General features: G+C 32.8%; 2 protein-coding genes across 2 annotated transcripts; one reads left to right on the top strand and one right to left on the bottom strand.

Moving 5' to 3' along the window:
• Positions 1-26,586: 26,586 nt before the first annotated feature.
• Positions 26,587-31,729, top strand: LOC139519421 (uncharacterized). Its single transcript, XM_071311514.1, has 4 exons — positions 26,587-28,881; positions 29,918-30,094; positions 30,549-30,734; positions 31,327-31,729. The coding sequence occupies exons 1-4, from the start codon at positions 26,620-26,622 to the stop codon at positions 31,666-31,668; spliced, it is 2,967 nt and encodes a 988-aa protein (XP_071167615.1). The 5' UTR covers positions 26,587-26,619; the 3' UTR covers positions 31,669-31,729.
• A 6,479-nt stretch (positions 31,730-38,208) lies between these two features.
• LOC139519414 (uncharacterized) lies at positions 38,209-45,815 on the bottom strand. The gene is made up of 5 exons (XM_071311500.1): positions 45,687-45,815; positions 43,592-44,583; positions 41,521-41,546; positions 39,261-39,355; positions 38,209-38,469 (listed from the first exon to the last, which is right to left on the bottom strand). The coding sequence occupies exons 1-5, from the start codon at positions 45,743-45,745 to the stop codon at positions 38,259-38,261; spliced, it is 1,383 nt and encodes a 460-aa protein (XP_071167601.1). The 5' UTR covers positions 45,746-45,815; the 3' UTR covers positions 38,209-38,258.
• Between the last annotated feature and the right edge of the window lie 6,948 nt (positions 45,816-52,763).

The raw sequence follows: 52,763 nt of genomic DNA, 5'->3' as shown, positions 1-52,763 counted from the left end.
CACATTAAAATTCAGTTTAAGAGAAGTCCGAGTCCGATGTCAAAAGATGTAACAAAAGAAAATAAATAAAATGACAATAATACATAAATAACAACAGACTACTAGCAGTTAACTGACATGCCAGCTCCAGACCTCAATTAAACTGATTGAAAGATTATGTCTTCATCATATGAATATCAGGTACAATCCCTCCCGTTAGGGGTTTAGTATCATACTATCATAAAATATATGAGAAGAACATAACCCGTGTCATGCCAACAACTGTTTTTTTAGAAATAAATGTGTTTAGTTCCGATGCAAAGACCCTATCAGTGAATCAATGTTAAAGCCAAAATATGCAATCTTTAATGACCTGACAACAGTATCGTAACTATATCCCCTTTTAATAAGTCTATTTAAAGGTTTTGTTAGTTTCTGAGGAGAATACTGACATTTTTGTGCTTTATAAAGAATATTTCCATAAAATTTTGGATGTGAAATACCTGAACGTATAAGATGTCTGCATGTTGAGTTATATTTACGAATTATTTCCTTATACCGGTGATAAAATTTAGTAAATGTTTTGACCAGTTTGTGATATCGAAAACCCTGGTGTAATAATTTTTCAGTAATACATAAATTTCTCTCGTTAAAATCTAATACATTGTTACATACACGAGCGAATCGTACAAGTTGAGATATATAAACACCATAAGATGGTGACAAGGGAACGTCACCATCTAAAAATGGATAATTAACAATAGGAAATGAAAAATCATCTCTTTTATCATAAATTTTTGTATTAAGCTTCCCGTTTATGATATAGATATCAAGATCGAGGAAAGGGCAGTGGTCATTGTTATCATTAGCTTTATTTAAAGTAAGTTCTACAGGATAAATTTCTTTAGTATACATACTGAAGTCGTCATTATTTAGAGCCAATATATCATCCAAATATCTAAAAGTATTGTTAAATTTTTGTATCAAATGTTGTTTTGATGGGTCTTTGCTAATTTTAGTCATAAATTGTAACTCATAACAATACAAAAACAGGTCCGCAATAAGTGGTGCACAGTTAGTCCCCATTGGAATTCCAATAACTTGACGATATACGGAATCTCCAAAGCGAACAAAAATGTTATCAAGTAAAAATTCAAGTGCATAAATAGTATCAAAGCATGTCCAATTGACATAGTTCTTTTGTTTATTGCTACTAAAAAATGATCTAAAAGAGTTTGAACATATGTACTCGCATTCCGACTTTTTAAATGCCCAGTTAATTAGGGATGTGAATTTTTTCTTAATAAGAATATGAGGCAAAGTGGTATATAGGGTAGAAAAATCAAAACTTTGAACAGATTCAAAATCACCAATATATGCATGCAATTTATCAAGTACTTCCAACGAGTTTTTGACACTCCAAAAGTAATTAATTCCACTATTTTCAAAGGCCTTATTTGAACAATTTATTATCAGGTTTTTTATTGTACCAAGTGTACTAGTAAGTAAAACAGACAATTTAGTAGTTGAACAATGGCTAGAAGATGAAATAAATCTATATTTGTAAAGTCTACTAACTACTAGTATTTTATAGATATTGCCATGCTGAACACTTTTTTTTTATCTTAAGTTTCATGTGGTTGTATGTAATGAAATGATACATCATATTTTTCATTATATTAGCCGATTCAATTTATCTTTCCTAGTTTTTAAGATAATAGGCAAAAATGTAAAAAAAAAATGGTACTCTTATATATATATCCATAGAAAGCACTATTTTTTTTAAACACATAAAAAAAACCTCATAATTACTGTCGCGAGTGAGCATTCTTATTTTTTGTCAATAATTGATTGATAACTGAATATGTTTTTTCAGATACAGTTTCTTCACAAAGGCTATTGCGATAGCATAATTAGAAATAACAAAGGAGTCGTCGAAAGGAGACATAAAGAAATTGGCAAAACTCCATTATAAAGATTGTTTTGCATGTGTGAAGTCCATCCAAAGCTGCCAGAAAGCAACTGAGAAAAGGATTCCAGGGTTGGAAGCATAGCTTGGAGAATGACATCAGCCCAGAGGAGGCGTTAAAAAGATCTGTTCAATAGAAGAGTCAGTATTTTTTATACGAAGTGGGACAGGTTAACTACCAAAAAAAAAAAGAAGCTTTGAGCAGGTGGAAAACCTCACTTACAAATCAATGTACATACATTTGTAGATGAAGAAATATATGAAGATTTAATTCAAAAACTGACTTACAAATACAAATGTCCTTATCGGGAAGCAGAGTTCTAATAGCAGGAAGTTTTTAAAGGTATAAACCCATCAAAGTTAAAAGAGTACATATGTGTTCATGATCACCGAGGAGCAAATGTTCTAGATTTGTACGACGATATAAGAGGTATAGATCTTAGTTCATATAGTACAATGATAATTCATGTCGGGGGCAATGATGCCAGCAACATAATGAATTTTCAACAATAAGTGGACATTAACCAAAAACTGATTAACTATGTAAAAGTCTTAACAGTCGATCTATTCTGTCTGGAATATTGCCAAGGAAACACTGTGATGTCCCTAAATATGACAGCATCCTAATGCAAATGTGTCAACATAATGAGGTCAAATTATTAACCTTTTGTATAAAAGGATAACAACATAACCAAATCACTTTACCATAAAGAAGGCTTTGATCGCGATAGATATGAAACAATAAAGATGTTGACAAACGTAAATAAAATGATTAAAGTATTTAAAGGAAATCCATTACAACATCATTTATACCGATACAACAGCAATATATTCCTAAGTTCCGGTTCTCAAAAGATACGCAAACAACTTCAGACGGAGACATCTTAAACCAAGGTATGAATCACGGCGTGATGTGAATAAGGAATAAACTAAAAACTGTAAGACAGGCTTGGTCACAATATAAACATTCGCGACTCGCGGAAAACAATAATGAACTAAAAATTTTCATATAGCAACACTTTTTAACTTGCATTTACCAAATTTTGTACGTAAGTCAGATTATATTAAGAGGTAGCATTTAGCTTCTTACTTTAAAAAAAAATATTGTATGTTTGTAATGATTGTCATGTTTGTCTTGGTAACAATCCAATATTTGCTGTTTTCTATTGATCATATCAAAGAGTTTGTTAAACAAACAAATAGGGTATCGTTTCACAAAGCCGTCGTAAGTTAAGATTGTCGTAAATTATACGTAAATCCTGGCGTAACTTACCGCAGCTATACCCATTCGCATCTCGATCGTAATTTTTCCGCGAATATGAATTAAACTATATCTAAGATGGCTGCAGCGTTCGTTGTACTCGATAAAGATGTTGCAAATATAAGAAGAATCTTCAACATTAGAACAACACTTTCTACGTGTGATAATTTTTAAAATGAAACGGATTTTATATCGAGATACAGACTAGATAGACAAAGTAAAAATGAAATAACATTAGCAATAGAACAAATATCAAACATGGTAAAAATAGGTCCTAAGCACGGACTCCTGAAACGCAGGTTTGTTAGCTTTGCGCTACCAAGCTAAAATAAATGGGGGGGGGGATGTTACTATCAGAACTGGCCGACTTGCATGGCGTTACTAGGACAAGTGCTAGAATATGCATTGCATCCTGTTAGTACTTCGATTGTCAAGAGGATGGGCCATTTAATATATTTTCCAGTCCAAGAACTACAAAAATATACGGAAGAGATTCATGATATTGATGGAACACCAAATGTTGTGGGTGCCATAGATGGAACATTGATACCAATACTAGCACCAAAGGATGACGAGCCAACATGTGTTTGTTTGTAAACGGATACGGAGGGCTTTGGGTTTGTAAAATAATAATTTCTGAGTTAGTTTAAAGTTACTAGATGTATATGTCATAGCCATTTAGCAATTATTTTTTACCATCAATGCAGAACCAACGCGCCGTTGAAATCTTAATGACACACTCAATAAAACAATCAACAAAGTAATACGATTTAAGTCTTTGTGATGACAATTTGTTTCATTTATAACATAAGAAAATGACTGTTCCAAGTCAGGAATATGACAGTTGTTTTAATTCGTTTGTTGTGTTAGACCTTTAGATTTTGCCATTTGATTAGGGACTTTCCGTTTTGAATTTTCCTCGGAGTTTAGTATTTTTGTGATTTTACAAATAAAAATAAACGACTGTTTTTTCGTTCAACTGAATAATGAGTAATGGACATTATGCGTCGTGCAGCGCCCAAATGAAAGGATATAAAACTTCACAAAAACATGTGCTACTTTAAAGAAACAGTAATTAGGGCAGTGTACGAAACCAAAATATCAAAAAGAACTGATATAAGTTAATAGCACGAAGATATCAACAAACCAATGAATAAAATAAGACGAATACATTTCTTGAAGGACACTTGATATTGAATTCATAGTGGCAGAAATTAATAATGATAAAAACACCCTGTTCATAATGTTTTTCTTCAAAGTGGGGAATAAGAATATGTTAAGAAGATAAAATACTGTCAAACAAGTGAGAGTTTTAGCTAAAAAACCAGGTTCAATCCACAATTTTCTACATAAATATATGCCTGTACCAAACAGGAATATGACAGTTGTTGTCCATTCATTTGATCTTTTGACTTTTGATTAAGGACTTTCCGCGTCGAATTTTCTTCGGAGTTCAGTATTTTTTTTTTTTTATTCTTAATACTCACTCACCCCACTTAATCACAACCACCAAAAATAAATTTACATATTAAAAGAATCTACGACTTCATATAATAAATGAATATTATGTGATATAGATACAATGGATAAGCGTTGATTCTTGAAAAAGAAACCATGAGCCCGCAGGGCGAATGGTTTGTTTTTCATGAATCAACGCTTATCCATTGTATCTATCACTTAAACTATTGTGATAATGTCTTTTGAAAATTAAAGTCTATTCTTAATTAGAAGGTATTGTAAGTGAGTTTAATTAACCATGATATTGTGTCAAACGATCCATTACAATAAATTAGATATCACAATTAAATATTTAGAAAAATACAAATATATTATAACACAACACGTCTGCCCTTAAAGATCTTCATATCATCAGACATCCGAATGTTATCTGTTTTTACAAAATAAGACATATTCGAACTTATTTCTATTTGAATTGATCTTAATGGAAATGGAGAATGTGTCAAAGGGGAAACAACCCGACAAAAATATTATATATAGTGCATATAATAAGTATGTTTCCGGAATTTCTAGCAATAAGCCTAATTCAAGACATATCACGATTTTCTAGCATAGGAATTTGCGAATTAAAATTTGTAAAATTATGTAGTAAAACAGATGAAATCATATAATATTAATTTATAAAACAAAAATGGACCATTATTATGCAATTCATTTTTGTTTTCTTTGAAACATATGGAATAGCAAACCATTATCCGATAATAAACGACCAAAATCGCTTTTTTACACAAAATATCCACAATAACATTCAAAACAAGAACAAAAACTGGAAATCTAGACTAATTTGGAACAACAAAAAGAATTCAGGGAGTCGAACCTAAACAGACAAGTCCTTAGCTTTAACTCATTTATCTTAACTACGAAACCTCGTGGCTATCAACTCATACTATACGATTACCTATTATGTATATATTAAGGTACATGCCATGTGTGTCCGTTGTTCCGATGTATATCATATGTAACGGAGGGGGTCGGTGACGACACCTCCCGGGACGTGTAGTGGCCAGTACTTCGTCCCTATTCGACCATCGGGATACCTGATATCAGATTATGGCTGAACAACAAACAATTAATCAAATGAAAACTATATTTTTATTTACAAATGTACAATAATTGCATGAATTTAAACAAAGTCGGATAAAATAGGAGTCAGAAAACTTTCTTAAATGGAGTTCAAAAATAAAGTAATTTCAAATGTAAAATGAAAAATAGAGTGTTCCCAGAGTTAGTCCAGTTGGAAGGCAAACGCCTAAATCTGACAGATAGAGGTCAATTTGTCGACAAAAAAAGAACCCGTATGTAAAATGTTTACGCCCACAAACAGCGCCACCTATATTTTTTTCTGCGGCATCTTTGAGAACGATGTCCCATTCTGTAGTAAATTAAAACATTAAATTAACTAAAACATAGAAAAGTAAGTGTAAAACACAAATTGAAAGATATATTTGCAGATGACTGTTTATGCATGATACGCTGGCAATGTGCGCAATGTCCTTTAATCCAAGACTGAAAATTAGTTTGTTTCCTACGTCAAGATGGCGGATTTCAATGTTTACATTTTTTCACCTATTTATAATCTGACACAAATTCGTATCCAATCATTTATTAGCAATTTTATTATTGATCTTTGAAGATCATCCAATTAAATTTGCCGTTAGAAAGTGGCTACACGTTACCAGCCGTCGTTACAAAGTAGCCATGTGTTTTGTGGGGATACCTTGGGAATGTTGTGTATTCAAAAGTTACGGTAAAAATCAATGTTATCTTCCTTATATTTCCATGCATACACAATTTATAACAGCAAATCCATTCTTAACAGACCCCATAAGGTAAACGGACATATTTAACTGTCTGCTTGAGCAAAAATTCGTGTAAATAAGTCTGATGGGTCGTTTTGAATTCAAGCACAGCAGACAAACACGTGGTAGATTGTTTATGTTTGAAAGTGTGTGTACCCAGTGGCGGATCCAGAGGGGGGGTTCCGGGGGTCCGCACCCCCCCTTTATTTTGGCCGATCAATGCATTTGAATCGGGACATATGTTTGCACCCCCCTGCACCCCCCCCCCCCCCTTTGCCCTGGGCTAGCACCCCCCCTTTCGAAAATACCTGCATCCGCCACTGGTACCTGAATTGCACGTTGATGTTACTATATACTTACCTATAACCTTTATCGTGTTATACTTTCAAGAGTTATATAATACATCTTACCCAAGAAATACGTCTAGTTAGTTGTAGGGACTTCCTTTACTTGGTCCTTAAAAACAAGTGCCTGTGCTAGTGAGGGTGTAATGATACATTACAGCATTTTTTGCATTTGATATATTTCATGTACATGTACATTTTATGTACACAAAGAACAATAAAGTAAATGAACGTACATGGGTTTAATTCCCACCCTAGGTATACATTTTGACTCTCATAACAGGTTGGAACAAATAGAACAGATAGCAATTGACAATAATGTAATGCTAAAATGCTAATTGATGGGGTTAAATCATCAACATCATTTTTTCTAGTATACAGCAGCTCCTCTAAGGATTAGTAAGGGCATACATGTAATTTACTAAAAGTCCAGTGGCTATAAGTCCTGTCTTTTGTGCCTCTGATATTTACTTATTTATATTATAATTTCTAATGTTCTCTTGTGCATGTAGTAAGGCAAAAGCTATTGTTACTCTTATTTTCCTCATTTGCCTTAAAACAATGGAATGTATTGATTGTTGATGTATGTAAAGTGACTTGTAATTTAACTGTCACTGCTAACAGAGACTTGGACTCTGGTGATAAGTTTTTAGAATGTTATCTCATTGGCAACTATACCATAAATGTCAGTTTCCCCTTTATAAGTTTTAAGAAAAGAATTTAATGATAATATAATAATAAGTTGTAAAAAAATTGAAAAGTTAAGCACAAGTGCCAAATCTAATTGGCTTTTCATTCAAGAAAACCTAGAGGCATTGAAAAGTGTTGAAAAATAAATGTTTTGAACTCAGAAAACTATCAATATATAGAGTACAGATATTGTTTTAATTGGGCCTTTGGGAATATTTGCTTGTTAATTGAAGATATAATTGTTATATGCCTTTTCAAATATATGTGTGGCTCTGATCTGGCTGTGGTTTAAAATCTAAGAATGGAGTTGGTTATCTCCATATTAAACTGATTTATATCAACATCATTGTTCCATTATATATACATATATATAAATCATTGTAATACATGTACATTACTTTGCTCTTCATATGCCCTTTAATTGGAATAAAATATCTTGTCTTATACCACATTTCTTTATGTTAGTACTGACAGGTTAACTTTTTAAAGCATTTAAAGTAAGTGAGTTGATGACAAGCTTAGTCAATGATTGTAAATCCAGATAATATCATGAGTTTTTTTTTTATATAGTAAATAATGTTATTTATAAAACTGGTTATCTCAATTAAAAGAACTGACATTCCGCTTTGAATTTATTTCTGATATCAGAATAATAAATTTCTTTTTGTTGTCCTTTTTCCAAAAATTCTGAACATACTGTATTTAAGTCAGTTTTGTTTTTGTCTGAGACTACTATAACATGGGAGGTGACCACAATCTCTATGTTATACATTGAAGTAGTCTCAGGTTTTTGTAGTCCAATTGACTATGCATTTTAGAGCAGGTAAATGTGAATTTAGATTAAATTTGAAGTTGATTCAGTATATCTAATGACATAATACCACTATTTTATTTCAACAAAGCATTTTCAAATTTTATTTTATACTGGTCAGCTTAGGTTATTATCCAATCAATAATTTAATTGAAAGGACAGTTGGTTGCAGGACTTTTGAATTCAAATATAAGAAAGAAGAAGAAATATAAAGCAAAACTTGAAATATTACATATAATAGGATTTATGATAACTGCAGGATATCAGATTGCAATACAGCTTTTGTTCAGTTATCTTTGTGTTGATTATTATGTTTTAAATCCCTTTCTGGTTCTTTGGATGTTCAGATTTTTTTCTCTTGATTAAGGCAAGCAACAGAACTTGTACAACTTATGTAGTTTCTCATCTCAGGGTGAATCCATAAAATTTTAAACATAAGTGGTGGTATTCTCAACCGATAAAAAGGAGGGTTCCAACTATATGCATGATCCCATTCAAATGCATTAATCTTCCATAAAAAGAGGAGGTTCCAATCACCAGACTCCCTGAGATCTGCAATTGTATCTTAAAGCAGCTATAATAAAACAAAACTTGTGCATGTACTTCTGGCCACTGCAGATTGATTTTATTTTCAATCTATGATCATCTATGTAATGGTCACAATTTTGAAGACTATATTTCCTTTTTTTTTGCCATATCTTTGTTTAAATGTAATCTTCTGCTTCTGCTTCTATTGTAACACAGGTTCTTCTGACAAATGACTGATAAACCCATCTTGTATCCTTCTATCTACCAAAAGGGTGTTTGAGAATATATATATATATACAATAAGTTCAAGTTTCAGAGAAAAAGTCAGTCTGTTATAAAATGTAGGTAATTGTCTTCTTTGGAAGTGTTCAAAAACCTGTAAGAACTTGAAAAAAATGTCATATTCAACCTTTCCATGACTATTTTAATGTTACAACAGTAGAGGAGAATGGAATATTGAAAGGTATTCAAGAACTCTTCGAAATAGATCTGCAATCATTAATTTTACTCAAATTTACTGTTGTGAACTTGCAATATCCTACGATGCGCGTACCGAGTTATCTCCCTTTGATCTCCGCTTCGCCACGAATAAACTGACACAATTGCGTATCCGGGGTTTTTGTGATCTGATATTGTTATATTAGGAGCAAAAAACGGTTTTACTTCATATTTTATACCCCTCAACACGTTACCAAACCTATTTAAGGATTTATTAAGGATTTTCCGTGGACCTACGCAAATTTTCAGAAAAAAAGTTTCACTTCAGTCGTGAATTTATAACATTTTAACAATACTTTATTATTATAATTATATAAAATAAGAAAGCTTATTCAATCTAGAATTGAACACTTTGGTTTTTATTAATGTACAAGTACAAATAAGACGATACGAGTCCAAAAACAACGAGACATGCACGTTTACCAAAATATCGTAAACTCTGACCTTTTATCACGTGACCAATGTCTTGAACTTAGACGCCATTAAATCGTTTGCCGTTCAACTGGTCTTTTAAGTAAAATAAGGTAAGTTTGCTTCGCGTTGTGTTTTAAAGTAGAAAATTGCACCAAAAAGGGGTGACTAACTCTGGCGAACTGCACCGAAGTGGTGGCTAACTCTGAACTCGGGTGGGCTGCTGAGTCCGGCGAGTATTTGGAGGCCTGTGCAAGGCCGACTCCGACTGAATATCAAATGATATCCTAAACTTGTCATTAATCAAGAGAACTTTAACATAAAAGGTACTGAAGAAAAGTTGAATAAATGAATATTCTTAAAACATTATAAAAACATCAAAGTTAAATACTAAAACAGTTAAATTAACATTCTTTACTTTTATCCTACTATATTTAAACCAAATCAAACCTAAAATAAACATTTAAATACTAAATAATTAATCTGTCCAAATTAAGGGGAATTAATCAGGCTTATCAAAGCACATCTATTACACATATATTCATTTATATATATATATATATATATATATATAATAATATTTTTAAATTTGCAAACTACATTTCACATCAAATAATAACAGTTCGTTAAAATATTGATGTGAAATGTAGTTTGCAAATTTAAAAATATTATTATATACATTCTGTACACCGTGTTTATTTACTTTTGCTATATATATATATATATATATAAAATAGACTTTCAAATCGTAACCGATTGGTAGCCCAGAGGTTTCGTCGATATGTTAATGTCAGTAACAAGTTACAAAACTTATGGACGGGTTCGATTCCCAGTGAAGGCATATAGAAATTACAAAAATTAAAGGTAAGTTTTTAAAAATAATTGCATTAGTGAACATAAATCAGGAAATTAGTCAATTCAAACTTAATGATATTAGGAACACAAAGGAAACAATAGAATATAATCTGGTGAGTCCATTTCAGCGACGGATTTAGGAAGCGTTGATTCTAGAAAAAGAATCCACGGTAAATGAATAGGCTGACGTCACCACAATGGTTTAATGTTTGGTAGATGTGCGAAGAATCTTTCCAATGGAAACAAAGGAGACAAATACAGTGGCAGAAGAAGGGTAAACTAATCATATACAAGGAAATGCATTTCTTGCCGTTTTTTTTTTAAACATGGGCTTATTTAGGAAAGTTTCGTTTGGAGAATATTGAAATAAGCAGAGTCCATCTCAGTCTACACTCGGTTTCCTTTGTATGTTTAGTCAGAAACAGATTCCAAAACATCTTAAAATTATTGCACCTGGTGGACACCAAAAAAGTTCCCTAAGCGAAATGATTCAGCTTACAAACCATCTCAAATTGCAGGTTCTAACCGTTACTTAATTTTGTTAGCAGGAAATTCTTACAGTATTATAATCTCCCCGGAGAACTTGACAAATCCCTTGTTGGTACACAAGAAAAGATAAGTATGTTAGAGTATATACCATATAAACGTTCAAGGTTTGGCGTTAAATTCTTGATTTTGGTAGAGTCCGTCCCTAAGCATGTTTTACAGATGGATGTATACTACGGGTAACGTTTCGATTCCATTTCTGCTGGAACATTATAAGGAACTAATGTATTAATGACTTTAATTATGAATTCGCATCTTCATGAAAAAGGCTTTCGTGTTTTCGCCGTTTATTTCTTGCTTCTTTTAATTTAGTGAAGGCCGTACGGAAGTCACGGGCAAAATGATAACTAATAGACCTATGCCATAGAGGATTTGAAAAACCGGGTGTTTTACAGATGGATGTATACTAAGGGTAACGTTTCGATTCCACTTCTGCTGGAACATTATAAGGAACAAATGTATTAATGACTTTAATTATGAATTCGCATCTTCTTGAAAAAGGCTTTCAAGTTTTCGTTGATTTCTTGCTACATTTAATTTAGCGAAGGGCGTACGTAAGTCACGGGCACAATGATAATTAATAGACCTATGTCATAGAGGATTAAAAAAAAAACACGTCCGCAAACAGGGAATGTTGTTTAGGCTAGACAAAGACCAAACATGCTTTACCGTTATCGCGACCACAACAGAAAAGAACCCGTCACATTAGTGTCGACCAAATGATCAGTCGAAAAGAACGAGATCGTGTTGTTTCTTGTCTTTAATTTTGCTAATGTGCTTCTTCAATATGCCTTTGAAATTTCTTAAATACACATGACGTGGCTCTGTAGTTACACATCCCGACATTGTGCTATTGGAAAAATAATGCACATTATATTCAGTAATTATTGCGATAAATGTCACATGGTTATAACCGAATAATTTAAACTCTCATTTTATATTTTTTATATAAGAGTTAATTAAGAATTTTCTCAATATCGCTAAAATATCAAATCGTAATTTGGTCTAAAATCACAAAATCGCAATAATATTTGCACACAATAATTTACAGTATTGAATTTCTTGTTTTTCATTTTTAGCTCATATGCTATGTCTACCATCTTCTTGTGTTTCTTTGATACATTTGACGTGACTCTGTACATACCACCATTGTGTTATCGTGCTATTGTCAAGTTTTGGATTCTTGTCTTTAATTTTTACTGATGTTCTTTCCTTACTGCTGTTCCCCTATTTTTGACATTTTTACCAATTATGGCCGTTTGTTTTGTTCACATATCGTTGTCAATATAATGGAAATTGATGCGACTTCGAGGTACGAATGTTAATCATAAATACACCATTGCTTAATATTGTATTATTGTATTATATAATAACAATTGTCTGGTGTCTTTTGTTGTCCAAGGTGCCCCTGTATGTGGTACACATCTACGAGAGATTTTGAACCATTACACAAAGATATACCTTCTTTCACAATTAGCATTATATTTAGAAGGGAAGATATGTTGTAGCATTTATAAATTCTCCTTCAAGATGTATTTCTGTTTTAAAGTCCTTTTATAAGAGAAAAATACAAAAAAAATACAACCCAATCATTTTTAGATTTCTATAGCTGTTATCATTAATTAATAGTTAACGAAATTCCACACCAGCCGCAAAAAAATAACACCTATAAGATCAAATATTTATTGTCATATGAATTCTGAACAACAAGTATATGCCAAATAATATTATAGACATACGTTGGCCATTCTTTTTTACGAAGCAAAGCAATACCAACTCTTTCAATTTGTCTTTTAGTTTGGAATGTGGAATACTAGTGTACAGAGTAGAAAAGTCAAATGTTTTAATACTGTTACAAGATGAAAGAGAGTTAAATTGTATGTACTCTAAAAGATCTTTGGAATTTTTAAGTATCCACATCTGATTCACGCCCCCTCTAGAATAGGCAGTTTCACAATAACTTTGAAGCCCGTCTTTGATTGCTGATAAAATAGATGTTAATAATTTAGAAAGAGGTTTCGTGGAGCACTTGGAAGACCCAGCAATATATCGTTGCTTGTAAGGACACTTATGTAGTTTAGGTATCCAATACAGTGATGGCAGATCCAGTTCTTCATCTTTGGTTGAAATTCCAAAGGAACACAGAACAGACCTATGATTATCCAGGATTTCCTCTTTGGTAAGTGTCGTGAGGGTATATGTTGAGTTTCCAAGTGAATTGTCAATACCTAATTCGTTTATCAAGCAGTTAATGTAATGAGTTTTACATACAAAAACGATGTTGTTTGGGGCTTTCTCTGCGGGGACAACAACGGAGGTAGGATAGGTGTTTTGCAACATTTGGGTCTTTAAAGATTGACGTAGCATGGGCATTGATAGACCCATTCAGTTTCTTAATTCTGATTTGTATCAACGACCTTACTGCCTTAATCCATTCGGAAAGAGTGTCTACGTCTTCCTTCTCGCGCTTACCCCATTGCCATTATAAGGGTTCAGCAGTCATTACTGTGTTACTATCTCAAAACGAACAATCATTTACAAAAAACACATTCATTGCTTCGCGTGTCTGACGTCATAAAAATGCAAACGTCAAATAGGAAGACATTTTGTCGTTCAATGTTTATTCAAAACAATTATAATTTCACATGGAGAATCTACATATGGTTGATACCACTACGCGAGTAAACTAATTTTGTCGTTCAAAGTGTTTTCAAATTTATAATGGAACATTAACATCTTTTGAAGTACAGAGTCACGTTATAAGAACCAAAGAAACACAAAAAGTCGGATATATAAAACACAAATATCAAAGATAATACAAACATATTGACGGGATGTATAAGTACCGAGCCACGTCAAATATATATCAAAGAAAACAAACCAAACAGTAAAAGTAATATTAATAATAGAACAAAGACAAATGAAAGAACAATATTACACGATGTTAAGATGATAAACAACGTCAGTACGCAGAATCTATACATCAAGACCATCATGTATTATTTGTGAAGTTGATCACGGAATATTTATCAACAAGGTCTTGGTACCTTTTTTTAGAAAAAGGACGAGACGTTCTTTGACATACCCCTGGTTCATCAACTTCCTGCTCAGACACTGGTGACGTTTAACAAAGTCTGAGTAGGAGCTGCAAGCTCTAATATCGAATAAGTTGGGAAATGTCCAATATCGAATAATCTAAGAATACCTCAAAATTGTTTACAAAAGGATTTAGCAGGCATGTTCAAAAAAGAACTGTACACTTCGCTAAAATATATCATTGCCCAGGTAAAAAACGTAGGGAGGTCAATAGTATTTATAACCTGTTTTCCTTAATACGGGGATATTTTCGTCATAAATCATCTAAGATGATTTTATTTAAGTATTATAAACTTCTTAGATGCTAACATAAAGGAATATCCACCGAAGGTTTCTGTTCGAATACGCGCAAGTACGCTGATGTGTTATCGGAAGATGTAGAAACGGCATTATATGATAAGGGTATCCGTGGCATGGATTATCTCCAACATGTTGTTTTATTTGTGTGGTCTGCGTTTTGCCTTAAGAATAGGCAATACACACCGACGGCTTAAACTTGTTAAATCCGCAAATAACTGGCCCGTTTCATGATAGTGACGCTAAACTAAGATACCAGGTGCCGGTTGTTCAACTTGTCGTTAACTTAGTAACAGTAGTGTAACCCTTAACGTATCGTTGGTTAACGAATGGTTTAGAAACTGTTGTTCCAATTGATTTAACGGAAGCGTTAGCTAACGTGTGAATTAGCAAATCTCAACCTGTTGTTAAATTTTAACAATAGTTTAAAGGCTATTTTCTTATTCCAGGGATGGATTACTTTAGCCGTATTTGGCACAACTTTTTTGAATTTTGGATCCTCAATGCTCTCTAACTTTGAATTTGTTTGGCATTATAAATTTTTTGATATGAGCGTCACTGATGAGTCGTATGTAGAAGAAACGCGCGTCTGGCGTACTGAATTATAATCCTAGTACCATTGATAACTATAAGTTAACCATAATTATTTTATTCTTAATTTCCTCCATAAACAAGTATGGCTAACTTTATATCTTACTCAGCCTACTGTAAAAACAAGTGTACGAAAGCCCATTTGAGGTGGAAATAAGTGTCCTTCAGGACAAAAGTGAAAACAATTATGGGATTATGGGATTATTAATGAAAAATTCAGCAGTGACGTTAGCAACAAAAGAAAGATGGCAGTTTGGACAAAAATATCCATGATGGTGCCTGCTCTTGGTGTTGCCAATAAATCTGCAAAGGAATGTAAAGACAAGTCGGGTAACGTCAAGAAAGAGGCAAAGAAGGTGTTTTTCAGTTACTTAGTACCAATTGAGACCATGCCAAAATTGGGGATGGACCACAGGTCAAATCTTATACATTGTTTTCAATTTCAGGGTTCATCATTTAGTAAATGCCATTATTGTATATCTCTTTTAAAACATATAGAGATTTCAAATTTGGAGAAGAATAAAGAAAAGATGAACTTGATACAAGAAGAAACATTGGAATGACATATTAAAGGTAAACAAGACAGCAAATCTGTAACAATACGAACACGCGAAGAGCCTTCATTGATATATTACATTTTAGATTGTTAAGAGGTTGATAAATTATATATATATATATGTAGGACTCTTTAAGTGCGATGATCCGCGAATGTATAGACGTAAGAAAGGGTATTACGACTATGTCAATGACTTAAATAATCAAAACCTAAACGTGCTTTGTCGTCTGAGGCAAATGCGTTTTTCAGTTCAGTTCATATTATTGCGATTTCTACTGTAATAAACTAATAATATGACCATAAGTAGACGAGAAAAAATTATAATAATTTAAGTTTAAATTCATTAAACCCACCGGTTTTGACCTTGGAAAAAAATGAGAGGATTGTTACAGGCAGTTTGTATCATCTATGGTATAATTATGTTTTTAAGATAAAACCACATTAATAATGTAAAAAATAATTCGTAATTCATTAAATTTTTAATGTCTACTTCTAGAGATGAGAGGTTAGATTATTACCAGAGACGATATGCATCACGCCAAGACCCAAATGATTCCTAGTGCATCATTTTTGATGCTATGGATCAATGTAAGACATCTTTGCCAATTTTGCGCAGGAGAGTTTCAAAGGAAATTCAAAACAGTATGTGCCTCCAATCAAAACGTATTTAACAGGTGCATTAGTTCATAGACAAGGTAAATGTTGAAAATTGCAAAGTATCAGTTTATTTTATTACATTAATAATTTTTTTTTAAATGACACCTTAACATTCTATTTTCTCCTGCAATCAGTACTTTATTGTACAAATAACAGGTACATGACGGTTTGCTCAAAATGGAAAAGTAGCAACATGTGTCGGTTTATAGTAGAGACGATTATATGAATTTAAAAGACGGGAAGATAGTCTGGAAGAATTATGAGAAATGGACAAAAATTTAGAAATGATTGCCTGACAGCAACGACAGAACATCATATTTGAAATACCAAAATAAGAATGGCATTATCATATTCAAATAGGTAATAGCATTTTGTCAATAATTACATAATTCATGCAGATGTTTATCACAGCTTTTAAAGTAGGTTTTTAATGTAGTTAAACCAAAAATTAAACTAAGAGAACATCTTAGTTTCTATACCATCCTGTTGTCTGGACTGTCCATATTTTTTTTTATCATCATCAGTTTTAAACTTTCTTATCCAAACATTTTTTTCACAAAGTACTCCAAACTTGTAAGGAATGATTTTTTTACTGTAGGTATACTGTGTATTCATAACATAATCTACTGTTCTCTCACCATCAACAATAAACAAAAAGACAAATTCTTGCTAAACATCAATTAATTAAGGGCCTTTTATACCTAACCTACTAATTATGAAGTAAATGATTGGCTCATTGTTAAAGGCCAATTTCTTTGTCATTTGAACTCTTGTTGGGAGTTGTCTCCTTGGAAATCATATCACATCGTTTTGTTTTATAAACAACAGTAATATTTTATAATTTGCCACCAGAGGATAATCCGTTGATAAAAGAGCCATGTTGGTCGCAAGACCTAAAAAAACAGTTGCAGAACGTGAAAAAAAGCTTCTTGCAAGTGGTCTCTTGTTTGAAGAGGAGCAGGACTGGTGGGAACATCTAACAACTGAAAACCTCCAAGAGCCAGTTGTGGAAGTATATACAGTTAAATAATTTCATCATGATATTCACGTTGTTTTGCTTCTTCATTGGTGTAAGTGAAAATTAAGAAACAAAAGTTAAACCAAATCTTAACAGTATTTATACATTTTTAACATGCAACTTGCTGTGTGATTTTAAGTTTATTCTTTTTACTGCAATATTTTATAGGTCTCTGTGTGTATTTTTATTAACAATATGTTAATTTGACTTGAAGAACTTATAGTTTGTCACAGAGACTTGGTTATTAAAACTAATACAGTTGGTTGATACAGGATAAATGATTAATTCAAATTAAATATATCATTTGTTGAAGTAAACAGCAATCAAAGTGCTGTTCCTTTGCTTTTTGTCTGTTTTTGTTGTACATGTTGTTCAATGTATTATAATTTCTTTTTTTCCAGTTCTTACCATTTCCATATCATAACTTTGCTGACATATTCCTTTCGTTATTTTCGAAATTTGTGTTTTAGGTACCTGAATGCAAATTACAGTTTTTGCTACCATACGATGGTATTAGAGAGGAATCAGCGGATTCAGAAGTTTTTAATTGATGTTTTTTTTTTATCCAACTTTTTTTTCTTTTTCTTAAACGTACCATATAGTGTATTTTTCGGAAATTGACGAGTTTAGTCCTTATAAAACACCATTTCGGAAAAAATTGGAATTCATGTAAATTTAACAATGTTTAAGGCTATTATCATATACTGTAAATTTTATGTGCTTATTGCTCTATGTGTTTATGTAAAAGTGCTGTAACATGCTTTATCATTAAATATGTTCTATTTTGTTTGCAGGTTTATTCAGGAAAGTACGTACCGCCATGTCAAAGGCTGAAGTTTGAACAATCTAAAGCGGTTAATTGTCACGATGTACAAATGCAAAGTGTCAACGAAATAGCTAAATTCATTTTGTGTTTACATTTTTGGAGAAGACGACGCTTCAACAATTTAGGGAAAATTACATGCAAATATTTGAGTGAATAGGACATGTCTTACGTAAAACGAGGAAATCTGTTACAGTCGGTTTTTGTTCTTGTGGAACTTTACCTGTTTCAATTCTCAATTTTATTTTATAAATATTGAAAAAGTATAGTTTTTAACCGGATTTTTGTGACAAAAATGTCGGTTATTGATTTGGGGATGTACGTCGGGCGGGCGGTCGGTCGGTCGGTCGGGCGGGAATCAAATGTTGTCCGTGCATTAACTCATGAACCGTTCAACCAAAGCTTTTAAAATTTTAATATGTTGTTACTGACAACTAAATGAAGGTCAAGTTCAATAATGGCGATTTTGACTTTTACCGTTCAGGAGTTATGGTTCTTGAAAGATTGAAAAATGGAGTTTACAGTCGTGTCCGTGCATTTACGCATGAACTGTTCTACCTAAGCTTCCCAAATTTTAATATGTTGTTACTGATGACAAAATGGAGGTCAAATTTAATAATGGCGATTTTGACTTTTACCGTTCAGGAGTTATGGTTCTTGATAGATTGAAAAATGGAGTTTCCAGTCGTGTCCGTGCATTTACGCATGAACTGTTCTACCTAAGCTTCCCAAATTTTAATATGTTGTTACTGATGACAAAATGGAGGTCAATTTCAATAATGACGATTTTGACTTTTACCGTTCAGGAGTTATGGTTCTTGAAAGATTGAAAAATGGTGTTTCCAGTCGTGTCCGTGCATTTTCTCATGAACCATTCAACCAAAGCTTTTGAAATTTTTATATGTTGTTACTGATGGCAAATTAAAAGTCTAGTTCAATTATGACGATTTTGACTTTTACTGTTCAGGAGTTATGGTTCTTGAAAGATTGTGAAATGGCGTTTCCATTCACGTTGTTGCATTTACTCATGAACCATTCAATCTAAGCTTTTCAAATTTTAAGATGTTGATACTGATGACAAAATGGAGGTCAAATTTGATATTGACGATTTTCACTTTCACCATTCATCAGTAATGGTTCTTGTGATATTGCCAGGACACAAATAAATATTAATAAATCCGGTTTGCTGTCGTTGTGACAGCCTCTTGTTTATATAGTCATTTGAAATATCAAGAAATTAATACAAATTATGTTCTTACTTTCAGATGGCAGATTTCAAGTGGTAACAAAGAGTGGAAGAAAAGCAACAAAATTTATATCTTTACATGACTAGTATGACTAGGAAGACAATAACAATCAAAACCAAGGAGTAAACAAACTAAAGACTCACAAAACCAAAGGACATACACGGATTTGGCTATACTTTTTGGAACTTTTGGATTATAGCTCTTCATCTTTTATATAAGCTTTGGATTTCACATACTTTGTCCACTAAGGACATGGAGGAAATCGGATGCATGGTCAATTATTTGAGTATAGAAAATGACAGCACTACAATGACAAAACGCGGTGACTCCAACCAATTCCGTAAAAACTGTACAGGAGATCTCTTGCAGTTACATAAAAAACACGAGATCTCTTGCAGTTGCATCAATAACAAGAGATTCATATCTACAACTGTAATTGATTATTACAACCATAAACACTCACAAGATGATGTGCAATTTCCTTATTATATTGTAAAGATGAAGATATGCGGAAGACTAGGCTTACTTCTATGACTAAATAAAACAAATCTGTAGAAAAAAAGAATAAACGTATTGTCACAACCGTATCAACCTCGGCACCAATGTATTGTGTTAGGTTCAGTATTCTAGCAACTGTGCTTTAACTCGGATGCGATATTTCTGCCTGTCATTTTAAATTAAACATGACTCAAAAGGTGTAGACAACAATTTTTTTTTATTTTCACAAACTTGAAGTACCAACAAACCTTCTGAAGAGGGACGAAAGATACCAAAGGGACAGTCAAACTCATAAATCTAAAACAAACTGACAACGCCATGGCTAAAAATGAAAAAGACAAACAGAAAAACAATAGTATACATGACACAACATAGAAAACTAAAGAATAAACAACACGAACCCCACCAAAAACTAGGGGTGATCTCAGGTGCTCCGGAAGGGTAAGCAGATCCTGCTCCACATGTGGCACCCGTCGTGTTGTTTATGTGATTACAAATCCGGTAAATAGTCTAATTCGGTAGGTCACATTCATGAAAGGGAAGGGGATTGTAGTTACGACGTAAGGAACATATCCGATATCATTTGTGAAACGGTTATTTCATAACGGTCAACCAACTCGTGATGGCGTCCGTAAAATTTACGAAGGGATGATTTCAACTTCACCATTTGGAACTCTTGGTTTAATAGCTTCCTTGTGAGCAGTAACCCTCTATCTTCTGAAAGGATCATTAAATCAACTATTGATAAATCATAAACTCCTGGATTATATGACGTGCTTCGTAACTTTGTAAACAAACACATGCTCCAAATCCAGTAAACTTAGTTTCCACAAACGTATATTGACTTCTGCAGAAAAATGAATTTTATCAAATTGGCATGCATGTAATGCATTTCATTAACTTAAAACACTTTCAAACTCTTAAATGATACACATTTTGTTACCAATACTTTTACAATGACAACAATGTGTTACAATTCGAAATTGACATATTTGACCTAGATACCGTATCGTTCATGTTGGCTGTTCTAACTTCAAACCCCTCCCTATGAAAAACACATTTCCTCTATCGTTGGCTTGTTTATAAACAAAATGGAATTCACACGGACAATTCCGCTGCAAATTGGGCTGAAAGTTGACCACAGAGGACACATTTATAAAATTGTAGTTCATCACAGACAAGATCATTCTGTTGTACAATAGGAGATTTTACGGAATTCCCTTTTCCGCGCTTGCGCAATGAACTTGCCGTCAAAATCCGCCATATTTGTTATTGTTGTTGTCATGGGCGGGAAAGCATAAACAATGCAAAGGAAAGGAAAGTTATCCCCGTATGCCTACGGGTTACCGGCTGAGGCAAGGAAACGATACGAGGAAAAATTGACATACAACAAAGGACTCTATAGGCTCCCCGATCCTTATGCTTTCACCAAATCTGAATGGGTGAACGACCCTAGTATTTGGCCTGAACTTGACTTCGTTCAGGTTTACCTTTACTTGATCGAAGCACCGTCAATGTCCATCAAAAGTTCAATGAAAGTGTATAAATAAAGGCAACAGTAGTATACCGCTGTTCAAAACTCATGAATCCATGGACAAAAAACAAAATCGGGGTAACAAACTAAAACCGAGGGAAACGCATTAAATATAAGAGGAGAACGACACAACACTAAAGTGTAACACACACAGAAACGGACCAAGCATCAGACAAAATCCCACGAGAATAACAAATATAACATCAAAACCAAATACATGAATTTGGGATAGACAAGTACAGTGACACGTCTTATCGCAATGTGAAATTACACTCAAAAATAAGAGAAAACAAACGACGCAACGTTAAAATGTAACACACAGAAACGAACTATAATATAACAATGGCCATATTCCTGACTTGGTACAGGACATTTTTAAAGGAAAAAATGGTGGGTTAAACCTGGTTTTGTGGCACGCCAAACCTCGCACTTTATTGGCAATGTTAAACATACCATTAAAATGACAACATAATATTACAGGACTACAATACAAATAAATAGGAGAACGTATTAGACAAAGAAACACATGATTAATGGATAACAAAAAGCATCAGGTTTAAAATTCAATACGCCGAAAACGCGCCTCGTCCACACAAGACTCACCAGTGACGCCCAGACATAAAAGATCGAAAGTGAAAAAAGTACAAAGTTGTACAGCACTGAAGATCAAAAGTTGAAAAAGGTTGTGTCAAATACGGCTATGTTTTTATGTTTGGGATAAGAACATCCTTATTATTTAGAAGAATTAATGCTATTGCAAACAGTAAATTTTATCAAATGAATAAAAGCTTAGAAGCTTATAGCTAGAGTCACTTATTTTTTCCGCGTTTCGACATGGAACGAGAGAACAACCATTCAATTTGAAAGGACACCAGTTTAAAAGTGGGAAAGAATCTCACTCGCATTTATGGGTATTTAACAAATGATAGAAAAGGTTAAAATACAAACCATAGCCTTGTCCTGAAGACCTCATGCCAATTCCAAAATACAATGATCTACAATGGCAGTCCGTGTGCAGTCTACACTATTATACAGGTCCATAAGATTTATTAGGATTGAACCAGTTTTAAAAAAGGCCATGTACAGATAAAAATATTCAATAAATAAATACCAATACATACTTGTATTTAACACAAAATGGTTAAACTGGCTAAGTCATAAATCTGCATTATATATTTGAGACAAGTGGCAAGTGCCCGTCAGAAAAATACAGGATTCTTTGAATAAGCATTTAAGTTTAAATGTAAAAAGGGATATAGCAAGCACTTGAATAAGTTTTAAAGGGTTAAAATAAAGCATTGGTTTTATTTTTACCATCAATGAAATGCTCACTGCAAACTCTGGCTCCCTCGTCACCAGATATCCAAACTTTCCCTGTTACAGGATCTCTCCGGTTGATTGCTCTTATCCGTAGTTCTTTTCTTCCTTCATCTTTAGGAATCCGGTGGAATTTGATTCCCGGTTGTGTGTGGCTATCGCGATTTCGGCAAACTAACACTATACACACTTTACCCATGGTTTGTTGGTAAACAGACGACATCTGACTTCCGTTTCAGTCACATGGCGCCGAACGGAAATGGCCGTTTGACGGCCAGTCTTCCCCGGATTTAAAAATAGAACTGAGATGACGTCATCGATAAAACCTCCTATATGCAATTCAGTCTATGTCATCTGGACAGACCAAGTGAGTCTGAGGCATAAAATTTGTGATGCCTCTGTTACAATAATTTCTTTTACTCACAGCACATATATTCTACTTATTTCTATTTTTGCGGAGCAAAACAAATATCTTTTAAATTATAATCGGTGTAAAACGGCGAAGGATAGTAAAGGAAGACAATAACATGCAAAACAAAGGAGTAAAAGACTCATAAAACCAAAAGACATTTACATCAACAGTAATAAATAATAAATAAGAAACAACACGAACTCCACTAAAAACCGAACAGGAACAGAGACATTTAAATACATAAGTAAAAAATAAACTGATAACGCTATCTTCTTCTTCTTTTTATACGGAAAAAACACCAATGTTTACTTTTATGGCACAAGCCTGGCTTAATGATGTACACCTCTGAGGAGCCAACATTTTTTAGAATTAAACTTTTTTTCTTAACCTGATTTTTGGATTTATAAGACTGTAACAAAATAATTGGAGAAGAAAAAATCATATGGTGGTGCACTTCTTTTTTTGCTACGGCCGATGAAAATGCCCAATTTTGATGATTTTCCCATTTTTCATCGATTTTTACCTATTTTTGGGCTATCATCATGAAAAAAATCACAGTTCCACAATTAAAGTTTTTTCATATTTTCTATAAAGATGAAGTGGACCAATCTGAATATATTTTACTTAAAAAAACTAAAGGTAGGCGTTAATATAAGAAAGTTTTATCATATTTTGACGCTTTTTTGTGTAAAATTTACCATGCTTTTATTCAAGAACGAGATTTCAAGGAGACTGAAAAGTCAGAAGAATACAAATTTAACAAAATTGTTAATGATTGAAAAGATATTTTTGATTTCGTAATAATTTTCAATTTTACAAATGTATATGTAAGTAATATTTTTCATTTTTTTTTTAAATTTTTGGTAAAAACAAGATACATATTAAACATGTAGGTGTCAAGAAGCATCTCTCTGGTGAGTTTCTCCTTGAAGCACTCAGTAGTGGTGCTGCAGGCTATTGGTTCAGATAATTTGTTCCAGTTTTTTTTTTATAGTTTTGCAGAAAAATGAAAATTTGTAACTATCTTTACTGCATCGAATTTGTCGGTATAATTGTTCGTGGCTAGACCTGGTGTTTGATTGGCTTTTAATTAGTATGTCAGTATGTGGTATGGCAGATTTGCTGTTTGTTATTCTATGGAACATATTTAATCTTCTATGGCCAGAAAGAACCAAACAGCAATACAGTAAACATCACATAAATAAATGAGATCAGATACAGACTGAGCAACACGAACCCCACCAAAACGGTATATATTTCCTATCTATTGAAAACTAGTGTAGTTGAACTATATGAAGCTTCGCGACTGTTGCGTCGACGCCAATGACGTCGTCGTATTTTTTTTCATTTTTTACATCCAAGATTCATCTTGTACAGGATATTAAATAAAGTCAACAGTAGTATACCGCTGTTCAAAACTCATAAAACTTATTAGCTTTAAATTAAAAAATACATGTCTCAGGACTTTCTTTGCCCCAATCAATTCGTCATTATCACTCATTTTGGCATCGTCTATTATTTAAAAAAAAATCTGTTGACTGATTAAATACAGAGTCTTAAAAATGTCACAATTCCTGCCGAATATAAAGGTTTTCCCTATATATTGTAATTTTGGCGTTCATGATTAACTTCAACAGCCCATATCTCTTAAACGAAGACGGTTACCGCCTTTTTATTTTATTTTCCGATGTATTCTTACAACCAAAACTGGCATGTAAATTTGATTATTTTTTCTGTTGAGTAGTTAATTACGTACACATCGCCTTTGCTGCATCAAATATAATTGGTACCGACAGGACTTAGGGTGTCGGTTGTTGTGGCCAAACCGGTTCTTAGATAATCACAAAATCCAAAAAGGAAGCCTGGGGACGACTTAATTTGTTTAAAATAGTTTGGACGAATACTGTAACATTTAATGCAGTATAAAATAATCTAGATTTTTCAGAATATATATATATATATTCGAGTTTCAGTTAGTTATATGTATTTAGTTGAACGTATATCGAAGGTACAATACAAAAATTGAATAAATATTCCAAAAAAAGAAGTATATAAAGGAAACAGTAGTATACCGCTGCTAAAAATTCATAAATCGATTGAGAAAAAAACAAAACAAATCCGGGTTACAAACTAAAACTAAGGGAAACGCATCAAATTTAAGATAACTACGACACCACATGTAACACACACAGACACGAACTATAATATAACAATGGCCATTTACCTGACTTGGTACAGGACATTTCAAGAAAGAAAAAAAAAATTAACCTGGTTTCGTGGCATGTCAAACCTCCCGCTTTAATGGTAATGTTAAATATAACATTCAAATGACAACGTTACATGACAGGACTACATTACAAATAAATGGGAGAAAATATAGAACAGAGAAATATACAAATGATAGCTTACAATAAGTACCAGGTTTACAATATAATACGCCAGACGTGCGCCTCGTCCACATAAGACCAACCAGTTACGCTTAGATGAAAAAAGTTTTAAAGCCAAAACAAGTACAAAGTTGAAGAGAATTGCGGGCCGAAAGTTCCAAGAAAAATGTAACCAATACGGCTAGGGCTTTTAGCCTGGGATAAGAACATTCTTAATATTAAGAATAATTCATACTTTTGCAAACAGTAAATTTCATTAAATGACTATATAATAGATATACATGATACAATCGAACTGATGACTAACTACAGAATAAAAACGGACACATTAGGCCACACCAATTTGATTACTTGTTCGACGGACCCGCGCGCACGTGTTTTTTTCTAAACAGAAAAAAAATATTTTTTTTATTTTCCCGCTTCCCGCATCCGGAAACAAAAACGTGTCTTTTTCCCGCATCGGTTTTTTCGAAAAAATTATAAAAACTCAACTAAGTCGCCAAAGTGTTTTAGTCCACGGCAAATCGCAATGATTTTACTGTTTATATCTAAAACACAGATTTCTTATCACAGTCAAAAACAAATAATTTCAACAAGTAATCATGCCGATTTTTGTCGTAAGAATTAAGGACTCACAAGGAGGGGAGGTGTTGCCGTCCACGGCAATATCGTTTGCCGGTGGCAGTTTTGTTGAACTGTTTACGTATTGCGTCGGAATTAAAAAACTCAGCCTTTCATCTGACAATGTAACAGCAGTGCACTTGAAAGAGAGTATGAAGTCAGACCACATAGCGGCCGATAACGCTGACATGGACGTTTTGGATCTAACCACAGCATTGGGTTGTAAGTTTGTTGAGTATATTATACGTAGATCTGCATGTCCTGAATCTAGCACTTGTACTAATATTATAAATAACATTGCTTCAGCTTCAAATAATTTACCCAGTAGGCCTAGCACAAATGCATTTAGTATACTGATGGGGAATAGGTGTAAAGTTGTTTTACCAGACAAACCTAAGACAGATGGTGCCAAGAAACTCTCTGGCCCTCAAAGACTTTTATGTCATGTAATTGACCTAATGGAGTCCAAAGGATGTGGCTGGACTGTAGATTGCCTGGATACAGCTAACTTTGTTGCAAAGTCATTAAGAGACACATTGTGGTACATCGACCATGCCCATAAAAAACTATCAGATAGTGCTTGTCATGTTCCAAAGATCTTTGACAAATTTCAGGGTTATAATGAGTTCAAAAAGATACATCATCGACCCCCCATCATCACATCTCAAAGATTAAATGAGCTCTCTGTTGACTTGTCAAAATCATTATCATTTCCCTCCATTTTATCTTCAAGGAATAAAAAATTCAGTGATGACATAGAACAACTTCTGGAATGCATAACTAAATACAAAACACGTTTAGACAAGGACAATATTCAACATAAAGAGTCGTATCAGTCAGGTGACACACCAAGGCGTTCTCTTGAATCCGATACATCTTTGAAATACATACCTCCAACTACTGAGAGTCGTGAGTCCTATGGAACATTACAATCTGACCTTAATAAAATTGATGACTATAGATTTGTTGACCTTGATAAATATGCACCTGAAGATAGGGTTAAAAGAAGGATGTTCATAAAAAATCTAGAAATTGAAGTACCCATAATGTTGTATAGAATGGCTTATGGTGGCTCCATTGGAACCTTAAATTTTATATGGAAGGTACCAGAGGAAGAGAGTAGTTATCGTGAAACAAAAAATGTCAAAATTGTAAATAAGATAAACGCAACATTGCCCAAGTTTTCCACTAGGTCTATGCGCAGAGATTTTTTAAACAGATATTGTAAACTTGTAAAATCACCTAGGTCTGTATTGAGAAATATTTTTTTTGAGTTAACTGGTTGTGAAGCTGTATCTGAAACCAAGGAGCAAGCAGAAGTTGATGAGCGCGTAACTGAACTATTGCTTAATAGTGATGATTCAAACCTACTCCTTGATTATAGGACACTGAATGGAAAAGATATTGATACCAAATTTGGGACATTTTTCGAGGAAATGGGTAAATTTTTTGATGAACAGATTCTTCAGGTAAATGAAAGGCGACGAGGTCAGGAGCTATATTTACCAATGGCTATCTCATTGGAAGATCTAAGAAACCAGATCGTGAAACGATTGCCTAATGACACACCTATACCTTGTACAGAAACTATAAGATTACAATTCCAACCAAACAGCGCTTTTCAAAAATCAGCATTAAAATACTCATGTAGATTTAATGTAAAATTCCGTGTTCAGACAAGACAAGCAAGAGTTTCGCACCCAGATGCAAGATATGTTGCCACATCTTTAAAATATCTCAAAGAGTTCTGTGTAAAAAACAGGAAGTATTCCACATTTGTTTGTTTAGATGACAAAGCTATTGTTCCGGTTGGAGAACCTGGTGTACCAATTAGCACGGGAGTTCGTGGTCACAACAAAGTGCTTGCTCCAGCAGATGGTCCGAAGTTAGTAGCCACAGATCACGATTTTCATCTTGGTGGCCTTGTTCCCTCTGTGGCTTTTGTAAGCGATATTCCAAAGAACTCAAATGATAGCTTCTTCAATGGACATATATATGTTACAACTAAAGATAAAGTTTTCCAAGCATCTACACCTTATCGTCATGCAACTGAGCTAACAAGAATTTTAAGAGAAAACTACTCTGATGATGATGTCAATCTAGAAACACCCATATTATGTTTAATGACAGATGGAGGTCCTGATCATAGGGTAACTTTCGGGACTGTCCAGCTATCACTGATTCAGCTATTTATCGCATTAGATCTAGATATGCTCATAGCATTAAGAACAGCACCGAATCACAGCTGGATGAATCCAGCAGAGCGTTGTATGTCAATTTTAAATTTATCCCTGCAACATTGTGCACTTTCAAGGAAAGAGATGCCTGAGACCTTTGAAAAAGCAGTTAAACACAAGTCCACTCTTACAGCTGTCAGAAACTTGGCCTTCATAAAAACTGGGTTCAGAGAGGCTTATGATGAATCTATCAAAAGTGTTATTGATATAGTTAACTCTAGATTTGAGAGGATTAGATTTAAGGATGATTACCTCACAACTTATAAAGGAGTCACAGAAAACCAGATCATGGATGCTCTTGAAGTGGTTTGCCAGGTCTTGAATAAAGAATTAAAGGTAGACATGTCTAGTGGAGAATTGCGCAAGGTTAAACAAGTGCAGGTAATTTTTGAAGCGTTTTCTCATAGAGAAGATTTTTATATACCTGTCATTTACTAGGGAGGCGTTGCAGAAAAATGATAAAACACGGACTAGACTGTCCCTTACATTGTTATTAACAGTGTAAATTTATATTTTATATATATATATATATATAATACTTGATACATGTACAGTATATGAGTAGACCAAATAGTAATTTAATTTATAGATTCTCATCTACATGACCGGAACAAAATGGTGCAAGTTGCAGTCTAACTTTTATTGATTTTGTGCCAATTGCTTTAAATATTGTCATTAATTAAATAGCTTATTAATTGATGATTGAATACAGTTTATTTTCAAATTTGGATAGGGATGAGAATCTACATATTAAATTGATTTTATAGCTTTATGCTTCTTTTAAATAGTATAGTATAACTAAATAAACATGATATTAAATAGCTAGTGTAATATACCCATATCTTTAGCACTGCATTCATGTATACACTCTATATGTCATACAATCATATATGTCAGGCATGTGATCCAACATTTTATTCATATATACATTTTATAAATGTACTGCATATTATATTGATCACTTTTGTTAAGATTTAAGATGCTTATTAATAATACTACTATGCGTTCATACCATATACAGCTCTCACTTCTAATTTACTATCACAACAAACCGCAAAATATGTTATTTGATGTCAATAGTCTAGGATAAGATAATTAAAAAAAACAAAAACAATACTGATACTTGTACTTTAGACTTTATGATACTCAATTGTTTTGTTCAATGGCAACATGCATAAAAATACATGAACAAAATAAAAGTTCAATCATCTTTTTTAAAAACATGTTCTTGAATTCTCATATTCAACACCATTTTTATTTCTATAAAATTATCATTGAGTTCCCAAGGGTCACCTCTGACTGCTTATACTTATCTAGATAGGTTGGTTACTCTAAGACTTTAATATGCACATTGTTCATGCTACCTATTTATGTTTCATTTGAATAATATGAGGGTTTTTTCTTTACACAACTTCAGGATTTTATAGCCCGGCATGGAAGGAGCAGTCATTATGCATTCCAGCTGAAAAAGTGCAATGATTGTCCTTACTGTAAAATCAACCCCCCAAGGATACCAGAGGACAAATTTCAGGACCTGCATTTCCTACCCAACCCTGTGCCTGGAGAAAACAACCAATATAAGTCTTTCTCAGAGGTCAGTAAAGGATGTACATGTAGTTAAGAATATGTGACAAGGACTACATTCATGATCATACATGATTAAAAAAAAGAGTATAAACATGATAAATACATGTCAGAAAGACAGCAATTCACAACTTTCAAAGAAAATATATAAGAAACCTGAACTATGTGTGATTTGATTTCTGGATTAACCTTCATCAGACATACATGTACTAAATGTCAATTCCTATTGACACAGCAAACCTAAACTTAATATAGTCTCATGTCAGACAATGTCAATGTTTTAACAACAAAAGAAATAACACAATATGACAGTATTATACTATAAAGTACTCTGACAGAGGGTTCTTGTATTTATGAATATCCTAAGTAAAATAATTTCATACTGCACCAACTTGTCAATGCATTATTTATCCATGCCAAGAAATGAGCTTTTCTATGAAGTAAATTCATTTTATATATTACAGCTTTATGGACAAAATACTGGAGAGGAACAACACAGACCGGGGGCGGCACATATAGCAGAAGAGAATGAAAATGATAAACAACGTAGAGATTTATTCAAAAACAACAAAGTCCGAGAAGTAATTTTGTGCAGTGAATGCTCAAAACCACGCTGTATTTTCAGTGAAAAGAAATTGTCCAGGGAACAGGTATTAGACCTTTCATACTGCAGGTGTTTTTTTTACATTGATGACACCTATAATATAATCATCAGAATATTTTTATACATTCTTAAGATGTATAGATGTCCTACAAGGTCTTTACATATACACAATATAAAAAAAAATTTGTGGTATGAGACATCTCTTTTCATTGAAGGGACCAAATGACACAGAAAGTATTAATTGTAGAACACTACAGTCTTCAACAATGAGCAAAGCCCATAACACATAGTCAGTACAAATGTAACTTTACACAAGGTTTTTCAATAAACAATTGTATTAAACCATATTTCTTGGTTCTCTGACTTGGTTAAGGTTTTAATGTTTTCATATCTCTGACTCAGTAACAAGGTGACAAAGACTTCAAAGTAATTCTTGCATACAAAAAACTGGGTTCGAATTTAATGAAGATTCTCTATGTTTAATAGAATGTTTTACATGTTATTTATTCTTAATATTGTAGAAGAGATTTGTTCTTTTTTTTAGAATGTGTAAGCTTTACTATGATATACTGGTATTCTTAGGATGTGGTCAATTATAAAGCATTGTGATATTTTCATTTCAATTTTTATCATTTCAGGATGAACTGATTCTCAGATTAAAAGAAGATTCCTTTTACACATGTGGTGGGGCGTTGGTCCAAGATGACTCAGAAACTGTTGACATTGTTGTTAGAGAGGCACTGGCATGTAATTCACCAATTGAAACGACATATTACAGTGCCTCACTAAAGCACTATCTTCCCCCTGTGTGTGTTCATTGCGGAACAGCTGAGGACCTCCTAGATGATAATAACCCGTATATATCAGCACTCTACGAACAATATTCTGTCGTACGACCTCTATGTGAAGCTTGTAGAAGTTCAGGAAAGGACACAAAAACATGGGGAAAAAAATTTGTTGGGAAAAAGGCAAAGCATTAACTTTGATATCAGAGATATATTAAACAATTGCACTCATTTAGATATTTTTTATTCTGCATGTAAATTATACCATTGGTTTTCCTATTTGAATTGGTTAACACTAGTAATTGTTCGGCCCTTTTAGTTTGCTGTTTCGTATGAGACTAGGCTTTGGATTGAATGCTGTATGTTGACAAATAATTGTTAACTTTAAATACATTGTATTGTACTTTGATTGAGAGTTGTCTCATTGGCACTTGTACTACATCCTATTTATATCAACATGACAAAAAGATAACACCAAAACCAATGGAGACACAGAAAAACAACATTTAATACAAAAAAAATTGAAAGTACAACCATTAATGAACAGCATGAACCCCAAAAACTGGGTAAACTCAGGTTTTCGGAAAGGATGAACAGTTCCTGCTTCTTGCAAGACACTGCTGTGTTTCTAGCGGCATCATGTAGATAATTTATAAGGCAGTTGAAGTTATTCATTTATTCAGTTCAAGATCTGATATCATCATGATCATCAAAAAGTAATGGTAATACAAGAAGTCATAAATATGCTGAAATAAAACGTGAGGCAGTTGAGAAATTTAGCAAATATCAATGTAAAAGTGGTAATTCTAGTTTCATACCATTTTTTTTTTGTCAGAACCTTTGATTTTATGTTTACAAAAAAAAAAGTTAATCGCTCGCCTTTACTTTTTAAGCTTCGCCTCAAAAAATTTCAAATTCATTTTTTTTTTATTAAAATTTTCAAATCGCTCGCTCGCCCCAATTTCTGGAGTGGAAAAATCCGTAGAACAAGAAATTAAATTGGTGTGGCCTTACATAAAAGAACCTAAATACCAGCACTTAAAAATACCGCAAACTGGAAAAGGATTAATATAAGTTGCAAAACTTGTTTCCCAACCCACTATAAATTAATAAATGTTTAAACTAAAAATACACAGCCGAATTAGTCATGCCTCTGCTGGTGGACTATTAGTCCCCGAGGGTATCACCTGCCCAGTAGCCAGTACTTCGGTACTGGCATGAAAATACGGATTGTTTGTGTTATTAAAATTTGCTGTTACAAAATGATAGAAATTATTATAAATTAAGGAATGTATCTCCCTCATGCAAAGCTCTGATTCCTTTCACGGATTTGGCTATACTTTTTGGACCTTTTGGATTATAGCTCTTCATCTTTTATATAAGCTTTGGATTTCAAATGCATCACTGAAGAGACATGGATTGTCGAAATGCGCATCTGGTGCAAGAAAATTGGTACCGTTAATTTTATTATCAAAGCCAGTTTAACGCACAAAGTGACGTCACATTTGAATTTCTAAAACTAACGCACAAAGTGCATCTATGAAATGTTTAATTACATTTAAAGTACTAAACACGGCTGGTAATCTACACACGCAGAACATTTGGTTCTGCAATGAAAACCGTGAGAGGATTTTCCGGTTGTGCTTGAGTGGAGTAATTTTCATCGCTTCAAAAGGTATGTAAATTTCTAAATCTCAATTTTCTTATTCAACTGATCAAAATATTGAAAATCAGAGAATGCTATGCTGTGGTGAACACTTTAACGAAGAGATACATGTATCATTTACTGTTGTACGTAGAGTTTAACTCCTACAAAATCAATTTTGAAATGGTTTTATTAACAGACCTACAAGTTCAAATTTAGGTTTTTTTTTAAGGCAAAGGGTATGAATGTTGTTTTTGGCGGCGTGTACGCTGTCCGGTGTTGATAGACGTCTGAGTAATTCCAAAAAATACATTTTTTCATTAAGTCATGCGTGAGGGGATTGGTTCTGACTGAGGACATCGTGTATGCGTGAGGGGAAGTACAAACATTTTTTAATCTTTGGCTTTGTGACTTTTGTTGACTAAATACATGTGATCAATGCTGATTAAAAGCACAGATTTATCCTTATACTTTAATAGATAAAAACTGGTCACTGATTCAATGACATCAAACTATTAATTGTTTGTTCAATTTCAAAAAATGCCATTGTTCAAAGAAAAAGGGAAAGAGGACTGAAATGAAATCTCTACAAAAAGCTATGGAGATACAAGTTATCCCCGCCCTCGAAGCGAACTAAACCCTCTGGGAGTAGTCCTGTCGTCAAATATACGTCACAGAGATCACCACATATATTTAAGAAAAGTATATCGCCGATCAAAACTTCAACACCTATATATATTAGACGTAATCTGTTCACCCAAAATCACGAAATTTTCGAAACAAAAATGGCAGATCAACAGAATTTATTATTCACGAACATCGATGAAAGCCTAGATAATCTCGAGGAAGACCACAAGGAAGAGCATGTATTAGACAACGAAGGAGATATAGAAGAAGACCACGTAGTAGACCACGATAAAGACCACATGGAAGACCTTGAGGATGAATATAAAGTTTTTCAAAGTGCTTTAGATAAACTCTCAGACGTAGGGAAAAGGGAAAGAGTTTTGAATTTTTTTCATTAGTACAGAGTGGACGTTTTCCTTTTAAACAACATTGCATTTGACCTGTTTTTGGACATTGTTGAGTAGTTTGAAAAGGACGAATCCAGACGAATGAGATACTCACCAACATCTCTGCAGTATTTTTGGTTATCATTGACAACATTTTTTCTTTTAATTCTTCGTGAAACATATTATTAAACCTAGGTTCCCACAATTTATTTCATAATTCAATCTCATAAATTTTTGTAAGCACTGTTTTTTCATGAACAATGTAGCCCTATTTAGGTAAGTTTCAACGACTCATAGCTTGAATATAACAAAATGATTTGTACTTCCCCTCACGCATTCACGATGTCCTCAATCAGAACCGATCCCCTCACGCATGACTCAATGAAAAAATGTAGTTTTTAGAATTATTCAGACGTCTATCAACACCGGACAGCGTACACGCCGCCAAAAACAACATTCATACCCTTTGCCCTAAAAAAAACCTAAATTTGAACTTGTAGGTCTGTTAATAAAACCATTTCAAAATTGAAATGTCACTTTTTGAGGCAATTTCTCGTGGGGCAACTGATTTTGTAGGAGTTCAACTCTGCGTACAACAGTAAATGATACATGTATCTCTTCGTTAAAGTGTTCACCACAGCATAGCATTCTCTGATTTTCAATATTTTAATCAGGTGAATAAGAAAATTGAGATTTAGAAATGTACATACCTTTTGAAGCGGTGAAAATTACTCCACTCAAGCACAACCGGAAAATCCTCTCACGGTTTTCATTGCAGAACCAAATGTTCTGCGTGTGTAGATTACCAGCCGTGTAAAACGATTTTCCCAAAACAAGATCGATTTCAAGATTAGATTTGTAGAGGACTTGTATAAAATTTATTAATAACAAGGACAATTACAATACTAATTAATATCAAATTGTGTCGTAACTAGATAATTAATTGTATTATCTGGCTATGTCGGTGATTCTTCTTAATCGAACTGTAAACCAAATATATCGTATTAATTTCGTTGATCCAAACTAAAATCCAATAAATGAACTGAATGATAAAGTATCTTTACAATAACACACGAATACAACAGAAACAATAAGATTTAGAACTACAAAAGTGTAGACATTTGACAATATCCAATGAGAATAACAAATATAACATCAAAACTAATTACATAGAATTGGGATGGAAAAGTACCGTGACACCGTGTCTTATATCAATGCGAATATACACTCAGCAAAACAGTCCGATTCGGGAATAAGTCACGTTCGGTAATAAGATCAGACGACGTGATGACAAACCACAATCTAACAAGTGGTAAAATGTCCTTAGTTAGTTTAGACAATGGCACATCGTACGGATCAACCAATTCGTGATCTTTTAATTACCGAACGTGACTTATTCCCGATTGTGACTGTTTTGCTGAGTGAAGAATTCGCTTTGCTATAAGACGTGTTACGGTACTTTTCTATCCCAAATTCATGTATTTAGTTTTGATGTTATATTTGTAATTCTCATCGAATTTTGTCAAATGTCTTGACGTCTTTTCTGTTATATTCACGTGTTATTGTAAAGAAAATAATCACCGCCTTCATTTATTAGATTTGATTTTGTTCAACGTAATTTGTACGATGTATAACATTTTAGTTTGATTCATAATAAACCGTACATAGCTATATAAAATAGTTAATTGTCTAATTGGTACCTCAGTTTAAAATTGCAATTCTCATTGTTATTAAATGTAATATCAGTATTTAGGACAAATATAATCTTAAATCAATCCCAATTCTATCTAATTTTTGAGAAATAGTTTTAGTCATTCAAATAAGACGTATTTTTTTGTGTGCTGTTTTAAAATTTCAAAAGTGACGTCACTTTTTGCGTTGATGCCTCGACTATCTCGGGTGTATCTATTTTTTTGTGTTGGATTGTGTTGGCTTATGTTATGTATCCGGTTAATTTTTTCCTGTAGTTAGTTAATACTTCAGTTTTATCATGTATATCTTTTATATAGCCATTTTATTAAATTTACTGTTTGCAAAAGTACATATTATTCTAATAATATAAAGGATGTTCTAATCACAAGAAGAAAACCCTAGCCGTATTTGGCTTTTTGAACTTTTGGTCTTCAGTGCTCTTTAACTTTGTACTTGTTTTGGCTTTCGAACTTTTGTATCTTGGCGTCACTAGTAAGTCTTGTGTGGACGAAACGCTCTTCTGGCGTATTAAATGTTAAACCTGTGCCTTTTGTTAGCTATTATTCGTGTTTATTTGTCCAATATGTTATCCTATTTATTTGTATTGTGGTCCTTTACTGTTATGTTGTCTTTTAAAAAATGTCCTGTACCAAGTCAGGAATGTGGCCATTGTCATATTATAGTTCGTTTCTGTGTGTGTTACATTTTAACGTTGTGTTTCTGTTGTGTTGTTTGTTTCCTCTTATATTTGAGTATGAATTCACATAACTATAAGACTTGTGACGGTTCTTTTCTATCCCAAATTTATGTATTTAGTTTTAATTTATATTTGTTATTCTCATAGGATTTTGTCTTATGCTTAGTTCGTTTCTGTGTGTGTGACATTTTAATGTTGTGTTGTTGTTCTCATCTTATATTTAATGCGTTTCCCTTTTTAGATTGTAACCCGTATTTGTTTTTTCTTTCGATTTATGAGTTTCGAACTACTGTTGCCTTTATTTAAGCATTAGTTTAAATGAACATATGTTCCCATAGTTTAATACTTTATTCGTTATCTTTTTATAAATGCAGGCAAAGTTTTGATGTTTATGAAGCGTCATATATTTTGACTTTAGTAAAACCTTAGTACGCTCTGAATATGTCATACGAAGAATTTCACACTTTTATTCAAAAAGTTGACACAATCTGTATAGTATTAGTAGTAGTAACTGGGACACATATTGGAGTTTCAGTATCGTCAATTTTACACGCCTTTATGACGTGATTTACCGGACAGAAGGCGCGCCTGTATCCCTGTTCTTTTGAAAGTTTCCATCACTTTTAGAATCGTCATTCTATAGGGTAGTATAGGAATAATTTATGATCTGTAATTACGTATAATTTGATTCCCGATTGAGGGAAGTATATTATTTTCATCCGTTTGCTCAACATGTGTTGGAGGTCATGATGTCGTCATAGTGGTGATGGAAGTCACATGGTTGATTTAAGGCAGCAACCATTTGATTTTCTGGGGGGGGGGGGGGGGGGGGCTATGTTTTTTTTTGGAAAAAAAAGTTTGTTTCTTGTTTCCAGGTTTTGGTGAAAAAATAATTTGTCTTGGACCCTGAAAATGTTTGTTTCACCTTCAGCTGCCACTATATGTAATGCTAAAATTGAAAGAAAAAAAATTGTTTTCGGTTTGTTGCTAAAAAAAATAGATTGTTCTTCGCCGAAGGCGAAAAAAAAAGTTTGCACAGAAAAAAAAACCATAGCCCCCCCCACCCCCTCCCTCCCCCCAGAAAATCAAATGGTTGCTGCCTTACTAAAAACCGTATCCCGAATCTAGAAAATAGTGATGATTCCGATAAGTGTGTTTTTTTGCTGGTGATTCAATGTTTGACAACTGACCAACGGTCTTGTACTCTTTTGTCTAATTAGGATATAAAACTGTCATACATAACAAGTTTTACACCCCTATCCCCGCAAAAAAAGATCGTGCATCTTACCTTTATGGTTTTTGATAAATAGGTTAAACGTAAACGATTTCTACTTGTCTGCACCAGATGGGCATTTTCACAATACATGTTTTTTCAGTGATTATTGAGGCAAAAATTTGGAGAATCCGAAGCTTATAAAAACGATAAGAATATGAAATTAAAAAACAAAATGTTCATCGTTGATTGTTTCGGTTGAAATAATTCACAAAAATGAGGGACACATTAGAGATAAGCATGTATAATTCAAAAGTACTGTATGGTGCATCGCCATTTAGATGTCTTCTAGTTATTTAGGACGTTTGGTTGTCGGATGATTCATCGACGTTTATACAAGTCACATTTTCGTTTTGTGCATTGTTCATTCTAAAATGATTTAAGACAAGCAGCAAATAGTTTATTTTTACCTTTATAAAACATTTTAATTCAATATTATGACAAAAAGTTCGTTACTGTACTTTATTAACAAAAATGTGAATCTCTATTTCCAGTGTAATTCGAGTGTTTACGTTCAACGAACTCTGAGCTGTACAACGGGTTACTATGTGTAACTGCTGGCTGCATATCAGGCATCAATTCGTCGTCAGGTCCAAGTAATAAGGTCACTCGTCTATTAAAAAACAAATCGCTAGGGTCAAGCTCTGGTCGTGGTTGAGGTTTATTGGATTTCTTTCTAAAAATGAAAAATATCAAATATTTCTAAAAAAATACAATTGATTATTTTGGTAGAATTGTCCTTGAATATTAATTTCTTTTAACAAGTCTTCGCAAATCGCATCGGTTTTTTTTTATCACTCGGACGGACATGATATGGATTGATACATTTCTTTTAACTAAACATTCAGTTGTCAAATTCCACGCATTTTTTAAAAAAAAAGTCAAGAAAGAGGTACCGCTTAAATATTTTCTAACTTGAGGAGCGACGACCTAATATTTAAAAGGTGGACGTGTTTCACAATGTCACCGATTGCCGTAGAGCACGTTTTTGACGAACTTATGATGAATTATTTTAACTTCGTTGTTGAAGTTTTGCTTCAAATAGAGCATTTGCATTATTCACGTATCAGGATACGTGCACGGATCGACGTATACGTATCGAACAGATTTGTTTACAATAATTATTTTACCCCGATCTCAATTAAAATAAAATGCATTATATAATATTTTCATCGGGACCAACTTGACTTAATTTATTCTTTCTTCATTTACGTGTTATACGATACGTCGATACGGATACGCCAGCAAATACTTGATTAATGCAAATGCTCCAATACAAGGTTTACGATTACTTATATCCATATAAAAAGTAAAATCTTATTTTATTCAGTTTTTCCCTATCAGAAGGAAGTTGTAAAAAGAATAACAATATATAGTTGGTATCTAATTGGTTTTAAACTACATGCATGGAAAAGAAAAGGCAACAGAAAAATTAGAATTTTACTGTTCGAAAATGTTTTTACCAACCTTCTAACTATAAGTATTATTACTACCACAACCAAAACAACTGCTACACCAATAGATATACCCAAAACTAATAGCATGTTATCTTTCATCCAATTCTGAAATTAAAAAGAGTATACAGCATGGTTTTTTTTCCCAACCTAGCACTTAAGGTGGTTAGGGTGTCTTCCGCCATCGTAGATTGTAAAAAAACAGACACTAAGGTCCAATTGTCTTATCAAGTTTGCAAAATTTGATGCAGAAATTCTGATATTTAATGTGAATTTTAATTTAAAAGAACCACTTTATAAGAATATAACTTTTAAATATTAATAAAATTACAAGTGTAGATTATTTTGGTTGTCTTTAAATTGACATTTTAAGGGGAGGTAACTCTAAAACAGTTCATTTTCTGAAGGAATCTTCTTCGAATCTTCCTGTTTTGTTTTTTAGCCGGAAAAAACCCTATCTTTTCTTGTGATATTCTCAAAGCAGTGTCCGAAAGCTTATCTTTTCCTAATTTATTTTACAATTCTATCATTTTGTTTAGTTTCTAATCACAAAATACGTCATTTTGTCACAACCTGTAAGTTGAGAAAATGTGCGGTGACCTATCATTTTTATTATATTTTTGAACATATATTAATAGATACTACGTTTTGGCAAAGTATGAACCAATTTTATCATTTTTAATTTAGACTCCCATACCCCATTAAGCCGTTAAATTGAATGTTTGACCTTTGTTATCAAAACAAAATCGCAAACATACAGCATCAAAAAATACTTGATGGTTTACTTCAAACCAGAAGAAATGGGTATGTAATTCAAACGTGTTTCACGTTTCTCGTTTTTTATATAGATTAGACCGCTGGTTTTCCCGTTTGAATGGTTTTACACTAGTATTTTTGGAGCCCTTTATAGCTTGTTGTTCGGAGTAAGCTAAGGCTCCGTGTTGAAGGCCGTACCTTGACCTATAATGGTCACTCATACTACATCTTCCTATATCTATATATCACTTATATATGCATATCATAACAATATTTTAAACATGATGTGAAACAAGGCTGCAGAGCATATAAATCCTTCAAATGTGTGTCCTGAATATTCAATGTCTATGTAGTGCCGTATTTGAGATATTTCGTAAATTTCTTTAAATTCTTTGTTAAAATCGAGATATATTAGTACAAAAGGCAACTATAATATACCGCTGTTCTAAAGTCATCAATCAATTAAGAGAAAACAAATCCGGGTTACATAATAAAGGTGTCAGACCACCAATTACTCTCTTTTATTTAGAAAGTATGTAAAAGAGGGACGAAAGACACCAAAGGGACAGTCAAACTCATAAATCTAAAACAAACTGAGACACTTAAGTGTTTACAAAGTGTCCAAAATCTTTCGTCAGATGAACCTGAAATTTGAGGCCAAAATCGGCCCTTACCGGACCTACTCCTTTAATACGCCAGACGTGCGTTTCGTCCACACAAGACGAACCAGTGACGCCCAGATGAAAAAGTTTGAAAGCCAAAACAAGTACAAAGTTGAAGAGCACTGAGGACCAAAAGTTTCAAAAAGTTGTGCCCAATACGGATAAACCTGTTTTTATAGCTCATGGCTAAAAATGAAAAAGACAAACAAACAACAGCACACACGACACAACATAGAAAACTAAAAGCAGCCCTGCTCTGATAAAAAAAGTGCGTTTGGTGTCATTGTTTACTTCAAAATCAACAAATTTGTAGAAATGCAACTATTGGTGAAAAAACAATTTAAAAAAAAATAATCCATTTTATCTTGTAATCTCCCTTCTTTGTTGACATATTTATATCAAAATGTTTTATTCTAGAATTAGACTTTTTACCGGATTTGTAAACTCATAAAAAAAAAAACACGACGGGTGCCACATGTGGAGCATGATCTGCTTACCCTTCCGGAGCACCTGAGATCACCCCTAGTTTTTGGTGGGGTTCGTGGTTTATTTTTTAGTTTTCTATGTTGTGTCATGTGTACTATTGTTTGTCTGTTTGTCCTTTTTCATTTTTAGCCATGGCGTTGTCAGTTTTTTTTTTCGATTTAGGGTTTGACTGTCCCTCTGGTATCTTTCGTCCCTCTTTTAAGAGTTTGTCATCTATTTATTTAGCTTCCATATGTCATTATATCTTTGAAATTGAATTATTTAGCAAGCCTACTAGAATTTGGGCAAAGTGGACTTGTGACTATATATATATATTATAATTAAATGTATTGGGTGTAGCATCAATAATTGTAAATAATCATATATCACCTTCAATGTGGATTCATTTTTAATCCCTGGAATGAAATAAAACATGATTTTTATCAAAAGAAAAAAAATGCAATCGTTATTATATATATTTAATTAAAATTATCAATTGAGTCTTGTTTAATTTTTTTTTTTTATTATCATCGAATGTAAACCTCGCTTTATTTCATTCACAAATAAGAATTTCTTTGGGTTTTGTTATTTTTTTATCTGGGAAAACACTTTACTGGTCGAAGACTGCATGAGTGGACTTAGTTTTCGCTCTCATCCCATATGAAATTTACTGACCCCATATATACCGTATTAGGGCACTAGCACACTATGTTACTAATAATACCTATACGATCATGACCATACGCGTATGGTCCAAATACTCATATGGTCCGGAACATTACCAATCAATCATCTCAGACAATTATTAACAAATTATATATAGTATACACAATAAAATTTAGACTTTGCTCTAATAGAATATCAATGGAGGAAAGCATTCGTGTGAGTGCAGCTTTAAATGTGTTTTTTCTTAACTAGTGTTTGAAAAGTTAAGAATTTAACAACCGTGTAGTCGAGTTTGGTGTATAAAAAGTTCTTCTGAAACAAGATATTTAATCTTTGGTGTATATTTTTGACCATTTAAGATTGAATAAATAATCTTTCAACCCTTGAGGGGAAATTATTTTGCTATTTTAAGATTCCTTAACATAGACACAAGTCATTATTTTTATTGTAAATATAAAGTTCGCACACAAAGTAGTTGTATGGTTCCTGTCATTATAAGTTTAATATGTGTGCTACGTTTTTATTTGACTTTTTTCATAAATTCCGGCGGCTGGACTTGTTGTTTTATTAAATCTGACTTTGATATAATTAAAAAATATATCTATTTATATACTTTGCTATTAAATATGTTTTTACAAAGCATATTAATTATTATATAAAAAATTTAAAACAAAACGTTTAATAACTTCATGCGTCATAAGATGATATTAAAAAGAAGATGTGGTATGATTGCCAATGAGACAACTGTCCACAAGAGACCAAAATGACACAGACATTAACAACTATAGGTCACCGTACGGCCTTCAACAATGAGCAAAGCTCATAGTCAGCTATAAAAGGCCTCGAGAAGACAATGTAAAACAATAAAAATGAGAAAAATAACGGCCTTATATATATAAAAAAAATGAATGAAAAACAAATATGTAACACATAAACAAACGACAACCACTGAATTAAAGGCTCCTGACTTGGGACAGGCACATACATAAATAATGTGGCGGGGTTAAACATGTAAACGGAAACCCACCCCCTAACCTTGGACAGTGGTATAATAGTACAACATAAGAACGAACTATAAAAATCAGTTGAAAAGGGCTTAACTCGTCAGCTGTACAAAATACAAGTGGACGTGACCAGATACTTATACATCCCGACACAAAAAGACACAATGAACAGATCTGCGAGTACTCGCAGTTATCTGACAGCTAGTTCAAAGCCACTAACAACTAATAAAAAAAATCATGCATCTAAGACTAAACTATCAATCCGTACACATCCAACATCCAATGGATTTAGTGTAAAGACGTCATAAGCAGCCAGAGAAAAACATGACCTTGTGCAATGCCAAGTTACAGGTATCGACAGATTGTAGATCCATGAGTATGTATATGTACATAACATACTAGTAATATTTAGTTAGCTTTTAATTTACTGATAACAAAATCAATATTTATACCAATAAAAACAATATTCAATGATCTTATTACAGTGTTGAATAGGTGACCTTAACCGTTTAAAATAAGTTTATTTAAAGGAGCGACAAGTTTACATGGATCATTTATAAGTTTCCGGGCACGGTTAACAACATTTCCGTAAAAATGAGGATGTGCTATCCCGTTTGAAATATGTTTTCTACAGGTGCAACCAAATTTCAAAACCAAATCTTTATATCTATGGAAAAATTTAGAAAAAGTTTTAAGTAATTTATGGTAACGATATCCCTGGTTTAATAATTTACCAGTAATACATTAATGAATTGTATATAATTATCAAGTCATCTTCTCTACATCCATACCTGTTGTTGGATCGTTGTTACTTGTCGATATTATTGGCGAAACAGTTGAGGTTGTTCGTCTAGGAACGATAAAGGAGGTAGTGATTACCATTTTTGGAGTTGTTGGTGCTGCTTTTGTTGCCTTTAACGAAGATGAGTAAATCGTTGTTTGACGTGGAGATGATACAGAAACGATCAAATTGGAGATGGTATTGACGGGATTTGTTACGAATTTTTGGGAACTTGATAAAATCGTGTGTACACTGCTCTTCAGTTCATATGCTGATGACTGCATTATTACTGAACCATACTCTTTTGAATGTGGACTCATATTTGTCATGGAAAGTTTTGACGCTTCATAATCATTCATTGTAGAACTACTGCCAAACGACAATGGTCCTAAAATCGTGCGTACACTGCTTTCTGTTAATATCCTGCTCTTTTGTTCATATGCTAATGTTGACTGTAATAATACAGAATCAAGAGAGTGTGTTGAATGTTGACTATTGTTTAACATGAAAGTTTGAAAAGAATATTGGTTGTCACTATGTAATAACCGATGAGTACTTCTCAAATTATGCGTATTTGAAGACCAAGCTGTAGATGAAATTTTTTCCACAGTTTCGTAAGACAATCTTGTTGTGTAATCGAATGATATTTGCACAAGCTGTGAACTCATTTGTAACTCTGTAGTTGATAAATCAATGAAAGATGTTGCCTGAAATGATTTTGTTATTCTAGATTTCTTGTCAATTGTAGAATTGAAATCTTTTGAAATAAGTTCGTCTTTAGTATTAAATACTGTTGTGGGTTGTAACGAACTGGTCATTATTTCTGTATTGGACAACAGTTTGGTCGTCAGATACGGTTCTGTTATACTTGTGTCTGTGTAAGTAGACAAAACAGTCATATCGGGAGTCTGAGTGTTGGTGATATTTGTTGATAAATAACTTGAACTGATTGGATCGTTGTTTAAGATGCTTGTATAGTAAACCCAAGACTTAAATTGAATTCTGCAAATATTCAAATGAATCAACGATAATACTATTATCAAATCAGTTATGTTAACTAAGAATACAGTTTTAGTTTTGAGGAACTCCATGTTTGTACTGTGATGTAAATGTTAATAGCAATGGTATGAAATGAAAATAAAGTTCGTGCTTCTGGCGCGCTTTTCTTTATAAACATTTATCAAGAGTTCAATAGAGACAATTCACAAAACTAGAACAGAAAAAAAGTATTTAAATTTTAAATGGTAGAACGTGAAATAGATTTAACTTCAGAGCCTAAGACCCACAGTATAAGACCTCTATCGAGTTTTGTCTTAACAGGAAAAGTGGGCCAATTATGCCCACAATTATAACATCATTTACCAGATAGTGTGGATCGCTTGTATTTCTGTACTATTAATATTCATCAAACGTCTTCAATATCATCATTAAGCAGAATACACAAGAACTAATATTTATTCTGTAAGAACTTAATCATAACTCTTTAATGACAGCTGACTGAAGTTTCGATTATAAAAATTTAATTTCCTAAATAGTTCGAGCAATATGATGCTCCTAAACGCACGAATGATATTCATTAAAACCGAAGGTTTTGACGGAAGTACAACAAACTCAAAAAGTTGTCTATTTACATAAAATTACATGAGGCATGTTGCATATCATTACGGGTGGACTACACTTTGTAACGGTACGTTCATCATAGAGAAATGTTAGATGAAGTGACGTTTCATGACCATACACAGTAATAGCCTGCTGATTTTGTTGTTGTGTTCGAATGTCAATCCACAACAATAAGTTAAGGATTAATCAATTTTACATGCACACAAACTTTAAGGATTAATCAATTTAACATGCACACAAACTTTCTCCTAAAAAAAATAAATAAAAAAACATAATTAAAATCCTACACATTACAATAAATAATGATAAGCCTCATTTATCATTTAACTCATCTTGCTCAAAGGATCATAATGAGCAATCACTAAAGCGTCCGTCATTGATTAATTTGATAAAAAAAAATGTGTTCACTAATCCCGCTTGATTAGACCAACATAGGCATCATTTCTTAAATTTTAAACATAGGTAAAATTCAAACATTTACTCACAATGTACCATCGAAAAAGGTTGAATTGAAGATTGATCTATGGACCTTTGAAGAATACATGTTGTCCTCAGGCTTAGTATTGTTGCACACTAGCTGTATCGAAATTAAAATATTTCGATGACTGGTTCGATGACTGGTAACCTGGAATTTTATTTCATCAGACACCTGTTTATAAATAAACTTGGAAATAATAATTATTCTACATATTTCGACACAAAAACTCGTATTCATTGCTTAATATTATCATTGGTTAATATTTTAGCTACTACCTATAAAATAATTCAAAATGAGAATAGCAAGCTCTTGAATATCGATTTTTTTTGGATAGTAATATACTCCACATGCAGACATTACAGGAATGTTGCTACTTTAAAATAGAAAGTTCTTAAAGGGAGAGCTAAAGTAATCTGTTCGCGTCAAAACGTCTAGATTTCAACTGAAAGTTCAAAGAAGTCCAAAAAATGAGAATGGAAATGGGGAATATGTCAATAGAACAACCAACCGAACATAGCAGAAAAATATCCGAAGGCCGCAATAAGGTCCTCAACACAACACGAAAATCCTGCACACGGAGACGGGCTTCAACTGGTCACGTAACACACATATGTATTAGATCAATGAAAGTAGACGTCAAAACTTATAAATGAATTTAAAAAAAAAAAAAATATACAAGATTAACAATGCCCGATGTCAGAACAGGTAACAAAAGAACCTTAGCAAAATGACAATGATACATAAATAAACAAAGGACTACTAGTAGTTACTGACAAACAAGCTCCTGACCTCAATTAAACTGATAGGAAAATTATTCTTCATCATGAGACGACCCTTACCCGTATCATGCCAACAACTGGATTTAGAATAAATGTGATTATTTCCGATGCAAAGACTTTATGAGTAAATCCTTTCTGAATAAGTCTGTTCAAAGGTTTGATACGTGTACGAGGTGAATATCGACATGTTTGTGCGTTGTATAAAATATCAATAAAAAATTGAACGTATAAGATGTTTGCATGTTGATTTATATTTACAAATGATGTCCTTGTACTGATGATAAAATTTAGTTAATGCTTTGACTAGTTAGTGAATCGAAAACCTGAGTGATTAATACCGAGATTTCTTTCGATAAAATCAAATACGTTGTTTCATACTCGAGCGAATGGAACAAGTTGCAATATATAAACTCCAAAAGATGGTTGGAAGAGATCACCACTATCTAAAAAAGGATAATTAACAAAATGAACTGAAATATCATCTCTTTTATCATACATTTTAGTAGCGTGACGACGGCTGTAAAGCATTCAAATGGCTGACTTTACCAATAAAGGAAAGTGTCATGTATTTCGCTTGTGTATTTTTTGCATTACCACTTTAATACAGCTGATTTATTTTTACCTTCCAGTCGTCGAGGTATACTCCCAGCTGTTTAGTTTCACATGGAGCTGCAACCAGCACGTCACTTTAAGTACAAAAAATATAATTTATTCAAAATAGCCTCATTTTTAGTTTAGGTTCTTATATTTGATTTGCTAAACTGTATGCCTAAAACTAGCTTAAAAATTTTAAAATACGTAATAGATTTAAAATGTATCCTGCCCAGGTAAATTGATAATTATAATGTTAGATAAACGATAATTATAATGTTAGATAAACGATAATTATAATGTTAGATAAATAATAGTTATAATGTTGGATAAATGACAATTATAACATCAACAGTACCGATTTTACTGCACAAGGTCAGCATTTCGATGATTAATTTCTTTTCAGTGATGCTCAAGACCAAAATATTAGAAAATCAAAATTGAACCAAACGAGTGAGATATAGTTTTAAATTGATAACAATATCCGTACATTTTTTTCCGATTTACTGGCTTTAAAAAGTAAAATCACAAAAATACTGAACTCAGAGGAAAATCAAAACGGAAAGTCCAAAATCAAATGACAAAACACATCAAAAACGAATGGACAACAACTGTCATATTCCTGACTTGGTACAAGCATTTTCAAATGTAGAAAATGGTGGATTAAACCTGGTTTAATAGCGCTAAACCTCTCACTTTGTACGACATGATGATGACTTGATTAATTTCATTTGCTATCTTTTAAATAATTATTATTATAGAGGCTAAAATTAACATAAATCACCCACGGTGGACTCTATAGGCAATATAAAGACCATATGTAATTCATCATTTCTTTGTCTACTGAACGTTGAAGATTATAGCTAAAACGAAAATTTTGATAAAATTGTCGTTCAGGTCAACTACTTATATTTAGGAAATAAAAACTTCGTCATCTTTGCTTTTGTTTATTTATTTCCGTCGTGTCTTTTTTTGCTATACTGTTGTCTTAAAAGTGGTTTAAATTTGCAGCAAGTGAACAATTCATATATAAATTCCTCTGACAATTACGTCCTGTAATTGTTCAAAATATACTTATCTTTATATATTTGGATTCACAACTACACCAGTTTATACAATGTAATGTTTGTCTCATTTAAATGATGACTTGATTTCTTACACAATCCAAAAGCATGTACATTCATGTTTCTTAGTTTTAATATAAAACATTATTCCGTTTAAGCAATAGTTATCACTTGAGGACGTGGTGTGTCAGAATAAGATCATCCCTATGGCCAGAGGGTGATCTTACACTGACTTACAATGTCCGAGTGGGATATATTCCTTTTAAGCAATAGTTATCCAATGAGGACGCGTTGTGTCAGTGTAATATCAACCTGATGTACAGAGTGGATAATTATGTTCAGCCCAGCTCTTTTACTCTTTATAAAAAAAGATATGTACGACTCATAGCATCCAGTTCATAAGTTTATATAATAATAAAAATATTATATGGTCTATAGTTCGATATCCTTCATAAACACTGGAAATTTGGTGGAATTTTTCGGCTTATTTTTTGGATTTTTTTTATTAAACGATACCGAAGACCTTGCATATAGATGTATACACTATACTTATACGGATCTTCTATAGTCATAATATACATCTTCCATCTACATTTATTTTTCAAACTTTAATTGCATAGAGCAATAAGATGTTCTGAACCTCAAACACTGGGCGGACAACTTGAAACTAAATGTTTCTAGTCATTCTGATAGTCATACCATGGAAGTATTATACTACTTCCAAGACTTCAATGGGCATATTTAATCTGAACTGACGGTGCTAGAATAATTTTGATGTTTACCTATTATTCCTCACAAGTGAATACCTACACTGACCCCGAACGATATCTGGAAAGGATGTCGTTCTATTGATCTCCACAAAAACTGTTACAAATCTTTTCATTTTTTTCTGAAATAAAAAAAGATAAGCGTATTATCGATTTTCACTTGGTTTCATTTTGTTTGTTGACAAGACAATGTAAAAGAGGGGCGAAAGATTATACCAGAGGGACAGTAAATTTTTTGTTCATTACACCCCAACTTTAATTCACTGCTTGAAAGTTGTAAATCGATATTTCTCATGTCTGTATCTATTCATTTTAACTATTCAGACACCCTAGTTAATCCTTATCAAATATATCATTTTTATAAAAATGCGTCATTTTTAAAGGACAATATATCTGACATTGGTAGAGAATGACACATGCATATTAATATAACACATTTAAAAATATAAAAACCAATTCCGTTTATTTGTAGCAGGTCAGAGTCTCTGTTGTTTTACTCTTTTAGTTGATGTGTTTCCCTCCGTTTTGGTTTGTGACCCGGTTTGTTTCCGCTAAATCGATTTATGACTATTGAACAGCGTTGAACTACTGTTACTTTTATTTGTACAAGTTGTGTGAATTAAATATCTTATCCCTGATATTCCAGAACCATCAACTTACACTATTACGGTTGAGAATGCAAATTCCATTCGTACAGAATACAGAACAATCATATCCAAAGTAAAGATCTTTGCATATTAAGTCACTGTTTGTGCAATATCCATGAGTAATGTTTTTGCACTTAATGGAACAGCCAGGTCCATGAAATCTATCGCGACAAACCAGTTTTCCATTTTTTGAGCACGAACTATGAGCAGTAGCTTCACAAATTCGCTCCTGGTTGGAATCATCAACCTCGGAAGGGCTGATATAGCACTTTCGTTTTATTGAAATTTGACAATAATTTGAACAGTTTTTCCTATTATAGTTGTCCATACAGTTTAAAAATCCGTTTTCACAACATAACTTATCTTTTCCTTCCACAATGGTAGGCGTCAACACCTTGTCGTTATATAATATCCAAGCTAATTTGATCCTAAAAATAGCAAAAATTAATAACTTGATGAACTAATCCTCCTATCGTCTATCAAAAGGTAAAATCAAAAGATTAAACAAATCAAACGAATGAATAACAACTGTCGTATTCCCAACTTGATAAAGGCCAACGACACATAGAAATGTTGCATTATGACAATTCAAGTCATAGAAAGTTTGTCAATTAACCATGAAAAAGGGCATGAGCCGAAAGCTTGTATACAGCAATTGATTACACATAGACACCTACGAATAATTTTAGAAGCTGTAATATGGTCTTCAACAATGGTCTTACAAGCTATTTCATTACATATCACCTAAAAAGCACTTTTTTTTGCAATTTCCGCCAATACTCCTTTTTGATAATAATTTAACATTTTGTAGTTTAAAAAGCCAGATTTTAAATATCATAGTAAACCCTGCATTTATTGAAGAAGCAAACTATGTGTGAATTGAGGGGTTTAGATCATTGTGTGTTGCATTTTAATGTTGTGTCTTTGTTCTCCTCTTGTGTTTGATGCGTTTCCCTGAATTTTAGTTTGTAAATCGGATTTGTTTCTTTGTCAATCGATTTATGAGTTTTGAACAGCGGTATACAACATGTACTGTTGCTTTAAAATTGGTATTAAAAAAATAAAATGGAAAATTGAGGATAAATTATTTTGATAGTCATTAGTTTGATAAAAAAAAAAAAAAAACACACCTGCAATAAGTCGAGAGTTACAGAACTCTGCTGCTGGATTTTAACGGTGAGTTTTCTATTTTGTCCCAAAATATACGCAAGTGAATGAAATCATATGCACAAAAATCGGAAAAAACTTAAAAGAACAAATAAAACAGAAGGTCCTTCCTGATTTAATTTCGCAAGTGAAAGCTTGTTTATTATTGGATATCAAACTAACTTAGCTGAAATTCGTCGATTTTCCAATGTATCTATGTGATCAGTAACTTTTCTCTCTGCATTTTCCGGGGAACTGTATTTAGCTGTAGAATCTTCGATGATAATACTTGAACGGTTTTCGTTGTAAACTAAAATATTTATTCTCGAATGCATGAACTGAAAAGAGAATAAACATTTTTTTTTCTTCAAATAAGTGTAAATTGAGCTTTCGAATCGCTTTATTAATGGCTGAATAAATGTAACATTGAAACAAAATTACAAGTAAAACAATTATCAAGACTCATATAAGTTGTAAGGATAACGTAAGTAAATCTAGTATGACTCAAATTTGTTGTTAATCATCTTGATGTCAAGTTATAATTCATTTTTTTTACAAAGTGTAACTAGTCATTCCCTTATACAATATGACTTTGCATATACATTTGTCATTTTTGTGGTACATTAACTGCAAGCGTATAGTTATCAACAACTTACATTCCAGTACGATAAGTTGACAACTACAGCAGATCGAGAGAGGTTTGTGAAGTTGACTGCTGTCATCCGAGGTAAATTTTCAAGTTCTCCATTATACTGTGTTGAATTTCTATCGGATCTGAAAAAGTTCCGAACAGAAATCCAATTGTAACAGTATCTACCTATTTAAATCTTTTACATATAGTATTTCATTTTCTTTATAACGTCGTAATGATTTAAATGGTACATGTTGCCTGTAGTAAATTTATAGACAGTAATACATGTATTGGTTTAAACCTTAAAGTGAAAAAATAATACAATTTCATATAAAGTTCATTGACATTAGTCATTCATCACAACATAAAGAAAAACAATTACATTTTTATGAATTCTAAATTGACATTTTTATTTTTAATTTGCAAAGCTCCCTGAGGCAAACTGGATGTTGTCATCAAACTTTAGCTATTTTATTTTGATTCCATTGCGCTGCAACTGTATGCTTCTGTAGTTTATTAATGTTTCTTACGTTATTTAAAATTTTGACTTTTAATTTGCTGGTGCATTCATTTGTTTGGATTTTAAACTTACATGGTTAATACAACTGATGGTGTACATGGTGATATGCACCGTGACACAGGCTCGGTTTGATTACAGCAGTGTGTTATATTATTTGTATCTACTGTCTGGTTGTTCCAATTGTGGTATGACAAAAGTCGATATTCGAGAATTACATTCCCTGCCTAAAGTTTACAAAATAGAACAACTAAAAATAAAAACATTACATTTTCTGTGTGGAAATCATGAAGATAAAAAAATAAAGTAGCAATTAATAAAGAACATTATTCCTCGTCTGTAAAATACGTATTATACAAAGTGCATGTTATATTGTAGTCCCGAGCTACATTTTCAATCTGTAAAATTTGAAAGCTTTCATAAGCGCTAATTTTTTTTTTATTCTTTCTAAAACTATTTGTTGTTATAATCTTTGTTTTATTGTACTATACTCTTTTAATTTTATTTATAATGACAATGTTCGCACTACTATCAAAATACAGATAACATAAACGGAAATACATAAAATAACTATGTACATTATAAAGTCTTACCGTAAAAATCAGAACTTTTAAAAGCGTAAAAATTAACAACGTCTTCATACTGACAATATTAAATGCAGATAACCTAATTAACCTCGTGTGACCTGAACATTGATCAATTCTATTATTATCACTTATTTAAGCTGACAAATATTGTCACCCGTTTCACTTATTTAAGCTGACAAATATTGTCACCCGTTATCAAAATTTCATCACATTCCATTGTATTATTGCTATCTTTCTATCTTTTAATATAGTAACTGTAAACATTTGAATACTGCTACATTTAATAATTTCTGTTAATTTTTTTAATTTACTTAAAGGGGGCTTAAGCTACCATTAAAAATCTAAAATATTATCT

This window comes from Mytilus edulis, chromosome 1 (genome assembly GCF_963676685.1).
Source record: "Mytilus edulis chromosome 1, xbMytEdul2.2, whole genome shotgun sequence".
Lineage (NCBI taxonomy): Eukaryota > Metazoa > Mollusca > Bivalvia > Mytilida > Mytilidae > Mytilus > Mytilus edulis.
The sequence above is the reverse complement of the archived record's forward strand: the minus strand, read 5'-3'. Positions and strand labels throughout refer to the sequence as shown.

Coding starts and splice junctions, on each gene's coding strand:
- LOC139519421 (XM_071311514.1), top strand. CDS start 26,620: ATGGGGAATAGGTGTAAAGTTGTTTTACCAGACAAACCTAAGACAGAT. Junction 28,882..29,917: donor GCAAGGTTAAACAAGTGCAG/GTAATTTTTGAA, acceptor ACACAACTTCAG/GATTTTATAGCCCGGCATGG. Junction 30,735..31,326: donor AGAAATTGTCCAGGGAACAG/GTATTAGACCTT, acceptor TTATCATTTCAG/GATGAACTGATTCTCAGATT.
- LOC139519414 (XM_071311500.1), bottom strand. CDS start 45,745: ATGTATTCTTCAAAGGTCCATAGATCAATCTTCAATTCAACCTTTTTC. Junction 44,584..45,686: donor ACCTTTTTCGATGGTACATT/GTGAGTAAATGT, acceptor GAATATTTGCAG/AATTCAATTTAAGTCTTGGG. Junction 39,356..41,520: donor AAAATGAATCCACATTGAAG/GTGATATATGAT, acceptor TTTTAATTTCAG/AATTGGATGAAAGATAACAT.